General features: G+C 41.2%; 1 long non-coding RNA gene across 1 annotated transcript; it reads right to left on the bottom strand.

Moving 5' to 3' along the window:
* Nucleotides 1-24,509: 24,509 nt before the first annotated feature.
* LOC121030712 (uncharacterized) lies at nt 24,510-27,429 on the bottom strand. The gene is made up of 3 exons (XR_005790374.1): nt 27,292-27,429; nt 27,049-27,104; nt 24,510-24,716 (listed from the first exon to the last, which is right to left on the bottom strand). It is a non-coding gene; the product is annotated as an uncharacterized LOC121030712 (long non-coding RNA).
* Nucleotides 27,430-57,881: the final 30,452 nt, after the last annotated feature.

Consider the following 57,881-nt stretch of genomic DNA (forward strand, 5'->3'; position numbering starts at 1 on the left):
ATGTGGAGTTAAAATACTCTCATATTACACATTCATATTTTTTCTTACCATTAGTCCCTTCTTTGGAATTCCCACAGCACACTCAGAAATACCTACTACCATTCATATTGTCGTCCTTGGCTGTGAGGAATAATACTAGACATTTCTATGAAGATGATATTTTCTTTAGAACCATTGCTGTTTCCTTATTTGTCAGAGAAATATATGAGCAATGTCTTATATTGAATGTGTATCCCAAATGTTCCCGATTCATCACTCTGGAATTTCTGTCACATTCATCTGAGGCCCCATTCTGTTTAACAGTCTTGTAATTTCCACGTATCTCTTCTGGCTGTGTCTCGTCTAATCCGGTTTTCTGCCTCCCCACCATTGCTCTGCGCTCTCCCCATTTTGTGACCAGTTTTCTGTTCTATTGTTTCCTCTATCCTACTTTATCCTGACAGTGGACACAGACCCTTCCTGCAATCCCCCAGTGGAAGTTGAGACCAAGCTATAACTTTTGAGGGTTGGGACTGTGGGAAATGAATTAAATCCCAGAGGCGAGGACTGCAGACAGGATTGCTTACAACATCAGTCACCCCATCCATCACAGGGATACCCACCTGGACACCTTTCTTCCTAGACCCTGTCAACAACCACTTTGCAGGACCTACTTATCTTCTTTAAATGGGAGACAATTGCCCCTTGCCACAGGTAGCATGTTTATGTTTCCCTCACTGGAGTCCAGACCCAACATCTTACAGATCGAGAAAAAGGAAAAGATTGTTCTTTAACTTTGTGTAGGAATTTGGGTAAGAATTGTTCCTTCCCAAGATTATAGATATTTGAATTTGTTTACTTCTTTTAGGGGCAACTCCATCCCCATGACCTTGCCCTTTGATTTATAAAAGACTTGAAAATTCACTAGTTTGATGTCAATACATGTCCCAGAATTTGATGATGTAGGTTTGGGGCTTTTGCAGAGGGGTCAGTGTTGGGCTTTGGCATTTCCAGTCTTCTGACATGAGGGCACTTCCTATGGCCTATTGGAGTCTATGTTGCCTAAATCCACATTAATAAGGCCACATTTTTCCTGAAGGAAACTTAATTTGCAGGAGTATAAGTCCCATCAAAAACCACATCTAACTGACATTATTGAAAAAGGCACTGAACTTCCCAGTCAGAATGTATGCATTCTGGTCTTTCCCAAGAACAACAAGAGTATTTGTTTTACATTTGCACATGCCTGAGTGATGTGTCTAGAAGCATGTAGAGGCAGTACTAGAAAAGAGATTTTATTGTCCATCATTCTACAGCAATTTTTTCCCCAAATGCAAACCAAAAAAGTTTCTATAAATCAAATAAGTATGAGAAATACAAGATTTTTTTTCAGATCAAATATGTCTCAAGACTTTTCATTTGCTCTGTCCATTATGCCTCTTCCAGGGATGGTATAACATGTTTCTTAAACTTTTGACCCTTAAATTCCCACCCCCTGTCCCCCACTCACAAAGAATTACGTTTCTAGAGTTCTAATAAAGATTGGATGGATAAAGATGAGACCCTCTGTCTTCCTTGGTTAAGGACACACATTTACATCCCATTACTAGGATATGCTTAGAATTAAATTTCTAGCCTGCCCCAGGGAATAGAGAGAAATCCCAGAAATCCTGTGATCTGGCAGCTTTAACATCGTGAAACAATCTGTTCCACTCCAGATGGCTTTTGTCCAGGGAGCCCATATGGCGTGGCAGACCCAAGCATCCAGAATCTCTGGTTTCCTACCTTTTTCTCTTGTTCTCTCCTTTCTTTCCTCATCCCGAAAGGTTTAGGCATGTACACTGTGAGAATTTTTTCTCTCTCTTATCATTTTAGAACCCTTCCTGATAGGTCATTGTATTAAAAAAATATTTTCTAGAAGGTTTTTGAGGAACAAATCTGCCACTACTTATCAGACTTGAGAAGATTTTAATTTTTTGGTGAGGCAATGATCATGTAATGTTTAGTTTCTGGTAATAGTCACACACAGTAGTTTATCAGTAGTCAATTAATCATTCATGTAAAATAAAAATGTAAACATTGTGATACTATAAATGTGAATGTATAATGCTTGTTTCAAGATTTCCTCTACCATCCTGGGACACATGGGTTGCTCAGTCAGTTAAGCCTCCAACTTCAGCACAGGTCATGATCTCATGGTTCATGAGTTCGAGCCCCATGCCAGGCTCTGTGCTGACAGCTCAGAGCCTGGAGCCTACTTCGGATTCTGTGTCTCCCTCTCTCTCTCTGCCCCTCCCCCCCTCAAAAATAAACATTAAAATTTTTTTAAAAAAGATTCCCTCTACCATCCTTCATCTTTAGATGATGAATCTGTGTAGTGACCATAAACTCTTCCTCAGTAAAAAGCAAACATTTATCATATAGGTCAAGTTAATTCCATGTCAAGAAGGCTTGTGGTACTAAGCTGTAAATGTAAATGTGAAAAGATGTAAATCATTACATTTACATTCACTCCAACCTCTTGGAGGCCTGTAATATGCCCTACCTGTCCTCAAGAAATGTAAAGAAAAGAGTAATGTGAAGGAACCTATCTGTGCTAATAAAAAAGTTGGGGAGTAGCACCACAGTTTACTTTAATGCATGTGGTCACAGTATGCACATACACTCATCACAAGTATTTCATTTAAAGAAGTTGGAAAACAAGATACCTACTGAGTGGATGTATTTGTCTCAGTAGGCCACAATGGACAACAATGAACGTGAAATGGTTGACTCATCAATCAGGCTATTGATCTCTGTCACAGTATTGAAGAGTCCCATGTACAGTATTGTTTTGTGGTGGGATTAAGGAGGGAGAACTGTTGTGGGGACGAAAGAGAGAGAAAAGTTGTAGGAAAGTCAGTAAATAAATTTCCCGAAGAGGAAATGAGCTTTTCACACAGACACGTTGATCTGCCTTTGTAGAGTCAACTGGAATAAGAACTAATATATATCTTTTTGGTCCTAAATTTATAAAGCTCATCTATGAGGACATAGAACAGTAAAGACTTTATTTTACTTATTTGTTATTTGCCAGTAACATTATTTCTAAGACTTGCCAGCGACAGAGACCTAGTGAAAACAGGAGGGTTTATTCTTCACTGCCAGAAGGAAACAGAAAGTGGCAGGAGATCAAGGGGGTGGGGATTTCTTGTTGCTGAAAATAGGGTAACACATTTGAGATTGCTCAGTATTAGTAGTAATTATTTTTGTATGTGTGTGATGCTCCCAGAACAGTTTATCAAAACCTCCAGTGTAGCACATAACACTGCATTAAAATCTCTTATTTGTAGTCCTCAAATAGATTTGTGAACAACTAGGCCATATCAAAAGATTTAATGTAGAAATTTATAGACCTAGAAAATCTCAAGCTTTCTCTTCCACGGAACTGTGAAGGCTGTCAATACTGTGGAGAGGCACCCACAGAAGAGGTGTAGTGGAACACAGTAGGTGGTAAGGAGGCACCAGTGAAAAGAATATGACTCCTGTATTGGTTAAGATGTTTTTGGCTGCAAGTAACAAAACATCCTAATGGTGATTTAAGTCAATAGGGGTTTGCTTTTCTTACATAGAGAAGTCTGGGGATCGACAAATGCTGGATGTCAGTTCAGCAGTCCAGTATAGATCTAGAATGCTCAACCTTTCCTTCATGATGGCAAGATGTCTCCTGCAGCACCAGCCACCACATCCACATTCAAGGTAGTGCCTGGACAAGGTAGTGCAATTGTTGCCTCTAGTATCCATTCATTCATTCAACACATATTTTACTGAGAACCTGCCATGTGCCAATACTAAAGTGGGCACTGTGAATAGAAAGACAAGAGAAGACAAAGAGTAGAAAGGAGAATATTGTATGTTTTCATCCTTTCTTTCAGGAAAACAGATGTCTCCCTAGGAGCCTTCCAGAGGCTACTGTTTCATGGGCAAGTCATAATTCCATGCCCCCTGCTAGTTCAATCACTGGTAAAGAGTGGTTAGAAGATTACAGCCTTCCACCAGTCATAATTAATCTTCTGAGGCTAGGGGAAGGACTGTTCTTCCCTGAGAACATGTGACAATTATAATTCCTGGATTTTATCTGCAGTTGTTGCTCCTAGTATTCATTCATTTATCCAACAAAGAATTATTGAGCATGTGCTCTGTACTAGGTCTAAGCAAGGTACTGGGGAAAGAGAGATGCATAAGACAAGGAGTTCCCAATATTCTAGAAATGAAAACAGTGCAAACAGTGAATTGTAATGCGGTGTGATACGATGAATTAAGGTGATGTTAGGAGTGGACAGAATCCCAGAAAGAGTTACAAATTTCCAAGGAGGGAGAGAGGGATAGATTGAGATAAATGAAGATGTCCTAGAAGAGAGGATATTACAGTAGGCCGTTGGGGGATAAATGGGATTCCATAGAGCATAGAAGGTTTGAAGATGGAAGAGAGGTGGTGAGGGACTCAGGAGTCTCTGACCTAGTTGCAGTGATCATGGGGTGCTTGGAGTCTTTATTTCCCTATGGAAGACAGCCTTTTCCCAGGTCTCTGTATTGGCTAATTGTGCCATTCGTTCAAGGAGTGTGAGGCAATGAGTAGTGGATGCAGAGGAAGGCCGAATCTACCTTGGAATCTCCTCTTTGAACAAAAAAGGTCTTCTATTAAAGTTGCAATCTCTTCAGCCTTTCTTTTGTCCTGCCAAACTAAGAGACAGGAGAGTTAAAGTTCGCCATTTGGCACAGAAAGATCAAACCTTCAGAGAATCAGAAGGGAGGGGACAGTGTTCCCCTCATTGTTCCTGATGCATTTCTAACCTGTCACCCTCACTTCAGTAACTTTATTGGCATGACAAGGCGCACAAAAAGCTTTCCAGCTGCAAGCTCTACTGCTCACAAGAAAGGGGAAGGCCTGAGGTCCCCCATTATATTCACGGGGGAGCTTCAGAGTAGGAAGGGGCCCAGCGTCTGTCTGCATATTAGACAAGTCCAAACAGTTCCAGACAAGGAAGACTTCCAAGTTCCCTCAAGTGCTAATCCATAAAAGACCTGGTTGGTCTTCTTTATAAACCTAATCCTTCTGTCAATAGCAGTTAGGAGTCTGAGTACACACTGCTTCAGAAGCACTGGGTTGTACCAGCCCTTTTCTGAATTAGTTGCTGAGCAAGTACACAGCAAGCCCTTTAGAAAGCATGGGGTTATGACATCTGACCTTAGAGAAACCAAGTGACATAATCCAACTCTACACAACTCTATTTTGGGTCTGACTAATGAAAATCCCCTACTGAGGAGGAAGAAGGATCTTCAGTTTTAGGATGTATCTGAGGGTATAGGAAGAGATTAACTCTGACGGTTTTATTCTGACGTAAAGGTATACAATATCTTTTAAGCTACAGCTTAAAAAATAGTCTTGATCTCTCAGAAAGGAAAATTAAATGTGGTTTGGGGAGGAATGTCTTGGACTGGAGTAAATATTGGATGCTGTAACCTGGTAGGATGTTGCTGAAACTCAGACATGTTTTCTCTGAGCTGGAAGAAAGTATGCCAAGTTTATCAGCAATGGTCCTTAGCATCAGTGGCTGTAGATGCCTGGCAACCTGGTGGGCAGGAGATTTCCATGGAGACCATATAATCCAGAGGCATCATCTTTTCCTTCCACTACATTTTTGCAAGGGGTCATGTTTTTCCTTAGTGCGTCTGGTCACCATCTAGAGAATTCAGTTAATAAGGGAATCAGAAAGAAGATTGAGCAAACTGAGTGCCTGAAAATAGTTCTTTCTTAAGAGAGTGCATAATATTTAAAGGTATTTTTTAGTTAAAAATAGAACTACCCTATGAATCAGCAATCACACTGCTAGATACTTACCCGAAGAATACAAAAATACTAATTCAAAGGGATCCATGCATGCTGGTGTTTATAACAGCATTATCTACAATAGCCAAGTTATGGAAACAGCCCAAGTGTCCATTGATGAATGGATAGAGAAGATGTGGTATATGTATACACACACACACTAACACACACTAAACGGAATATGTACACACACACACACACACACACACACACACACACACACACACACTAAACGGAATATTACTTAGCCATCAAAAAGAATGAAATCTTGTCATTTGCAATGACATGGATAGAACTAGAGAATATTATGCTAAGCAAAATATATCAGTCAGAGAAGGACAAATACCATATGATTTCACTCATATGTGGAATTTAAGAAACAAAACAAATGAGCAAAGGGGGAAAAAAGAGAGGCAAACTAAAACAGAGTCTTAACTTAGAGAACAAATTGGTGATTACCACAGGGGAGGTGGGTGGAGGGATGGATTAAATAGATGATGAGGGTTAAAGAGTGCACTTGTGATGAGCACTGGGTGATGTATGGAAGTGTTGAATCACTGTATTATACATCTTAAACTAATATAACACTGTATGTTAACTAACTGGAATTTTTTTTAAAATTTTTTTTTTCAACGTTTATTTATTTTTGCGACAGAGAGAGACAGAGCATGAACGGGGGAGGGGCAGAGAGAGAGGGAGACACAGAATCGGAAACAGGCTCCAGGCTCCGAGCCATCAGCCCAGAGCCCGACGCGGGGCTCGAACTCCCGGACCGCGAGATCGTGACCTGGCTGAAGTCGGACGCTTAACCGACTGCGCCACCCAGGCGCCCCATGGAATTTAAATAAAAACTTAAAAAATAAATGATGAACACACCAGAAAAAATATGCATAAAGAGATTTTTTAAAGTCTGTTTATTTATTTTGAGATAGAGAGCACAAATGGGGAAGGGACAGAGAGAGAGAAGGAGAGAGAATCCCAAGCAGGCTCTGTACCACCCGTGCAGAGCCCCGTGTAGGGCTTAAACTCTTGAACTGCAAGATTGTGACCTGAGTGGAAGTCAGACACTTAATTGACTGAGCCACTCAGGCGCCCCTAAAGGGATTTTTAAAATGGTAGAAACAGGTTCAGTTTTGCATGACATAAAACAAGAAGTTATTCTTCCTGCCAGAAAGTGAGAAGTCAAAAGGAAGATTAGGACACAAAAGAATAGAACTATATCCTCTCTTTGCACAATTGAGTTATGGCATGAGTTACATTTGCAAACGTGATACAAAAGGGTGAAGAAATCCCTACACAGTTCCAAATTCTACAGATCTGTTTTCCCGATTTTAAATAGGAAAACTTAGGATAACAATAAATGAACATTTCTAGAAATCTAGCTTTATATATCAGACAATGAAGAACATTATTATAGGAGTATTATAAGTTAAGCTATTTCTTATCCTACGTATTTCTTTCCATTTTACTGTTTTTAATTAGATATATTTGGCATATTGTGAAAAATATTTTTAAAATAAATTTTTTACTGGGGTGCCTGGGTGGCTCAGTTAGTTAATAAGCATCCGATTTCAGCTCAAGTCATGATCTCACGGTTCGTGAGTTCAAGCCCCGTGTCAGGCTCTGTGCTGACAGCTCAGCGCCTGGAGTCTGCTTCAGATTCTGTGTGTCTCTCTCTCTCTCTCTCTCTGTCCCTCCCCTGCTCGTGCTGCCTCTCTCTCTTTCTCTCAAAAATAAATAAAACATTTAAAAAATTAAAATAATTTTTTTATTTTATAATAGTTTTAGATTTGTAAAATAGTTGCAAACCTAGTACAGCGGTTGCCCATATAACACCAATTTCCCCTATTGTTAACATCTTACATTAGTATGGTACACCTGTAACAACTAATGAATGAATGCTGATACATGACTGTTAACCAAAGTCTGTATTCTCCTCAGATTTCCTTTTTACTTAATGTCCTTTTTCTCTCCTGGGATCCCATCCAGGACACTGCATCATATTTAGTGATCACATCCCCTTAAGTTCCCCTAGACTATGATAGTTTCTTAGACTTTTGTTTTTGAGGGCCTTGACAGTCTTGAGAAGTACTGGTCAGGTATTTTGTAGAATGCTCCTCAGTATGGGTTTCTTTGATGTCTTTCTCATGATTAAACTGGGATTATGGGGTTTTGAGGGGAAGACACAGAGGAAAAGTGCCCTTCTCATCGTATCAAGGGCATATTGTATCCCCATGCCATCACCTTGATCACTGGCTGAGGAAATGTTTGTCGGATTTCTCCATAGAAATGGTACCCTTGCCTCTTCTTTGCATACTGCACTCTTTGGGAAGGAGTGCTCTTTTGATAATCATTCTCCTAGGTTTTGTCTCATTCTTGTCATTTTATATATCCTTTTCCTTCCTCTCAGCAAGAGCCTGGAACTCCATGCACAAATAAGAGAAATCTGCCTTCTATGCTCTTCTACGAAGAAGTTATAAAAAAAGCAAAGAAAAACCTTTTTTTGTGCTGGTAGAAGGTAATAGAAATAGTTTTTATTTAGAGAAGTTCCTTTTTAGAGAAGTATGTAAAAAACTCTCTCAGCACATGAAGTAGGATACATGCAATTTACTATAAGGCTGGAAATTGGATCACCAGGAAGGTATTTTTTTCATTAAAAAAATTTTTTTTAATGTTTATTTTTGAGAGAGAGAAATAGAGAAAGAGAGAGAGTGTGAGTGGGAGAGGAGCAGAGAGGGAGAGAAAAAGAGAGAGAGGGACAGAGAATCTGAAGTGGGCTCTGTGCTGACAGCAGAGAGCCTGATGCGGGGATCAAACTCACAAACCATGAGATCATGACCTGAGCGAAAGTTGGATGCTTAATGAACTGAGCCACCCAAGTGCCCCTTAATTTTTTCCCAATGTTTGTTTATTTATTTTTTATTTAGAGAGAGAGAAAGAAAGTGTGTGTGTGTGTGTGTGTGTGTGTGTGTGTGTGTGTGTGAGAGAGAGAGAGAGAGAGAGAGAGAGAGAGAGCGAGCAAGTGAGCTGGGGAGGGGCAGAGAGACAGGGAGGGAAAGAGAATTTCAAGCAGGCTCCATGGTGTCCGCTCAGAGCCTGACATGAGGCTCATGAAAGCGTGAGATCATGACCTGGGCTGAGATCAAGAGTCAGACGCTTAACTATTTGAACTACCCAGGCACCCCCCCATGAGGGTGGTTATTAATGGAAGTGGCAGTGAACCAGGGAAGGAGGTCATTACCTCTTCCTTCAAGAGTGTGGACTTTGAGGACAGTGCTGGGGCGGTATTTCATTGTGCATTCCCACCATTTGAGCATTTCTGTAAACTAATGCTTGGTTCCCACTTTCCCAAGAACCAGGTATAAGATCTTGGGCCAAATTATTTCACCTTTAAACCCTCAGATCCACATTATCATACAGGGATGTTATTACCTATTTTGCCAACTTTAGTGCATCTTTGACAGGTGCTCATGAAATTTGTGGGTGATGCTGCATTGAAAAGGATAATGTAGGTGTATAAGCCCTTAGCCACACTCTAAAAACTTTTTCTGAAAACTGGAAGTTATTTTATAATTCCCTTGGTGACAAAACATGGCATGACCTGCTATGAGGCTATTGATAATTTTTATTTTACTTCATTTAGTACAAACTTACAGTTAGCTACAGAAATATGAGTGTGTTTAATTATGGAATACTGCCCGTACTATAATGCAGATATTATATAATGTATGACATATGTACTGTTACAGTTTTAAATTCCTAACATTTCTAAATTCTGAAACACATCCACTGCAAAGGAGTTCCGGTAAGAGACTGTAAATCGCTATGTCACGGTGTCATTATTATTTCTCTATCATTAAGTGGGACTTCTCTCAACCGTTTCTAAAACCACAGCCACTACTTTTTTTCCCTTACTTGGTGGAGACTCACAGTAAATGTTTCTATTTATATTTTCACTTATGGTATAGTCTCAAAATTCTTCAGTATTAAAGCTAAGAGGTATATGGGAAATATTATTGTTCTAGATTGTCAGATGGGTGCTTTCCCACTATGGATGAACTAGAACCCAAAGCATGTAGACAGAAGGTCACCTAGTAGTAGTAGAGGTATACAGGTAAGCCAAAAAGTCATGTGACCTTCACTCCCACATTCTGTCTCCTAGAGAACACAGCCTTTATTCCTAGTTGGTAATTTCTTCTCTGTGATTAAATCCATTTGATGGTACATTTTATTTATTCTAAAGTTTATTTATTTTGAGAGAGAGAGAGTGGGGGGGGGAGGGGCAGAGGGAGATGGGGGAGAGAGACTCCCAAGCAGGCTCCATGCCATGAGCACAGAGCCTGATGTGGGGTTTGATCCTCCCAAACCCTGAGATCATGACCTGAGCCAAAATCAAGAGTCAGGGGCTTAACCAACTGAGCCACCCAGGCACCCCTGATGGTACATTTAAATCAGCTATAATTGAATACTTGCTGTGTTTTAAAAATACTACTCTTCTTTATCTATGTAACTTTTCTCTCCACCCTATCACTTTTTTTAAGTAGAATTTTTATGTGTGCGTGCATGAACAGTATGTAAATTTTGGGCTGGTTCATTATTATCTGGAGGCAAAATTTTTTTCCCACTTATTTGGTTAACTTCATCTGTTGACAGTCTGGGAAGCATTATAAATATTTTTAAACCCTATATAAAGAACTATCTTAATTAAATGCAGTACATCCCTTAGACGTCAATGAGCTGTAAAATCAGCTCTTCACCTTCAAATGCCTGATAGCTAATTTCACATGACATGCTAGCATCAGGCAGCCATAAAGTTGAAACCAGAACAGAGTCCTCGAAGTGGAGAGAGGGAAGTTTTTTGTTTGTTGATTTATTTATTTATTTATTTATTTATTTATTTATTTATTTATTTAATATAATATAATTTATTGTCAAATTGGCTAACACACAAGTGTGTAAAGTGTGCTCTTGGTTTTTGGGGTAGCTTCCAATGGTTCATTGCTTACATAGAACACCCGGTGCTCATCCCAACAATATGTTGCTTTTTTAAAACTTCCCATCTTAACCCTTAATTTTACATGGCAAACTGGGTATGTTTGACCTCTGAATTTTATTCTTCTTGGTTTGCATTCCAGATGGCTCTGGGTACAAATAGCAGAAGCATGAAAAAGGCTACTCTGATTAATAATTTGTGCTTGCTAGTGAACGAATGCATCAAAATGTGGATGGAAATGCAAAAGTCACAGTAGACCTATTAGCCCCATGTATTCACAGGAGGAGAATTGATTGGAACTAACTCTATGAATCATGTGTAGATTATGTTATCCTCGTGTGGAGTTATAGGTGTGTCCTAAATATAATACTTTGTTACAGTTTATTGGCCCTGATCCTACTTGTGAGACCAGAGTAAATTATTCTCTTTTAGGGTGGCATTAACAATTTCAATCTGCCTTGATGAATCATAAAGCAAGGAAAAATGTAGCAGAGTGTTTTTTCTGGATTTTTGCATGCACATTTGTACCCACCGCTTGAGTCTCTAGGGGCCTTTGTATATTCAGAAAATCCTGAGTGACAAAGTAAAATCACACATAGGTGAGACTAGCCAATCTGTTCCAGACAAATTCCTTAATCAACCACATCCAGCTGGTAAGAAAACTCCTTCCCAGTGAAATATTTTTAGCCAAGATTTGAGTCAAGAAGAGAATCTTAACATTTTGCAAGATTACTCCTATTTCCCACAGATCACATTTTGTGTTTGCGTGACAAACTCAGGTATTCTGGCCAGAGATAGCTGAGATAGTTGTGAAAGTATAATGTACTGTCATCTAAAAAGATGATGCTTGCGACCCTCTACCAGGAGGGCATGCTCTCTGAGTCGGTTTTGCTGCAATGGAGAAAAGTGTTTCTCTGATGTGTTCACATACTCTCTTTATGTTGTCCTTGACCCTGAGGGTGGCTCTAATGAAGTTTCTTGGTAGTTTCCCTATAAGCATCTTTGTGGCACACATTTTTGCCACATAGCTAACTGGCATAAGGCAATTGTACAGTAAGACGTTAAAAAAAAAAGCTGGTTGACAGTCGTTTTGACAATTTGTGGGTTCCATCAAGTAGTTGACAGTTTGGTTTCATTTCTCCATTGATACAGTTCCACCCATTTCTGTAATACATATGTGTGTGTGTGTGTGTGTGTGTGTGTGTGTGTGTGTGTGTGTGTGTATGTATAGTGGTCTATACAGTGGCACAGAGCTTTTAACCCGCATTTCCCATAGAATTTTGGAAAGTCTATCAACAGGCACGGGACAATAGGCCAAGAACAAACAACAGTGAGGAAGGCTTTCACAGTGCAGTACAAGCTCAGTTACAAATACGCATCTTGGAGAGGGTGGGTGATGGGTATTGAGGAGGGCACCTTTTGGGATGAGCACTGGGTGTTGTATGGAAACCAATTTGACAATAAATTTCATATATAAATAAAAAAAAATACGCATCTTGGTATTTGTAAACCGACACCTCTCAGTGAAGGACAAAATTTCAGAAAGAATAGAAAAAGTGTAATGCACAGGAGATGCATCAATAAGAAAAAACTATATATGTATATATAACGCTATGGAAGAAAGATTCTGAAGATGTGCTTAGGTACAGTCCACATTTGCACAGTATTGCCACACAACTACACCCATTTTAAATGTATTCAAATATTTTGTATTTCACAATGAAATATTTTTGACTTGGTTATTTATTTTTCATGCTCCACATGTCCTTTTCAATGAATGTCTCTTTTATTTTTGTGTGATTTTTTTCTTTTATGGCAAAATTGCCCTATAGCCAATTAGTCCTGTGGTGAAAATGCTTACCAAAAAGATGCCAACTGTGGAAATACTGGACATGCCTGGTGAATATGGAGCAGGGAGGGGGGACACAAAATCACAAAATGACACTGGGACTCCTTGGACAGCTTCCTGCCATGGAAGCTTGGGTGGCTCTTGAAAAGTAACAGAATGTACAAGGACGAAAGATCCAGAAGAAACTGGGGTTGGTGAGAAACTGCCAAATCATGTTTCAAAAACAATCTTTAGCTCCTTTCCTCATCTAAGTCTGAGACATTATCATGCATTTTAAATCCACCCTCCTCCTTTATCAAATTAGAGTTTTCTCTTTTGTTACTCTGAAGAGTCTCTTTTGCATTTTGATGAAGGTACTTTGTTTTACTTCTGCATTTGTGACTCCTTCATCCTGGAACCTGGAGAACGAGGTGAAATAAATTTAGGCAGGAGTCTGAGAAACCTGAGACGTCAAAACAAGCCTAAGATCCCTGCCCTCCCTAGCCAGCCATTCTTCCCCTTGCAGGTTTACATTACAGAGAATGGGACGAGCAAAGCTAAGGGCAGAATAACACACACTGATTTGTATCCATCTTTCTGTTTTGTTTTGTTTTTTTAATTTTAGAGAGAGACAGCATGAGTGTGGGGTGGGGGGAGTGGCAGAGAGGGAGAGAGAGAGTCTGACACGGGGTTTGATCCCACGACCCTGGGATCATGACCTGAGCCGAAATCAAGAGTTGGACGCTCAACCAGCTGAGCCACCCAGGCGCCCCTGTATCCATCTTTAAATCTGATGCTAAAAGCACCCATAAATCTGATGTTAATGAAGAGGAGGAAAGTTCCACTCCTACCTGTGCCTTCTAAAGAACATGCTTCCTGTATCTTAGAATATAAGGGTGGGATAACTATGGTTAAAATGGGGCATAACCTGGGGCGGCTGGGTGGCTCAGTCGGTTGAGTGTCCCACTTCGGCTCAGGTCATGATCTCACAGTTTGTGAGTTCAGGCCTTGCGTTGGGCTCTGTGCTGACAGCTCGGAGCCTGGAGCCTGCTTCGGGTTCTGTGTCTCCCTCTCTCTGCCCCTCCCCCACTCATGCTCTGTCTCTCTCTGTCTCTCAAAAATGAATAAACATTAAAAATTTTTTTTTAAAAATGGGGCATTACCTGCATTCACTTGTATATATTTACTTAAACTACATGCTAATATTAAGTGAAATGAAGCAATACTGCTGTCAGCTGCAACACTTGCAAGCTTCAATATCAGGAAAAAAATTATGAAATGTGCAGGAGATTTTTTAAATGAGTCAATTTGATTTTATCATCACAAAAGACCTTGACACAGAAAGAAAAACAAATCAGGCTAAGTTGACAGTAGTTATTTAAAATGGTGAGTTGCTAAAACAATATTGATTTTCCCAAAATGAGCAAGAGAAGTAAAGTGTCCAAAAGTTCTATTTAGGTAACTGTGAGCAACAGATAAATTTGAAAAATAGTGTTAGAGTACTTACTTTTTAAATATTTTATACTGGAAAAAGTTGTTACACTGAATTTAAAGAACTTAACTTTCTAGTGAGCAGTTTTATTATTTAAAAAGAGGCAGATAGGAGCGCCTGGGTAGCTCAGTCAGTTAAGCGTCTGACTCATGACTTCAAGCTCAGGTCATGATCTCATGGCTCGTGAGATCGAGCCCCGCAACAGGCTCTGCGCTAACAGTAAAGAGCCTGCTTGGGATTCTCTCTCCCCCTGTCTCTTTGCCCCTCCTGCGTGTGCATGCACTCCCTCTCTCTAAATAAATAAGCATTTTTTTGAAAGGCGCACACACACACATATTTGAATGAACTAATGATCTCTAGACAACTACTGCTCCCATCCACTTTCAGCGGAAATTCGTTGGACCGTAAGCATGAGGTAGCAGCTCTTGGGTGCAGTCATCACAGAGAAGTGCTGGTGCCAAGGGATATCGTGAGCATTCATTTCTGGACTGGGCCGCGGTCTACTGGGCAGCTCCCAGGGATCTCTGGTTTGCTCCTAGGTCAAAGACCTTTGCAGTCCTGCCTGTTCCTCCTGTTCAAAGTTTTCTAATTTGGGCAGTGGGTTTAAGGGCAATGACGATGGATTGTTTGCCCCGAGGCACTCAAAAGCCAAGAGGGGACAGTCACTGTCTTCATTGCATTCGTTTCTTAGGACTCTTGTAACAAAGTGCCACAAACTGGGTGGTTTAGAGCAACGGAATTTACTGTCTCACAGTTTTGGAGGCCAAAAGTTCCAAAACAAGGTGTCAGCAGGATCACACATGCTCTGAAGGTGCTAGAAGGGTCTGTTCCAGGCCTTTCTCCTGGCTTCTGGTACTCCTTTGGCCTGTGGTTACATAACCTTCAATCCTCACATGCCCTTCTTTCTCTGTGGGGGTCCCTGTGTCCAGATTTTCTTTTCTTTTCTTTTTTTTTTTTAAGTTTATTTATTTATTTTGAGAGAGAGAGAGAGGCAGAGAAAGAGAAGGAAAGAGGGGTGCCTGGGTGGCGCAGTCGGTTGGGCGTCCGACTTCAGCCAGGTCACGATCTCGCGGTCCGTGAGTTCGAGCCCCGCGTCAGGCTCTGGGCTGATGGCTCAGAGCCTGGAGCCTGTTTCCCATTCTGTGTCTCCCTCTCTCTCTGCCCCTCCCCCGTTCATGCTCTGTCTCTCTCTGTCCCAAAAATAAATAAACGTTGGGAAAAAAAAAATTAAAAAAAAAAAAAAAAGAGAAGGAAAGAAAGTATCCCAAGCAGGCTCCACGCTGTCAGCGCAGAGCGTGACGCGGGGCTCAAACTCACAAACCGTGAAATGGTGACCTGATCCAAAAATCAAGAGTCAGACACTCAATCAACTGAGCCACCCAGGCAGCCCCAAATTTTCTCTTTTTAGAAGGACCACTACTCATAGTGGTTAGGGGCTCACCCTATTCCAGTTTGAGTTCATTTTAACTTATCTGATTTCCTCTGCAATGACCCTATTTCCAAAGATCACCTTGTGAGGTACTGGGGGTTAGGACTTCCACATAAGCATTTGTGGGGGGACACCATTCAACATGTAACACTCATCAAGTCTGTTTCCTGTATATTTAACTTCTATTCCGGCCCCTGCTGCTGTATTGGGGTGTTTCTAGCTTCTGCAATGGGGAAGTGTCCCCAAGGAAATTACTCTGTGCAGAGGGAAGGCAGGTGAGGGACTCCTCTGATAGCTGAATTTTCAACTCGATTTCGAAATCATCTTCTGTCTTTGTGAGTGCTGCCTGAAACATCAATAAAGACTTTTCAAACCTCTAATGTCAGTCTTGTCAACAGAGGAAACATGCATCACTGCCCTTCCAACTTGATCATCTCAAGGGCTTTTGCTGTGATTTTATGGCTTCTGTCATTCAATTCCCAGTCGACTTTAAAAGGGAAATAAAGCGTTGTTTTGCCCTATTCTTGAAGTGGCTGTAGGAGACTAGAGAAATAACCATTTGCAGAGGGAGCATTCAGAATTAGTGGACCAGGATTAATATCTATCAGGAAACCGGGGAAAAAACAAACTCACTTGGAGGGCAGAGGAAATCCTGCAGCTCCCATCCAAGGGTGGCGATTTCTTCCCTCTGGTGACATCATCTAAGTTCAAAGTGACACAGGCAAACCTGTTCTTTTTAGGATTTTCCAGATTCATTCTCCTCTATTAAGAGTTTAGCTTCTCCTTCTCTGATAACTGGCAGAAGTTATTTAAAGAGGTCTGAAACCAGATTTCGAATTTTCACTCAAGATTCGAAAGCTGATAGGCCAAAATGTATACCTCTTATTTCCCACCCTGGGCAACTGACCAAAAACAAGAAGCAGAGTGGAGAAAAAGTGGCCATCCAGAAAACTAAAAGCAAAAGCAAAAAGTAACCAAATCAGATCATGTTAGGAAAATAAGAGCAAGAAGGACAAAGAGTAAGGGAGAGGGTTAATGGGAGGAGTAGAAAGAAGTGTTGGAACAGAAGGCTGTTACTAAGAGGTTACTCAATTGCAAAGTTGTAACCAAAACATAAAAAGTAGTGGTCATTTCCCAAGTCTTTGCTCGCCATGGAGCCAGTCTTTAAAATCAAAACCTCAAGGAATGTGAATAAAGAAAGGTAGTCCTAGTGTGTCCGATAATGAGTGAATGCGTGCACTCTGTAATCCAGAACCTGAGTGCCTCATCCTGATGTGTGTGTGTTGGTGGTGCCCAAGATGCCTTTTCCCAGGGACACCAGGGACACCAGGGATAGCCACATGGATGCGAGAAGGTCAAGGCTCAGTTTTCCAAGGAATCTCTAGTTGCCTCCAGGAGTTTTAAAGTCGGTGTCCATTGTTAAATCCTTAAGGATAGGAGTGGCCGGTGAGATCCAACCTATCTGCCTTCTCGTTCTCTGTTCTCTTTTGGAGGCTCTAGGGGAGAATATGCTTCTAGGCGTGTTCAGGTTGTTGGCAGAATTAAGTTCCTGTGGCTGTAGAACTCAGGTCCTTTGTCCCTTCAGGCTATGAGCAGGAGCTGTTTTCAGCTCATATTTCTGGCCACTTACTTGGTCCCTTCGTTTTCAGGCAGTAGTGGAGAACTTTTCCATGTTGAATCCCTGTTGTGTTTCCCGATCTTGGATTTTCTCCTTTTCTGCAACCAGCCACAGAAAACCCTCTGCTTTTAAAGAGCTCATAGGACTAGTTTAGGCCTAATATATGATAGAGATAATTTCCCTATCTTGAGCTCAGCTGGTTTGGAAGCTTAATGACATCTGTACAATCCTTTCATTGCGGTGTTTGATTGAATAACTGAGAGAAGGAGTTTATACCTTAAGGGTTGTGAATCTTGAAGGACTATCTTAGAATTCATCCTACCACAGGGTCCTCCTTCATTAGCGGTACTTTTGCTGAAATGGTAAGAAGCCAATTTGCTATATGTATAGACACAGATCTCTAAATAGCAGAAGACTGCAATAAAATTGCATGATAAATTGTTCAAGATTGCTACAGTATTTTTAAAAAATGTCTTCTATTTACAACAGCAGTTCTTAACAGCTTTGCATCAATAGGGTGACTTTAAAACGAAAGTCAGCGTTGGGGGACTTTGTGTGACCCCACATCCCCATCCAATCTGCTGATTGAATAGACACCTAATAATGACCATTTTGGTTTCGAATCTGAATTATGTAGCAAAAAGATACACTCATATAAAGGTTTAACTTTTGCTGGCACAGTAATGAATCTTAGAAATGAAAATAAATAAAAGGCTTCTCACAAAATATTTTGGAAAGTAGTGTAATCCACAAAGACCAACATGGAAAAGACCTATTATCGCACTACCCAGAGGCAACCTCTGTTAAGCTTTTGCTATTCTGTCTCAGTGTTTTTTCTCTCTTCCTGTATGTAAACATGTGTGTTAGGGTCCAATCAGGAGACAGAAATCACACAGCAATTTGGACATAGAAAATTTATTGTAAAGAACTATTAACTATAACATAGGTGTAATTAGGAAGGTGAAAACAAAACTCAAAAGAATACCCTAAGGCTGAGAAAGAACATCCAAGGGAGGAACGACTTTAAAGGAGGGGCCTCCTTCCCAAAGCAGACACAGGCCTTCCTGGAGAGGATGACAGCCCCACTGGATGGTGACATTCTTGGGTTGCCTGAGCCAACACTGGTCCACAGAGACCAGGCAATCAGGGAACATACCTCTGCAGGGCAGGTGCTCAGAGGCAGTTGGGTTCCCAAGAGTCAGCTTGCTAGCAAGATGAATGGAGCCTGGGATGACGGTGTCCCTGTTGGGAAGACTGCAGCAAGGTGGTCGCTGGCTGGGGTGGGGCCGAGTGTCTGCTGAGGGACAGCATGCTCTGGGTGTGCATCTGGGGCAAAAGCGTCTGGTAGTGGTATTGAAGGAAGAAGAAAAATGAAAGAAAAGTTCTGGAATCAGGAGAGGAAGCTTCTTCCTCCTGCATTTTCTCTCTTCTTCCCTCTACTGGCCAACCTAACATCATGCTTGCTGCCAAGGAAAAATGAGTAAAGAGCCCGGCCTGTTAAGGCAGAAGAGGTAATCAAGTTAGATTTGGAGCTGAGAGGCAATATGTTGCCAAACTGAGATCACAGCATATGTCTTGTTTTGGAACTTGCTTTGTTTACTTCAAAATATACTAAGAACATTTTTCCATGTGATAAAAATATTCTTTTACCACATTATTTTTAATGGGTATATAATATTCCATATTATGGATGACCCATAAATTGTTTAGCCAGTTCCCAGTGTGGCCACGTTGATGTTATGTCTAACATATTCTTGCCATATTCTTATTTCCTAAGGATAAAGTCCTAGCAGTGAGATTCCTGGGTCAAAGTCTATATACTCAATGCTCTGAAATTTTCCTTCAGAAGGTAACAGCATGTTTGAAAGCAACAGGTCTTAGTAAAATTTCTGCACTTCATTTTTTACTGTGTTCTAATTTTAAAAAAACCCTGCTAATTAAATGAATTTTATGATGGTAATGAAATAGTCCAGGTGAAAACAGTTCTTATAACAACATTTAATAATGAGTGATACCAAAGAACTATTTTAAATGATAATGAAGTGGCTATTAGTACAGTACCAAAGAGGGAGAAATGCTCAGAACTTACAAATGAAGACTCTGATTATTCCAAACATAAATTTCAAACTGTAAACACAGAACTTATTGTAATGAACCATTTTAGTATTTTACAAAGGAAGAGACAAAAATGTAATAATCTGTTCCAAAAGGGTTGCCTTTATAAAAAAAAAATCAGTGATAATTAGATTTCTACTCTTCTACATGGAAAAATACAGTGGAAAAAAAAATACCTAGAAGGAAAAAAGACATGGGATGAAGAAGGAGGGAAGAAAGGAAGAAAGAGAAAGAGGGAAAAAAAGAGAACAAGAAATCAGAAAGGTTAAAAAAAAATTACAGGGAGGGTGCTATGGAAAACAGTATGGAGGTTCCTCAAAAAATTAAATAGAACTATACCATATGACCCAGCAATCCCACTTTATCCCAAAGGAAATGAAAACAGAATTTCAAAAAGATATCTGTACTTGTGTGTTCATTGCAGCCTTATTTACTATAGCCAAAGAATGGAAACAATCTAAGTGTCTATCAGCAGACGAATGGGTAAAGGAACATGAGATATATGAGATACAGACACGTACATATTTACACATATGGACATATATACATATAGGCATGTGTGTATGTGTATGTATATGTGTATCTATATCTACACACACACACACACACACACACACACACACGCACACTGGAATATCATTCAGCCATGAGAAAGAAGTCCTGCAGGTTGCGACAACACGGATGCATCTTGATGGCACCATATTAAGTGAAATAAGCCAGACAGAGAAAGACAAATACTGCATGATATCACTTTTATGTGGACTCTAAGAAAAAAGAGATAAATTCATAGAAATGGGGAATAGAAACTGCTACCAGGGACTGAGGTGGGGAAGGGGATAGGGAAAGATGGGTAAAAGGGCACAGACTTACAGCTGTCAAACAGGTGAGCTCTGAGGAGGCAATGCAAAACATGGTGACTGTCCTTGATAACGGCTGTATTGTTTAATTGAAACTTGCTAAGAGAGTAGAATTTAAATGTTCTCACCCCCCCCCCCAAAATAAGTATGTGAGATGATGGGTGTGTTAATTAATTCAATGGGGGGTGTCCTTTCACAGTGTATAGATATATCAAATCGCCATGATGTTCACTTTAAATATCTTATAATTTTATTTGTCAATTATACCTCTATGAAGCTGAAATAAAAATAAAAAGGCAGGAAGGAGAGAGTAATGAAGAAAAGAAAATGAAGAAGGAAAAAAATAAGGAGCACGAAAGTAGAACACAGCCAAAAAAGAGAAGATTTTTTTTTTTTAATTTTTTTTCAACGTTTTTATTTTTATTTTTGGAACAGAGAGACACAGAGCATGAACGGGGAAGGGGCAGAGAGAGAGGGAGACACAGAATCGGAAACAGGCTCCAGGCTCTGAGCCATCAGCCCAGAGCCTGACGCGGGGCTCGAACTCCCGGACCGCAAGATCGTGACCTGGCTGAAGTCGGACGCTTAACCGACTGCGCCACCCAGGCGCCCCAAGAGAAGATATTTTTAAGCAAACTCCATCTCTGGGATGGTAATATTTAATGGGCTAAATATCAAAACATTTTTTAATGTTTATTTTTGAGAGAGAGACAGAGTGTGAGTGGGGGAGGAGCAGAAAGAGAGGGAGACACAGGATCCGAAGCAGGCTCCAGGCTCTGAGCTGTCAGCAAAGAGTCCGACACAGGGCTCAAACTCGTGAACCGTGAGATCACGACCTGAGCCAAAGTTGGATGCTTTACTGACTGAGCCACCCAGGTGCCCCCAAAACATTTTTGAGTATAAGGACTATGTAGCTTAAGAGAGACATGCTTGCAGAAACTGAGCCTTAATTGCCCAAATTGCCAGAGAAGCAGAAATGGCAGTGTTTTTGTGACCGTTGTATGGTTGGGCCCTCTCATCATGCACGTACAGATGTGTGTGGATTTCTGCACTGCCACACAGTCTCCAATGCTTTCATTTGTTATGAAGCACCTCAAAATAAACGGCACAAGATTTGGGAGTAGACACACCAAGCATCTCCATCATGGTGTGGTAGAGTTTATTTGCTGATGGGTGAGTTGTGCTGGCATGAATTCTCAACAAGCCGAATGGGGGTCTGGCCGGCAAAGGAGCCAGCACAAAGTCAAAGCCGCTGAGGGAAGGCAAGTCTTCCGGCAGATGTCCTGTGTTCACAGTCCCGATAGAATGTTCTTTGGAGGCCACAGATTCATTATGTCAGAAAGGGTAGAACAGAAGACACTGGAAGAGATCCAACACTCTCTGGGCTTAGATCATGGTCATTGCCCTGAACTTGTTCCAACAGGTATTTTTTTGCACAAAGAGCTTCATCAGGTGGAGTGAAACTAAGTAAAGTTCAAGTACGGGTGCTCTTTCAGAGTACGGGGATTCACACTACTCCTTGGAAAAAAAAGAAATCCATTGCTACTCCTCTACTATTTCCCCTCATCTATTTGGGAGCTGGCAAATTGATTTGATAAAACAGTGATAGATTTGTCGGATTAAGATAGTAATTTACTTCCATTAATTTGAGAGACATCAGTGTCTCACAGTGAGAAGAAATATGGCTACCCTGGTGGGATACATTTAAATTCATTAGATTTTCCAGCTTTCATCGGAGACACTGAGACTTTTTCTTCATAGCCGATAAATCCTTTCAGTTTGTACTTCAAATGGCACTAAACAAGCACTCATCAATTTATATTTTAAATTCTCCTAATAATATCCAGTTGGATAAATCTGTTTAATTAGCAGTGGGCCAATGCTTTCTTGGCCCACTGCAAGTCCAGTTACCAGAATAAAAGAAAGGCATGGAGAGCTGCTGGTTGGAAAAAACATGCCTCCGACAATGGCGGGGAACAAGAAGAGACATTCTCCCAACAAATGTTAACCCAGGGAAAAAAAATTTGAATATATACAAAAGATTAAATTAACAATAGATGAATGGCAAATGAGAAAGCTGCCAGTGACCAGACTTTCTCAGGAGCCAACCTTTAACAATATGGATTATTTCGGATAATTCATGGTTTGCCACTCTTTATTCTTTGTCTCCTCTGTAATATCCAGGGCCCATCTTAGACAGATAATTAGGGCATTATCATATTCCTTAACTAAGTCGGACAAATTGCACTGTGCTTCGTGGTAAACCAACCTAGGGCTCTATCATTAGCATTGTCTAATTGTTCCGAATAAAGTCTTTGCCTTTTTAATTGCATCAACTTTATTTGTCAATACTCAAGAAAGAGTGACTGTTTCCTTTCCTGTTGGGCTTTGTGAATATGCTAGTCACTAGGTACTCTTACAGTTAACACAGGCCACAGCATGGTAAAATGTAAGAAAATGTAAAGGTCAAAAACATGTTTCTATTATGAAAAAAATGAATGCTAATGACATAATTTTTTCAGCTCATCAGGCTCTTTGCTAAGTGCTGCTGTTACTGCCAGATCAGTAGTGTATAACAAAGAAGTGCTTTCTGCAGCCTGCTTCATTAGTCTGCCCTGTAGGACCTCACCTCCAGACCTTTCACTAATCTGTTGGCCAGCTCAATAGTCTTGTTAGTTCTATTCACTTCGTCCTGACTGCGGATTTTCTCAGCTGTAGCCCTCCCAGAGGCCGTGGCGAAGGCAGCCAGGTTTGTGTCTAGTTCCTTTAAATGAAAACAGTGAGAGACAACTTTGGACATTGTCAGAACAAGTAAAAATATCGCCGCTGACTTATTTCATATTGCAGAAAGTTAAATTACACAGTGTGCCCCAGAAGTAAACACAACTGCGTTCGGGAGACTGTGCCAATTCGCACAATGAGAAGGTGCAGTAGGGGAAATGGAAGAAAAGGACGTTCGGCAGTTTATGTAATTTTTGTTGTTCAGAACGGCACCGAGGACAAAAAAAGAACATACACACAAATTCAAAATCCTAGTGGGAAATGGAGAATGTCATTTTCGCAGACAAATTACCTGAAGTCATGAAGATTTAATACAATTGATTTGTGTGTACCATTAGTGCCAATAACACACTTAATACGAAGTGTCTCCAAACATTTTGCATTGAGTGCTGCCTGCAAGATAAAGCCCAGGGGAAGCTTTTAAGGTGAGATTTGAAGAGCTGTGATGAATCAACGGCTCAGAGGGAGGGAACCGGGCTGGGAGCTGGGGTGGTGCCAGTGAGAGCACGACTTCCAGCTGGGGATGTAATGGAGAAAGGGAGCCAGGGAGATTGGGGGTCCCATTGAGCATGCTGCAGTGACAATGGAACTCACTGAGGATAAGTGGAAAGAATGGTTAGGAAAATTAAGGCTGAGCATGTACGTGCATTCAAGAGACTTGGCTGTTTCTTTGGGGGAGAGGGAAGGTGAGGAAAGGGAGATTTGGAAAAGAAAAGGCAACATTCAAGAAGAATCATTGTCCAAGTTGTGTTCAAGTAGTAAAAGAACCATTTGTGGATGTGTGTTTCTGATTGGCTGCTCTTTCGACAAACCATCTGCTCATTTAATGTTTATAAAGAACTTCCACGAAGGCAGGGAAACTGTTTATGTTCTCACCAGTATATTGGGAAGGCATTTGTAGGTATGGCATTGTGCAGAGTATTTTGCTCATGATATTTTTATGAAAAAATACATTAACACTGGAATAATTAGTAAGAACCAGAAAAACTCTCTTCAGATATGTAACATATGAGAATCTCAAAGTTCCTTTGGTATGACTACCTGTTTACACAAGGGCTGCTGAGCCATTATCAGTCGGTTTTATTATTAGGGAAACGGAGGCCAGGAGCCTAACTGGAAGTAGGAAAGAATTGTTTATAGAACCTGAGGGAAGGAACTCAGTCAGTGTTTCTTGGGCCTGTGGAATTATTCTTTTAGCCTGGCCCTGATCTAACTACTACTTAAAACTCCTCAGGCCAGTTAAGCGACATCCCCCTCCAACCTTCTGATCCCTCCTTTCTTTCCTAACAGCTGGATCATGGTTATATGCCTACAAAACCATTGTAGATCATTAAACTGAATTAGGAGAAAAGACCAGACATTGCAAAGTCTATCCAGTATCTTATATTATCAGCCTGCATGGATGATAACACAGATGATAAAGTGGACAACCTTTCATCAGGTAGAACAATTACCCCTTCCTTTCTAGAACCCTCTGATTCTATTAGACAGACGGCTGCTAAGGCTGCCATAACAAAGTTACGTAACAAAGTGCCATAACAAACTGGGTGGCCTAAACAATAGGTATTTATTGTCTCCAAGTTCTAGAGGCTAGAAGTCCAAGACCAAGGTGTTGGCAAGGTTGGTTCCTTCTGAGGGCTGTGATGGGGAATAGTTCCATGCTTCTTCCTGATGCTCTGCTGGCAGTCTTTGGTGTTCCTTGTTCACTCTGATCTCTTCCTTTATCTTCACATGGTATTCTCCCTGTATGAATGTCTTCAAATTTCCCATATATGTATTTTTAACATTTACTCATTTTTGAAAGGCAGAGAGAGACAGAGCACGAATTGGGGGGGTGCAGAGAGAGAGGGAGAGACACAGAAACAGAAGCAAGCTCCAGGCTCTGAGCTGTCAGCACAGAGCCTGATGCGGGGCTCGAACTCACAGACTGCGAGATCATGACCTGAGCCGAAGTTGGCCGCTTAACCAACTGAGCCACCCAGGCGCCCCTCAAATTTCCCATTTTTTTATTAATTTTTTTTCAACGTTTTTTATTTATTTTTGGGACAGAGAGAGACAGAGCATGAACGGGGGAGGGGCAGAGAGAGAGGGAGACACAGAATCGGAAACAGGCTCCAGGCTCTGAGCCATCAGCCCAGATCCCGATGCGGGGCTCGAACTCACGGACCGCGAGATCGTGACCTGGCTGAAGTCGGACGCTTAACCGACTGCGCCACCCAGGCGCCCCAAATTTCCCATTTTTAAGGACACCGGTAACATTGGATTGGACCTGCTGTAATGACCTCATTATAACTTGATTAACCCTATAAAGATTCTGTCTTCAAATACAGTCACTAGGGGTTAGCACCTCAGCATAAGAATTTTGGGGGTGCACAGGGGTGCCTGGGCAGCTCAGTTGGTTAAGCGTCCGACTCTTGGTTTTAGCTCAGGTCATGAACTCAAGGTTCATGAGTTCAAGCCCTCCATCGGGCTCTGCACTGACAGCTCTCTCCCTCTCTCTCTGCCTTTCCTCCACTCACATGTGCACGTACTGTCTTTCTCAAAATAAATAATAAATAAACTTAAAAAAAAAAGAATTTTGGGGGGTGCACAATTCAACAGCTGCCAGCTGCCAGACACTGGACTATGAAGTTAAAGGGGAAGGATGGTACAAAGATGAGTAAGGTGTATGGTCCCTGAACTCATAGACTCACAATTCAGTAGAGAGATAGGTTGATGTGCAAATGAGGGCAAACTAAAAAAAAAGAATTTATAGTTAAGTGCAGCCACAGTGAGCCTGAGGGGCTGAGAAACCCAAGTCATTTGTTTCTGGAGAGGGGAGGAAAGAGGGCAGTGGCCCAGGCCTCTACTTAAGTTCCTCCTTTATTCGTGGGCCTGAGGGGAGTATGTCCCCCGCATGTTGATGTGGGTGCCCTGCCAGGGGTGAGCCTAGCAGGGGCATGGATTCTCATCACCTCACCGTCAGGTGGCAGGTGATCTTCTGGTTCTGTGACTAAGGTGGGTCGGAGGGCAGAACACTTGATGTTTGGGATCGGGAGGAAAGGGGAGCACTGAGGGCTGGCACCTATAGGGTGGGAGTTTTGTCTTCAGCCCAGGTGCTTTAGGAACCCATGGGGACCCAGTGCTGGGACGGGAGGAGGGGTCCCCTCAGCTCTCCTCAGCTTCACAGCCTCTGGAGAAAAGTAGGCCCAGGAGGTCTCTTCAGATGTCTTCCCCATTCCCTAATGAAAGTTCTTCCTGCTGGAGGCCATCCACTGCCTCCCTCTCCCTTCTCCTCAGTGAAAGTGGAGAACAGTGAACTGCCTATGGGAACCACCCTACAATCTTGTTGAGAGTTGGATCCTTTACGGACTGTTACCAAATTTCAAAAATTTATGGTTCAACAATTCTTTGGAAGAGCACTTGAGTTCATTCTGGAGGGAAAGAAAAAAAGGTAGGAGCAGGAAAGTAGGGAAAGGACAGAAAAGAAATTCGTTGGAAGTGCAGGAAGCCCCATGGAGGAGGGGGAGGGAGGACAAGGGATTTCTGTGAGGGCAACAGAAGCCAGACCCCGGGCTTTTATTCTTTTCTTGCTCAAATCTGTCCCTCACACCCCTTGTCAGAGTTACGTCTCCAAAGCACGGACTGACCCCCCCCCCCACCAATAAAAAATTTTGTTACTGTTCCTCATCATCTCTAGAATAAAGTCCAGACCCCTTGGTATGTCACACAGGAGCCTCTATGGCCTGGCTTTTGCCTGCCTCTCAGACCTCCCCGGCCCCTACCTCCATCCCTGTTTCACAGAATTTCTTTCCATTCCTAGAAGAAGTCATGCTGTTTCACACCCTAGAACCTTGTAAATGCTGTTTTCTCTGCAGAATCTTTCAGGCTTCCACGCTTGCTCCTCATTCGAATATGTCACCACCTTCGCAAAAGCTTTCTCTGAACGCCAGGCAAGAATAGTCCCACATCTACCCTTCCCTCAGTTCCCACAGCCTTGTTGCTCATCATAGTGCAATACAAATAATATTATATTATAATTATATATGTCTCATCCGTCTCTCCCTCCAGACTGTGAGCTATTGTAGGAGAGCTTTGTTTTACTCACCTTGGAGGCCCCAGCCTTCAGCACATGGCCTGGCATGTAGCTTTCACAGTAAGCCTCTGCCAAATGAATACATATTGGTAAGGCTTAGGAAAGAGAAGGGAAGACAGGAAAAAGCAAGAGAGAAAGGCAGAAAGACTAGGTGAAGGGAAGGAAAAGACAGGAGAGAAAAAGCAGAAGCATTGTGATTCTTCACGACTCTTAAGAACCGCCCCCCCCCCCCCCCCCATTCACCTCCCCACTCACTTCAGTTCACTAGTTCATTATGGCATTACAGAGCTAGCCACTAGGCACTACTCTGGGAACCGTGGATATGGAAATGAAACACATAGGATCTGTCCTCAAGAAGCCCCCAGTTTAGGTGGTGTTGGGGGGAGGGATGCAAAGAGAAGGTAACCAGTAAAAGGACAACCAATGAGCAAGTCCGTGTTTACCACGCGGTACCGTGGGGGAGGGGCAGAGGGCGTGACTCACCAAGTCTGCAGGAGTGGAGGCATTCTGACAATCCAGTGGGTCTGCTGAACAAGAATAATGAGTGGAAAGCAAGGAAACAAAGGAAGGGGGCTACTGATGTTTAATTTGTAAAGGAAAGTCTTTAAAATTCAGTGCTTTCAGTTTTTATTTTTACATCTGAAACTGGCGGGACTGGCAGTGTTTCTTGAGGTATAGACCTTCTGGTCCTCTTCAGCATATTGTACAAAACTGATGGAGGTATTTGAGGTTGCCCAGGGAATATAGGATTCAACCACCTGAGCAGTGTCTTTCAGTTTGATATTGATCGCTTAATCAGGAGGAGAAGGTTTATAATTTACGTTGGGGACTTCCTTCTTTTCTCCTGGATTCGTTTGGGTTTTCGTGACCAAAGCAACAAACCACTCGCTCAAAGCCAGGTCTGTATCTCTCCAGTGCGTGTTGGACCCTGGAGATTCAAAGTGAGATGCCCATGCTCCCTATGTAGACAGTGGCACCAAGAGCTCATATCACGCTGCATGTACAAGGATTGGAGACCTTAAGTCGTCATGGTTTTCTTTTAGGTTCTCTTTTCTGAGTCTGTTTTGTTTGACTGTAGTTGTTTCTGACATCCTGAAAAGAAGTGCTAAACCGATAAAAGACAACATCATTATCCCCCATCTTTCCGTGTGGTGGATAACAAGACCTACCCCTTCTCTTCCAGTGCATATCAATGTGATGAATATGGGGGAAAAAATGTAAGTGTCCGAGTCCCTTTCTTTTTCAGTCTCTCCCTCTCTTTTTTCCCTTCCTTCCTTCCTTCTTTCTTTTTTTAAGCGCTGCCCTTTTCAAAACAAGGGGAGATTCAGCATAGTTCCCGTGCCCCAGTGATCCAGTGGTGTCACATCACTATGGCAATTGCTGCCCAGGGCAGGAATGCTGAGCAGCTGTAATCGTGCAACGCCTTATTGCTGGTGCATGTCAATCAGAACCTATGAATTGAGAAAAATTTGCTCTGTTCATTCTGTTAAATGATGTATCCAATTAAACCTGTTAGAATTCATGATCTTCAGTCAAGGTTAAATGAAAGTAGTTACTCCTGTCAGCTAGGTGATTAAATGCTGCCTACATCAGGCACATTTATGTGCAAAATTAAAATTTTGGTATAAAGCATGAATCTTTATGCATGCCAGTTAATTATCTTGCAGTTCCTCCACTTATTAAATGCCCACTGCATTTCTTCTTAATCATCAGCTTCCTTTCAAAACTTATTTCCTACTTCACATTACAGCACATTTCAGTGTTTAAATGAAATGCCGTACCAATGAAAACTTTCTCTTTTTGAGGGCTTGGCTTGTCCTATGCTACTGAAAATAATCATTATTAACATTTCCTCATTATTATGTACAAGTATTTCTAGAAGCCAGGTTGACTAGTGCCAAGGCATTCTGGAGGTGATCCCTGTTCAGGCTCCACTAAGGCTTGGTTCTAATGTGGGGATCAGCTTCCTGCACACCCCCTTACCTCAGCCACTGCAGGCTGCCAGTGTGCAAAGCCTCTTGCTGGTTGTAGGGTACTATTTCTTTTTCTTTTCTGATCTACTTTGAGTAGATGCTAAATGAGCACAAAGGTGATGATGAAATCATTTACTACAATACATCAAAAGGACATTAGAACTGGGGGGGGGGTTGGAAATACTGCTTCTTCCTTTTTAAAACATAAAACAAAGGCTTAACCACTTCAAGTCTCGGGCATACACAAATGTTGCCTCTTCCGTTGGGTTTTAAAATGAACGAAAAGTACAAAGTGGTAATGACACAATTCCATGGTACCCGTGGTTCCCAGACACAGCATTACAGAAGCAGTGGGATGCCACAGAAGCACGCCATCAAATACTTCTCTTAGAAGTGTTTCATACTATAGAATCCACCTTTTTGGACCTTTTTATTTTTCCTAAGAAAAATTCAACGATGTTTGCACAGAATTAAAAATTTTGCAACAAACATTCTCCTACGTATGCTCCTATTTCAGACACACTTCTCTTTTTACCAGGCAGATGGTACCCTTACAAATTTTTTAAACTTAAAAATAAATTCCTACTATTTAACTGATTTACAGCTAATGATACCAACAAAGCCAACATTACTGAAATCAGTTTCCTTTCTATTTAAATTTCTGTGTCGTGTTTCATAGTTTTACAATCTTTCCTAACCACAAAGCATTCAAGAACCACAAGGAATATATCCTTAAAGATGAAAAGTAGAAGCCCTCCATTTAGTTGTTGCAAATGTTTAAATAAAAATACTTCCCATCCTGGAAGTTATGAAATATTCCTCTTAACTGAACTTGAAAGGGACTGATTTCCATGAGAATGAAAATAGATTTATTAACAAATGAAATGGAAGAAATGCTTTTCACTGAATAATATTAATGAATTAACCAGTGGTTGGTGACGCTGAGCAGCCCCTACATGGGAATGTGTTGGAAACTCATTTTCACTGCAAATGCGCCCTCAGACACACCCCACATCAGTAACGATGCCCTGTTATCCTTGATTTTATAGCCCTCAAGAATACACACCAATATACAATGTCAATTTTTTTTAATGGAGCTCTGGTGCCAGTCTGTTGAAGAAATGATGAGACTTGGACTCCACCGAGTGTAGGTCCCTCCATCTGTTTCAAAGCCCAGCCTCATATAGTGATGTGGGTGGGTGGGCCTTGAGGGTAGGGAGTGGGCCCATCCATGTGGCAGAGGTGGTTACCAGGCCTCTGAGCACTGGGTCACCTTGGGCCCCTCCAGTGACTGCAAAGCTGATCCCAGCCTTCAGAGAATGACAAGGTAGATGAGGGCTCCTCACCCTGTTAACCCCCTTGCCTCAGATCCTAATTGACTGGTCATCTGTTCTTCAGTAGCTGCTCAGATCCCTTGGTCCTTCGCCATCATTGGATCCACTGCTTGGTTAGTGCTCAGCCCTCCTCAGAGAGAAGGCAGGGGAGACTGTTAGAGTTGAAGTCCGCTTGAGTCAGGTAGGGGGTACTGAAGGGACCAGCTTATAAGGGCTTTGTAAACATAATCGAGATGTAAAGGGCTAGAGAATCTTGCATCTAAGATGCATTTCAGAGAGGATCATGCACATAGTTGAAAGAGATCTATTGCTATACCCCCTCAGGGTGGGCAAAAGGTTTGGAGAGCCCCCCTCTCCAAACAAGCAAGGAGCATGCTTGAGCAACAATAGTAACCGAAGTGCCAGCTAAGAAGGGGACGACCAGCTCAATTCGGGGCTTTGGTTTTATGCAGAGGGCTGTCACCTGTGTCCTCTTACCCTCTTCTGCCGTTTGCTGCTCATCTTGTTTCCACTAGATGAATGCTGAAGATTCGTTAAAGGACACTGATGGAAAGTGGCCCCTGGTGATTACCCAGGGCACCCACGGGTCTCATTCTGGCTCTGAGGAGGCTGTTGGGTGGGATGCCAGGAAAGAAAGGTGTAAGCTGGAGCTCTCCCGAGTTCTGTCTTGAGGGCTTAGAGGCTGTGAGAGAACACACAGCACCATTAGGCAGAAACAAAGCTTGAGGATGAAGCAGACAGCAGGTGAGCAGCAGAGTAAGCAAATCTCTGTTTGAGTTAATTCTTACAAACTGGTCTCTTTTTGTATGGCCATGTGTGTGTTTTGTGGGTTAGATGTCAGAAAAGCAGCATCTTTCCTGGGACCCTTTTCTTTTCTTTCTTTCTCTCTTTTTTAAAAAATCATTTAGAAACAGGAACAATTTTCTGTTCAAACGGTCGCTGTCCCTAAGTGGCTTAAAAACTCCCAGTGGGAAGGACAACAGCCCTCTCAGAGGCAGAGTGGCCTCTGTCTGTGAGAAATATTCACCTACAGGGATGCTTTTCTGGCTGGCTTTATCGCTGGCTTTGCAACTTGGAGATGTAACATAGCTTGAAATCAACCGTGTGTTTAGCCCTGCTTTGTCAGCCCACCTAGCGACAAATCGGGCTGTTTTGTAGCCCTGCTGCTCTCCCAGGTCACACAATGCCATGGCAAGTAGAAGGACTGGGTCCGATTTAATCAAAGGCTTTTGATTGTACAAAGCTTAGAGCTTCGTTCCAACAGGGAAGCCTCTTCTGGGACGGGGAAAGACGGGGTTTGGTGTGTAGCTGACATGCACGGGTTTGAAGCTCCACGCAGAGAGATTGATTCGCCTAAATCTGCCTGGCAGCAGCATGGGCAGACCACCACCACTGCAGATGGCTCACACGGGGGGCGATGGGAAACCAGGGGAAGGACCACCGCTTCCTTTCAGGGAGCTGCTGGCCAGAGGTTGTGGTCAGCTGCATGCAGGGTCTCCTGTGACCGACTGCCATCAGTCTAGTTAACCACCAGGTGGGGGTGGATTAAATAAAAATAGGTGACATAGCACCTCCGGGCTGGTTTGCAGATTGGTAGAGAGAGAGAGAGAGGGAGAGAGAGAGAGAGGGAGAGAGAGAGAGAGGGAGAGAGAGAGAGAGAGAGAGAGAGAGAGAGAGAGAGAGACTGGCTGGCTCATCACTTTGCAGTGTGTGTTCAAAGGCATGCTCTTGTACTGGGTTCTGTCTTAACCTTGACAGTTTCCTGACCTGAGGTTGGAAAGGTGATTTAACTAATAGATGCCTCCCCTTTTTCTCTACTTAAAATAGAAATGAACATATTTCCTACTTTCCAGTCTCTCAGGTGTGAACAGGATGGTGTTTCAAAAAAAAAAAAAAAAAAAAAAAAAAAACACCGAAACACCTATTGCCTTTCTTGATTTGTTGTGAATAATCTTCCAGTGAGCAAGAAGTTTCCTTTGAATGTAATTAGAGAAAAAAAAGCGAGGTCTACACAAAACCGATGGCTGGCAACTTTCTCTGGTGGCCTTTGATTCATCTCATGAGCTCACGGTAACCTGTGATGATATTCATGTGTGTGAGCTGCGTGGCTTTGTGGGCTGATAAGACATGCCCCATCTCTGCTCCTGTGTGAGAGAACGCTTGTGCTTTTGCGTTTGCTGTATGCAGGGGGTACTAGGTGTATGGGGACATAGAGAACAAGGGAAATGTGAGTTTGGTTTGAAATACCTTATATCAGGGCGCCTGGGTGGCTCAGTCTGTTAAGCATCAAGTTATGATCTCACACTTCCGCTTTAGGTGAGCTCGAGCCTGGCTTCGGGCTCCCGCCTGACAGTGTGGAGCCTGTGTGTGATTCTCTCTCTCTCCCTCGTTCTCACCATCTCTGTCCCTCTTTCTACCCCTCGCTCACTTGTGTGTGTGCACTCTCTCTCTCTCTCTCAAGAAAGCAGTGAAATACCTTATTATCGTAAAGACATTTACTAAAATAATTCCCTTTATTTAAAATGCGTACAGTATGACAGTGGCTATATTGGGATCTGCATTAAAAGTACCCTAAGTTTCCTTCGATCTTTTTTAAATGGCTTTTTAGCCAATTTGGGCAGGCATGTCCCGTTGTGAGGGAGAACCAGTGTTTTAATCCAGTTTGTACTGTGTCTGTATGTTCAAACAAAATTGGCATTGGAAAGCCGTTTGGAAAATTAATTGAGAAAAGGAGAAAAAGTGGAAAGGCGTCTTAAAGAAATGGACGGATGCCAATACGTTGCCGCAGTAGCTAATAAACACCAGAAAGGACTAAGAATCAATGTTAAGGCTATCTGTTAGATAGGTGTTTAAATGAGATAGATGACATAGTCAATTGATGATTCAGATTACTTTTTTTCCTCTGGAATACTGTGACAGGGATAACAGAATAGCATTTCCCCCTTCCTGCATCTCCTCACACTCATTTAGCCATTACATAGCAGGCTTTCTTGGACCCAAGGTGGGGGCTGGCATGGATCAAAATATTTAGCCTTGTAGACCTACTTCAAAGGCTGGGTATGGAACAGGAAATATTTGGAAGAAAACATGGTTGCGAGAAGCAGCCCTGTTACGACCTCCATGTCCCCCAAGACATGGAGGATCTCCATGTCCCCCAAGACATGTCCTCCATGTCTTCCCTGATCTGAGGGAAGAAGGAAAAAATTTTAGAGAAGAACAAACTAGTTAGAAGTTAGTGATTGTTCCTTACAAAGGTGTTTCTCCACCCTGTCTTCTGCTAATTGTCTGTGTGAACACATGTGTGTGTGCATATATGTGCATGCGTGTGCATGCGTGTGACAGACTCAGATGAGTCAGGGTTCTGAGAGGAGAGGAGCTCTGCAGCTTCCTGCACTCTGGGCCCCCAAGACTGGGGAGCACGGAGCTGCGCTGGAGCAGCGCAGGGACCGTGGTTACCTGTGGTTATCCTTTTACTACTGAGAATGTGTGGGCAGCTGGCCTGAGGGAGCCTCCCAAAGCCCTCACAGGCCCTGGGAGGGTGCAGGAGCAGTGATATGCTTTCCTGCGCCCCCCTGCCCCCCCAGTGTGGCCATGGCACCAGGAGCTAGCCCGCACCCACGGGTGCTAGTGTGAGGGAAGGCAACCACAACAGGGAGTGGGCGGGAGGGCTGGAAGCCAGGTGAGAATCGCGCTCCCCCTGGTAGATACCGCAGGCAGAGATGAGGACAGCTGGGAACCAGGATGCATACGTTTCTGAAGATGCCAGTCAGGGAACAGATGAAGGCTGAGGACCAGAGGCCTCCCCTAGATGCCGTGATGCTACACACTCCTGGGAACATAGACAGCATACCTCCTCTGGGAGAAAGGGAGGCCTTAAATTGACCAATTTGCCCTGAATCAATTAGGCAAACCCTGCTATGATTACGAATTGGAAAATGTTTTCTGTTAGAGACCTGAATGAAGGCTTCAGTTTCTCTTGAGACAGAAATTTAGTGCAGTTATAGAAAACCAAAGAGTTGCAGTTTTTGAAAACCTGACGGGTGGATTAAGAAATATACCTACTTCAGTACCAAATAACCATATTCTGAGAAACCTACAAAATGCCCGACCTAATCTTAAACTTCAGTATTGGGAGTGGAGGAGACACAGCTAAATGCTTGACTCTCATCCAAAAACCTTGGAGATACATGATTAGTATGGCCTTCACACTGTAATCTATGTAAGGCCTGGACGTCTCTCTCTTTGTTCTTTGAATCCTAAATTTTAAAAAGTCATTTATATGTTAAAATATTTATTGAACACTTATTGTGTGCAGGTGTTTGTCCAGATATGGGGAAGATAAAGTCTTTTAAAATGCTTTCCCTGACCTTACAGAGCTTAAAGTTTGCTGTTTCACAAATAGTATGTGGATAAGTCACTCAAGACCTTTGTGTTCATTAGAGTAGTATTAAAGCAAAATGATGAGAAAATGATCTTTAAATATAACAAAACTCTAAGTACCTTAGTTTAGGCTTCACATATGCATAATGCATTAACTGGCCAAGTGTGTTAGGAATTACAAAGAGAGGCAGCGTAGCAGGATTAAGTGCAGAAACTCTGAAGTCAGGCATTCTGGCCTTGGATCTCCCCTCCGTTGCTCACTAACTGTGTGGCTTTGAGCAGTTACTCAACCTCTCTGTCTTTTCATTTCCTCATATGTAAAATAGGAATAATAATAATACCTTCCTCAATAATATATCAACAGGGATTGTTATGAGAGGTCAGTGAGTTATATATATAGCACATTTTATAGGGTCTAGTAGAGAGAATGCTAGGGATATGTGTGTATTTATGCATTTGTGTAATACACAACAATGCATGTGTTTCTTAAATGCTCTTTTTTCCCCCCCGAAACCGAACAATTCTATTCACTTGATGCTGTAGGGCAGAATATAAGAATATTTCTCTTTAAGAAAGATGGAGACACGAAAATAACAGATCTCTACTCTCAAGACTTTAAGCAGCTTTTTGAAACTATAGAGTGTTCTAGAGAATCTTGTAGGTGGCAATTTGATGACTCTGTAGAAGACATAATCATGTAGGGAACTGGACTGCCCACACGTTAGCTAGAACCACATATTTATTTGGAAATTATGGCATAAATGGAAGAGAACTAAGTTTGCAAAGCTTGCATCCTTTCAACAGAAAATAACTGTTCTTGTTTTGCAGATTGGGCAGATAATTTCCTCTGAAGTTGATACCATTAATATATTGGATAAAACAATGGCTGGTATTTTATGCACAAAAAATAAAATGAAAACTTTTGTTACTTGTGGATTTGATCAGATTCCATTTGTTTTGTTTTAAATTTTTTTTTTTAATTTTTAATGTTTATTTATTTTTGAGAGAGAGAGAGACACAGCACGAACGGGGGAGGGTCAGAGAGAGAGGGAGACACAGAATCTGAAACAGGCTCCAGGCTCTGAGCTGTCAGCACAGAGCCCAACATGGGGCTCAAACTCACGGACCGCAAGATCATGACCTGAGCTGAAGTCGGACACGTAACCGACTGAGCCACCCAGGCGCCCCTGTTTTGTTTTAAATTCTTGTCTGCTGTAGATATACTGGTAGTTGTAGGGTATTGCCAGATGAAATTTAGTTTTAAAAAGCCCTTCGGCCAAGGGTACCTGTCTGACTTGATCTCAGGGTTGTGAATTGAAGCCTCATGCTGGGTGTAGAGCTTACTTAAAAAAAAAAAATCCCTTTAGCCAAACATCTTACAATGTATTAATTTAAATATTCCACATTCACTGTTGATTTTTTGCTTCCTCCTGGAGGGCAAAAGAGTTTGTACTTTATGAAGCTTGGAAAGTAAATTAAAATGATTTAAGTGGTTTGTTTTACTTTTCAGATTGTTGAATTATATTATCAAGTACTGTACAATGACATTGTTTCAATTTTAATATGCATTAAACTTTTTTATACATTAAAATGTTTTAAGTAATAATACAAAAGAATATCTCCAAGTTTTAAAATCTGATTTAGCAAATGAATTACATTAATGTTATAATTAAAAAATAAAATGGACCATACAGTCCCTTTAATGTTATTTTTGCACTTACAGCATCTAATATGAAGTCTCAGAGTGTGGGAATCGCCACAGACATTAAGGAACATCCTTGTGTATAAAATACTTGAAAAATGAAGCACCAGATTTAAATATATGACTTTTTGAATTGACTGCGTGATAAGAGGGAGCCAGTTGATAAAGGACAAGAGAAATGCTAAATATGCATCGTGACAAACAGTGAAAAATTAAGGATTGTAACTAACATTAATTACGTTCTAGTAAGATGAATAGGCTGCTCATCATTAATGAGAACATACACCTTTGTCTAAGTTTCACATCCACCTGTGATGAATGTGCTAATGGGGATAAAATACATCATAGTAACATTTGAATTAACAGCACACTAATAGATTGACATATGAGTATGAATAAAGCATTTAATCATATAAACTCTACCACACCCAACAGCAAATTTTTCTGTATTGCCTACATCACATCCAAGTGAGTGCAGAAAACATTAGAGCCTTATTTTAAATAATATATTTAAGATACTCCTCGTAGTGTATAATGTTCTAAAGAAAAGGATTGACTTATTTCATTCCAATGAACTTAACTAAGGTGAATAAAAAGATTCTTCAATCTCATTCTGATGAGGCCAAAAGAATTCAAAACCTGTATGTATTTCTCAAGCTAAACTTTTAACTGATTCCTAGTATATGTGCTGCTATTGAAATGTTATCAGTTTAATACTAAACATAACACATACCGCAGTAAGGCCAGTCTCCTGTTTTGGGAAGAGTTCTATGAAAAGTTAAATAATACCCTTTTGGTTGATACCTGATACCATTTCTATAGCAGTAGAATAGGACCTCATAAATAAGGCAGTGCCACGTTATTCTGATGGATGTTAGATTTCTAATATATTAAGTAATATTATTTAAAGCCTTACCCGCTGTGATTAAGTATTCTTGGAGGAGAGCAATTATGTATATATCACAACAATGGGGATAACAAGTGTATGTTTATAATCTAAATTCATTCCTATTAGAGAAAAGATATATGCTGTGCAGTATTTCCAAGCAATCCCGAGATCATGTACAGACCGCTCTAGCCTTTATACTTACCGTAGAGTCAGGAGCTAGAAAGAACCTGATTGTATAATAATAACAGTTTAAAACCTTTTGAAGGACATTGTAAATCACCAATCATTTATTCAATCACTGAGCTCCTGATAGGTGCTAGGTGTGATGGCAGTGCTCGGACAGATCTGTGGACACCAAAGACAAGGTTCTGGCCTTCAGGGACTAGCTGTGGGAAGACGGAAGTACCAGCAAGCATGCTAAAGATCTCAGCTATTGACCTAAGCCACATAGATTCCAGCATTGAGGAACTGTAGGAGGCTGGTGGATGATAATTGCTTTGGGCTAGGGTAATTACTTATGAGGGGACAGAAGAATCTCCTGGCAAAAAAATACACAGTGAAGGAAAGGAGTAGGGGAAGGATTTGACCCTGTCATTCAGCTTTTCCTTCTTAACTCCCACAGGCATATATATGCCCAAGGGGCTGAGAGAAACACCAGTATTAAAAGTGATTCTCTAAAATGTCTTGACCCATAGGAGCCCATCACGGTAGCCCATGGAACTATGGAGTGCTTCATCCACTAGGGGTTTCAGGAGGAGCTCACAAAGCTCCTCAATTCAGAAATTGAATGTGATAATCAAGTTTACACAAGTAATTACAATGAACATGTTGCAGTAACAGAGGTAAATATGAAATGCTATGAAAAGAGAAAAGAGAACAAAAAGGATCCTTTCCCTAACATTTGTAGACAGTTTACTCAAAGGAGGGCATGTGAGTTGCGTCTTGAAAAATGGACGTGAGTTTTTCAAATAGAGGGGAAGAGGGTAATTCCTAGAAATGGGAGAGAAGGCACAGGGAAAGGTATGAATAGTCACAGAAAGGCATACAGTTTGATATGGCAGGAGGATAGGCTGCATGAGGGCAGAATGAGAGAGAAAGCTGGGTGTAAAATTTAGGCTTTATCTTTTAAAATATATACTCTCTCTCTTTTTAAAATTGGGGTGCAGTTGGCATACAGTGTCACAGTTTCAGGTGTACAACATAATAATTCAATAAGCATCTACGTTATGCTATGCTTATCAACCACAAAGTAGCTACCATCTGTCATCATCAATGCTACTATAATACCATTGACCATATTTCCTATGCTGTGCCTTTTATTCCCACGGCTTATGTGTTTATTCCATAACTAGAAGCTTGTATCTCCCATTCCCCCTCTCCCATTTTGCCCATCATTCCACCCCACTTCCCTGTAGCAACCCTCAGTTTGTTCTCTGTGTTTATAGGTCTGACTCTGCTTCTTGTTGGTTTATTCATTTATTTTGGTTTTTAGATTCCACATAGGAGTGAAATCATATGGTATTTGTCTTTCTTAGTTTGACTTATTTCACTAAGCATAATAGGTCCATCCTTGTTGCCATAAATGGCAAAAATCTCATGCTTTTTTATGGCTGCATAATAGCCCATTATATATAATATGTGTATATATATGATATATGTAAATTACATATATGTAATATATGTATAATATATGTAAATTTCACATGTACATATATTTTTACACATACACACCCACATCTTTTTATCTATTCATCTATCGATGGACATTGAGTTGCTTCCATAACCTTGCTATTATAAATAATGCTTCAATAAACATAAACATACCTTTTCACATTAGTGTTTTCATTTTCTATGGATAAAATAACCAGTAGTGGAATTACTGGATCATATGGTATTTCTATTTTTAATTTTTGGAGGAATCTCCATACTGTTTTCCACAGTGGCTGTACCAATTTACATTCCAGAAATAGTGCACAGGGTTCCCTTTTTCTCCACATCCTCACCAACACTAGTTACTTCTTGTCCTTTTTATTTTAGCCATTCTGACAGATGTGAGAATGATACCTCATTATGGCTTTGATTTGTATTTCCCTGATGATTAGTGATGGTGAGCACCTTTTCATGTGCCCGTTAGCTATCTGTATGCTTTCTTTTGAAAAATATCTCTCAGGTTCTTTGTCCATTTTTTAATCAGATTGCTCTTTTGATGTTGAGTTGTATAAGTTATTTATATATTTTGGATATTCACCCCTTATTGGATATATCATTTGCAAATATCTTCTCTCCTTCAGTAGGTCGCTTTTTTGCTTTTGTTTTGTTAGGCTTTCGTTTTGTTGATGGTTTTCTTCACTGTGCAGCATTTTTTAGGTATGTCTCCTAAGGCAAGGGAAACAAAAGTAAACATATACTATTGAGATTACATCAGAATAACTTAGGTCTTTTAAGGATGAGATTTCAGAGACCATAGCAGTCACTTTGTCAAAAGCTGCCTCACTGTGATTTAAATGTGCCCACTATGTTAACTACTTAGATCAGCATTTCCTAGAGTCTATTAGATACAAACATCTCATGGAAAAAAGTTTCATAAAAAATAAAATGTATGAAATAATGCATCCATTTATTCCTGTATCCGTTATCCATTGCTGTGTAACAAACTACTCCTAAAACCAGTGGCTCAAAATAGCAAACATCTCACTATTAATACTTCTGTGGGTCAGGAATTTAGTAAGGGCTCAGCAGGGATGGCTCATTCTCTTCTCTGTGTACTGCCAGCTAGGGGGTGCTCAAGTGGACCTGGGATCCCCAATGGGCTCATATTCATATTTTTCAATTTTTATTTTAGTTTATCTTTTTTTTTTAGAGCTCTTTTACAGCCTTATTTGAACCAGTGTTCCAAAATCTACAAAAATGGCATTGATTTAAATCCCGCTTCATCTGCACTTGTCAGAGCATCAGAGGCAACAAATCACTGTGCCAGAGTTGGCTATGTGATATCATTCAAAGCTGAAACAATTGCCCTGATCCTTGTTTGAGCTGAGATCTGCATGAAGTATGTCCAGTGCACTCTGTGGAGTGTGCATGTGCTGGTCACGTACTTGTGTATGTGTGCATGTATGAGTGTGTGCCCCAGTATGCATGAGGTTTTGTTAGAATGGCATGTTTCCCCCATTCCTGGTGTTTTCTTTCCATAGAAGGAACTAGTGGTTGAAATTTCTGGCCCCTTTGTGCCCCTTTATTTCTCCTGTCCCTGGGAAGGTTGGATGACTTATTTGATTGGTAAGTTTGGGAAGAATAATTTGGCCTGCTTGGTTTGGCAACCCTCTTTTGCTTTTGGGAGTCCCTGCCTTCTGAGGACATGAGTTTTTCTCTGTTCCTTTGTTGCTGTAAGTCCATATTGGCAGGAATCTTCCGTACTGCTGCCTAGGGCTAAGAGTGCGGGCCTGCCAAATCCAGGGTTCAGTTATAACAAGTCTCTTTTCCTAAAGGGCCTAGGGGTACCTGGATGGCTCCGTCAGTTGAGTGTCCAACTCTTGATTTCATCTCAGGTCATGATCTCATGGTTTCTGGGATTGAGCCCCACATGGGGCTCCATGATGACAGTGAGGAGCCTGCTTGAGATCCTGTCTCTCCCTCTCTCTCTGCCCTTCCTCCACTCTCAAGGAAGAAAAGAAAGAAAGAAAGAAAAAAAGAAAGAAAGAAAGAAAAGGAGGGAATGAAGGAAGAGAAAGAAAGAAGGGAGGGAGGGAAGAAAGGAAGAAAGAAAAAAGGAAAGAAAGAGAAGGAAAGGGAGGGAGGGAAGAAAGAAAAGGAAGAAAGAAAAAAAGAAGGAAAGGAGGGAATAAAGGAAGGAAGGAAGGAAGGAAGAAAGAAAAATAAAGAAAAGGCCTAATGCCCTCCAGTTTGGCCTTTGTCAATAATAAAGGCAATGTTTTGATCTCCATTTTTGTTCTTTTATTTCTCAAATTGTTCAGAGCTGGGCTAGGAAGAGGGTTAATATTTATTGAGGGCACCATGTTATAGATTGAGCATGGTGTCTGGATTCAAATTCTATGGCTTTGGGCAAGTCACTTCACTTCTTTAGGGCTCAGTTTTCTCATCTATAAAATTAGAATAATAATAGTACCTACTTATTAGGTTATTTTGAGGATTAAATGAAAACATTTATAATACTGTTAAATAGTCAATAAATTTAACTATGATGCAGTCATCCATTCTCCACTCATCAGATTACATCAAGTATGGGTTTCCCTGGGGGCTATGGAAAGAAAACAGAGAGGGCTGCTTACATGTCATACAGAGTTTAGTAATGGAGACAGGCAACGACTAAGTAAATACATACATACACAGATCATTTCGGAGAGCGATAGATGTTATGAAATAGCAACTAAATCAGGGGATGGAGTAGGGTGTGGAGAAGGGGTACTTCAGCTGGAGTGGTCAGGGAAGGTTTTTCTGTGGTTGGCATGCCAAGAAGCTGTGCGGGTGAGCAGAGGATATCACTTCCTCAAGTGACAAGTCCCTGAAAAGAGAATGGATTGTTAGTAGCAAAAAGTATAACCATACAAGCAAAAGCCATTTGCAAAGCCCATGTCCTCAAAGTACCTTCTTTAGCCTTCTTCATAGAATTAAATGCTGTTATTAATCTCAACACACTCACACAAAAATTACGGATTAATCTCTGGATTTCTCAGGTAGTTTCCTTTGTGGGCCTAAGAATGATTTTAGGGTGTGGAGGATAATTCTTTTTATTGTTAAAATTTTTTTTTAATGTTTGTTTATTTTTCAGGGAGAGTGAGAGATACAGAATATGAGCAGGGGAGGGGCAGAGAGAGAGACACATACACACACACAGAACCTGAAGCAGGCTCCAGGCTCTGAGCTGTCAACACAGAGTCTGATGCGAGGCTTGAACCCACAAACTGCAAGATCATGACCTGAGCCAAAGTCAGACGTTTAACTGACTGAGCCATCCAGGTGCCCCATGGAGGATAATTCTTTATTAAGAGAAGTGAAGGGGTTTATGAAACTTTCAGAGTTCTTGCAATGACTGACTGGTTACCTAGTACCACAGGGGTCTGACCTTGAGAGTGTGGCATCATACTCACTTAGGTCAGCGCTCAAGGTAAAGTTTAAAGCTCAGTCTCCACAGGGGAGAGGTCTGGGGCTACCTCCCACACGTGGAGGAGGATAACTAATGGCTTGCTGAGGTTTCAAGTGCCTGCTGGGTGTCCACAGCAAAGACTGTCACTTGGCTAATGGGTCTGCTTACTTCTTTGACTCTGGCTAGGCAGGTTATTGGGGACACACACAAATTCTGTGATATGGTAACATCCTCCACTCCTCCTAGTACAAGAAAGACCATTGTTTTGCCTATTTATCAATCACACTGGCAGCTACTTCTTTAAAGAGCATGTTGAGAGCGTATGGAGAGGGACACCTGGGTGGCTCAGTCGGTAAATGTCCGACTTTGGCTCAGGTCATATCTCACGGCTCATGGGTTCCAGTCACACGTCAGGCTCTGTGCTGACAGCTCAGAGCCTGGAGTCTGCTTCAGAATCTGTCTGTCTGTCTCTCTCTCTCTCTCTCTCTCTCTCTCTGTCCCTCTTCCACTTGCACTCTCTCTCTCAAAAATAAATAAACATTAAAAAAATTTTTTTGAAAGAGTGTATGGAGAAAATAAAAATCTGCTGATTGAACAATGTAAGTCTTTTAACAAGAGGTCCGATGAAAGATATCTGCCCCCAAAATATCCATATGAGAAAAATAACAATAGGGGGTGTGTATTAGAAAGGCCACAGATCTGGATATTAGCACCTTGGCTCTAACTCTGCCACCTGTTAGCTAAGCAAGGAAAGGGGAAAAAACAAACTTTTGTTGAGCATCTACTATGTAGTAGATTTTGTGCTATTTGCTTTATATAAAATATTGCATTTAGTCTTTAGAATACCTTTACATTCTATTTAGCCTTTAGAATACTTACTTTAGAGAGTATTATTTCCCCCATGTTTACAGATGAGGGAACTGAGGCTTATGAACTGTTCTTATGATTAGTAATAGAGCCCTGATTGACACCTATGGCTGTCTGGCATCTATGATTGGACTCTTCCTAGGATACTATGATACTATGATCTATCTACATATCTATCATCTACCTTTCATATATACACACAGATATACGTATGTACAGATCTCAAAATTGAACCACTTTCCACTACACCCAGTTCTGCTTCCCTCATTCTGGTCAAAGTCACATCATTTCTCTTCTGGATTACCATAAAGTAGATTACTATAATTACTGAATTACTTACTGTATAGATTACTTCCAACTGATCTCCCTGCTTGTGTCTTTGCTGTCTGTAATCTACTTTCAACACCACAGCAGAATGATCTTGTTAAATGTAGTCGGATCCTGTCATTCCTCTGTTCAGACCTCTTTAGTGGTTTTCTGTCTTACTCAAAGTGAAAGCAAAAGTCCTTATTATGATACACAAAGATTTGCATGATTTGACTACTGGGCCACCTCCCCCTACCCCTATGACCTGACTTCATCTCCTTTCTTTCTCACTCTGCCCCAGTCATATGTGTCTCTTTGTTGTTCCTTGAACACTGTAGGCACACCCCCATTTCAAAGCCTGAGACCTTCAATGGCTACCCCATCTAAAATTTTAAGTCCCTAATTCAGCACCGCATATCCTACTTCCTAGCTCTTATCACTGTGAAACATTCTATGTATTCAATTTATTTTGTTGTTGTTGTTGTTGCTCTGTAGTGGTCCAAGGAACCAAGATGATGGCTTGGGGTGGGGTGGGAGCAGTGGAGATGGTGAGAAGTGGCAGGATTCAAGATACATTCTGAAGGTCATGATTACAAGGCTGTGGGGTGATATGTGGAATTGAGAGAAAGAGAAAAATCCAACATAATGTCTTGGGTTTTGACCTGAGCAACTGAGTAAGTGGTGGTGCTATTTTCTGGGATACAAACAAAGGTTTATTAGGAATGATTTTTTTTTTGATAGGAGAAATCAATAGTTAAGTCTTAGCTATATTAGTTTAAGAGGCATATTAAACATCCATATAGAGATCCAAGTCTGTATACAAGTCTAAACCTCACAGAAGAAGTCAGGACAGGAAAAATAAATTTGGGCATCATCAACATATGGATGATATTTGAAGACGTGGGACTTTTTGAAATGACTAAGAGAGAAAGTGTAGCCAGAGAGAAGATTTACAAAAGATACCTGGAGCAATCAGTGCGTAGAGATTTAGTTTAGAAATCTATTTTGGAATGGATGACACAGAAAAAAGGAAATTCTTCTAGGAGCCAAGTCCAGGGGAAAGAGCACAAAGATGGGATCCACGGCACACGTTTACCAGGGCATGTGATTACTACAGACATCAGTAAATTTGTGGAAAGAAAGGCGGGAAGTCGAAATGGTTTTCATATGATTGCATCTATATTTCTCTATGAAATATATGACAAGGTCTTCAGCTGAGAGTTGAGTGGGAGGAGATGTTGGAGATTTGAGGATTGAGGAGAACATGCATAATAGTCATCTTGGGAGTAGGTTAATGGATTTACTAGGGAAGTTTCGTTGTCAGATAGTGTTGAGTGCTCACTGAAGATTTTGGTCATAAATTTGAAACGGATCCTGATAGCATGGTCGTGGAATTTTCTCCAGCAACATTCAGCTGCTTGGGTATGGAGATATAATAAGCAGTTAGTTGAGTTTAAGAGGATTTGGGGGTTCACCAGGTGAGTACAATGAGCATAGATGAGGCAAGGTAGTTAAGAATATTTGAAAATGAGATGGATCATGGAGTCCAAGGTAGGTAGTGCGAGCTGTGAGGACTGGGGGAAGTGAAAGACAGTGAACATGTGGCTGGGTCAGTGGGTGGGCAGTCTTAAAGAGGGGTGCTGGAAGGACAGAATGTGATGATCAGGAAGTGCTCTGCTTGAGACTGAGTTTCTCTACTATACAGCTGGCATTCTTCTGGGCACAGGGGATGTCACAATGAATGAACATATCTATGACACTTATAATCTATTGTATAAAACTAACAATAGACAAACCATATAGTGTGTCAGATGATAATAAATGCTGCGGACAAAAATAAAGCAGAGAAGGAGAACAGGTAATACTGAAGAGGTCATTGCAATGTAAAATAGGATGGTTATAAAAGGCTTTTCTATGAAGGTGATTTTTGAGGAAAGGATAGAAGGAAGGAAGGAACTGACAGATATCTCAGCCAAGGGTAATCCAGGTAGAATAATAACAGATGCAAGGACTCTGAAGTGGGAACATGCCTATGACTGAGAGAGGCAGCCAGGAGGCCAGTGGCTAGGATAAAGTGACCAAGAGAAAATAGGAGAGAAGGTCAGAGGGTCAGTGGTGGTGGGATGGGGCTCAGATCACATGGAGCCTTGTATCACACTGTGGAGGGCTTTGAAGGTCATTGCAAAGATTTGGCTTTTATCTTTGGTAAGATGGGAAGCCATTAAAATGTTTGGAGCAGAGACAAGACTTATTCTTTTTTTTAAAATTTTTTTTTCAACGTTTATTTATTTTTGGGACAGAGAGAGACAGAGCATGAACGGGGGAGGGGCAGAGAGAGAGGGAGACACAGAATCGGAAACAGGCTCAAGGCTCTGAGCCATCAGCCCAGAGCCTGATGCGGGGCTCGAACTCACGGACCGTGATATCGTGACCTGGCTGAAGTCGGATGCTTAACCGACTGTGCCACCCAGGCGCCCCGAGACAAGACTTATTCTTAAAGGGATCACTATGCCTGCTATATCAAGAGGAGACTGAAGGGGGATAAGGACAGAAGAAGAGGGACAAGGGCAGAGGAGGAAGAACAGCTGGGAAGCTACTGCAATAATCCAGGTGAGAGATGGTAGTGACTTGGACCTGGGTGATAGCACTGGAGATGATGAAGAGTGGTCTGAATCTGGATACATTGTAAAAGTAGAACAAAAAGGGTTTGTGAATGGGCTGGATGAGATGTGAGATCGAGAGAGGAATCAAGGAAGACTCTTAAGAATTTTGGCCTAAGCAACCTGAAGGTTGGAATAGACATTTACTCAGGTGGAGAAAACTGAGGGAGAATTAGATTTGGTTGAAGATCAGGTGTTGATTTTGACCACGTCAGGGTTGAGATTCCTCTTAGACTCGTGAGTAGAGATGTGGAACAAGCAATGTCTTGGACTCTAGTTTAGTTCTATTTTACTCTGAAAACAAAAATTTGGAAGTCATCTGAAGCTGTGAGACTGTATGAGACCTCTTAGGGAGTGTTCGTGGATATAGGAGATAAGAGGCTGAATATCTGAGGAGCATCCCAATGTTTAGAGTTCAGAGAGATGAGGAAAAACCAGCAAAGGTTACTGAGAAGTGTCCAGCAATGTATGAGGAAGATAAGAGGAATGGGTGTCTGGGAGCCAAGGGTTGTAATTGGCAATGACAAGGTTTAGGGTATGACGATGTGAGTAGATGGTTGAGGTGAGGTGGAAGAAAAGATCACTGGAGCTAAGACGCATGAGGATCTGGGTGTCAAGATGTTGGATGACTCCAACATTGATGATAGGAACTGTTGTGGAGAGGTAGACAGGGAGCCATGTGTTGACATCAGCTGTGACTCTGCTAACCAGGAGTCAGGGAGATGACTTAAGAGGCAGTAAAGTTTGATGATTCACTTCCAAAAAGCTAGGATTTTTGAATGAGGAAGGACAGACATCTTAGAGGTTGCGCAGGGGTGCCAAGTGAACATTGACCCCTTCCCCTGGCTTTGAGGTGCTTGGGGACAGGAAAGACACAGTCTTCAGCTGAGAGGGCTGCTGGAACTGGTATCCTCAGGGAATAGCCTGGCTTCCCTTAGCAGGAAGATACATTAGAAGAGGAAAACAATTGTAATTAAGTTTGCTGATGACAGTGAGTTCTTGAGAGCACCTTGGAAGGGTTTGGGCTTGCCTTGTGGATGATACCTGTATGATTAGGGTGCATGTTGCAGGAGGGAGCAGAGGGGGTGGTGGTGGTGGTACGGTGGCAGCTGTAAGGCATTTGGGATCAGTGCAGAGCAGCACAGGGCAAGATCTCCAGCCTGAAGCTGGACACCTATGGCAGCCTGAAGACAAGATGATTGAAGGCCAGCCGGAGGCCGGTCACACCCGGATGGGTAGGGTGGTGGGGAGTAGAGTGAATCTCTCTATGATAGCTAATTATAATAATGCCGTAGTCATCACAGCTGAGGGAAATTTATCAGCACCTGGGCCAGAGATTGAGGGAAGTTTACCTGCAACTAGGCTGAAAATTGATGAATTACTTTTCACCCAACCCACTGACCATCCTAATAAATGTTGACAAACAAACACCAAACTTTTGCTGATAAAAAGAAGAGATACTGGGGAAATCTGGAAAAGAAAGTGGTCAGGATGTTGACCTTCTGTAAACTTCAGGACACAGCCAAGTCATCCTTACATTTGAGAGGTGGGTGGGGCCAAAAGGTCACAGGGAATTACTACTGTGAATGCAGCTTGGGAAAGTCTCATCTGCCCCAAATCCACCCTTTCATGGAATATGTGGCTCTAAATGACTTTCCCGTGTCATTTATTATAACTTTTTAAGAGAATGCAAATCACTGTGATTCATGCTGAAGCATAGAAATCCACACTATAATCTGCCCAAATAACCAGCGGCACAACACTCATTTGATAGGTATGGAAAGAAAAATCCAAAGATCTTACTGCCTTTCAGAGCCCCCCCCCCCCGCCAGTGGAAAGAGTCAATTGGTATAAATACGGCCTTTATGACCTTAAATCCATGGGGTTTATTTCATGCAGAACTACCTCTTTCCCAAGAAAGTAGACAAGTGTACAGTGTAGCTGTCAAGATTCTGGGCTCTGAGGTCTCTGTAAGATAGGGTGATAATGGGCAAATTATCTCACCTTTGTAACTAGTATATCTAACTTGGTATTAGTAATTACATGGGAGAGTTGTTTTGAGGACAGAATGAGGTAATGCATTATCTCAAGGGCTGCCACGGAGTAAGATTGTTAGGAACATTTTTTCATATTACTTTCTTATATCTTCCAATAGAACAAATGACTTAATGTCTTGGAGTGAGTCAACTTAAGAAATTAGTGTTTTCCCCTCTAACTCTGGATCTCTCAGGGACCAGTGTGCATCTTTGTATCTTCAATCCTTAGGATAGTGTCTGGCGGCCCACAGTAGGCAATTCCGTGAATGTTTCTTGGAATGAAGTGGAGTCCTGCTCCCTGAGCATTGCTACAACTATTTCCCACGTTCACTTTCCAGATAACAAGGGATCCTATGGCAAATGAAATGTGTATTCCACCAGTTCCACTTATAAGAGGAAATAATCTTGGACACATGTCTTCAAGGAATTAGTATTTAATTATCCAACATCCGAGCCAAAGTACAAGCAACAGCTTAAGACTGTACATAGTGATCTGAACTAAATATGACAATATTTTGTTGTGCTGACAACTGTGTTGTTAGGAACATAAATCCGTAGGATGTGGCTCGTTTGATAGAGGGAGAGCAGTGGTTTAATGGTAAGGCTCTTGGCTGCCCTGATGAGACAGGAGATGGGGAGTTAGGGTGGAAGTGCTTATTGCATGAAAGGTAATAAGGCTCCTGTCCAGCATCACAGGGCATCCATTTCAGCTTACATCTCATTCTGAAAGTTCTTCATCCAGGCAAAGTGTAGCACACACACACTGTAAGAGAGAATGGTTAGAGAGAAGAAAGCTCCAAGCCCATAGCAGTGGGAAAAGAAGTCCTTCCTAGGGCAATAACTGGCAACAGTATGAAGAAGAGCATGTTACAGACCCAAAATGCATATGTTGAAACTGAATCTACAATAATGGTAACTGGAAGTGGGGCCTTTGGGAGGTGATTAGGTCACTCACTTCCCAAATGGAGTTAGTGCCCTCAGAAAGGAGGTCCCAGGGGTGCCTGGGTGGCTCAGTCGGTTGGGCGACCGACTTCGGCTCAGGTCATGATCTCACAGTCCGTGAGTTCGAGCCCCGCATCGGGCTCTGTGCTGACAGCTCAGAGCCTGGAGCCTGTTTCAGATTCTGTGTCTCCCTCTCTCTGACCCTTCCCCGTTCATGCTCTGTCTCTCTATGTCTCAAAAATAAATAAACGTCAGAAAGGAGGTCCCAGAGAGCTCCCTTGCCCCTTCTGCCATATGAAGACACAGAAAAGACAGCTACCTGTGAGCCAGGCCCTCATTGGGCCCCAAATATGCTGGTACCTTGATCTTGGACTTCCCAGTCTCTGAAATTGTGAGAAATAAATCTTGATTGTTTATAAGCCACTCAGTATGGGATTCTATTATTGCAGCCCAAATGGACTAAGACAAAGCGTGAGAACAAATCTTAAGCTTTAAGTACAGTTGATAAATAGATTGTTACTTTACCTGGACTTAAAGCTATTGTAGTCAGAGACTGAGACTTTCCTCCAAATCCTAATAAGGGCCACAGTGCAAGGAAACCTTGGGGGCTGAGAACAGCACAGGATGCAGAAGAGCACTTCAAGGGAGCCTGATTCGCTAGGGACCTTAGGACAGGACCATGCAAGAGTATTCACAGATGCTAAGGGTTTCCACTTGCCCCTGGTGAGGAGGAACTGAGAAAAATGACCACAGTCCCTTCACTGAGCCTCAAAAGTGTATGCACTTGAGCTCAAAAGTTAATTATTTGTGGTCCTTATTTAAAAGTTATATCAATTATTCCCCGATATCCTGTTCTTTAATTTTTTTGTTTTCCACAAAATTTTCAGTTAAATAACTTTGTGAGATCATGTAGGAGGATGTCCTTATGTTCAGGAGATGGATGCTGAAATATTTAGAAGCAAAATGTCAGGATGTCTGCAGATTACTTTCAAGTCATACACACACATAGAGAAAGCAAATATGATCACCATCTCTGGACTACAACTTTCTTCAAAAATTTTTATAGATTTAAAAAATCTCCTACTAAAAAGTTGGGAGAAAACTACACGTGATATTGGTACAGACAGATACGTGGGCTAAGTAACCCTCATTTGTCAATTTTCATCAAGATGTGGCTGCCCACAGTGATCAAGCCAAATTGGCAATGACTCTTATAGAACATTACCCCACAAAGGCTTATTTGTTTATTCTCTTCATTCATTCATTCAACAAATATTTGTGGAGTGCTTATGATATATGAGGGCACAGTTCTAGGTTCCTGGTTAGATAGCTGGGTGGCAGTGGGGAGATATGGTCTCTTTCTACTGTGTACAAATGTAAACTGCTATTTAAAAAAAATAACTTCTGGAGAAAATAAATCTTTTGGAATGTATAGATTTATTTTTAAGAATGTATGTCTTTAGAGGAGCCTGGGTAGCTCAGTTAAGCATCTGACTTTTTTTTTATTAAAAATTTCTTTTCAATGTTTATTTTTGAGAGAGAGACAGAGACAGAGCGTGAGCAGGGGAGGGACAGAGAGAGAGAGAGAGAGAGAGAGGGAGACATAGAATCTGAAGCAGGCTCCAGGCTCCCAGCTGTCAGCACAGAGCCCAACGCAGGGCTCAAACTCAGGAACTGCAAGATCATGACCTGAGCCACCCAGGTGCCCCTCAGTTAAGCATCTGACATTTGATTTTGGCTCAGGTCATGATCTCATGGTTCATGGGGTTGAGCCCTGCATTGGGGCTACACCTTGACAGTAAGGAGCCCACTTGGAATTCTCTCTCCCTCTCTCTCAAAATAAATAAATAAACTAAAAAAAAAGAATGTCTGTCTTTAAAAAAAAAAAAAAAAGCAGCTTCTTTAAGTGACCTAAGTTTCTCTGGAAAAGCATTTGTAAAACATACTTTATTTCTCTCTTATAGTTTTCTGACTCCCCTAATTTAGGGTTTTGCCCCAGAGAAACAGAAAGACCCAACATTATAGTCCTGCAGGTATCAATGGCAGGAAAATAGGAAGAAAATTAGTTCTGTTTAGTAAATGAGAAGGTGCACAGACATTAGGTTTGGCAATTATTTTAACCAGAATAATGGGATAAGTAATCTGAGAGTAAGTAGGAAGCTGTTCAGACTTCCTATCAAACTTATAAAAAACAACCCCGTGCCCTCTGTGCTGAGTGTTTATAGCCACATTTGTGGCATCCCGGGCAGGCTCTTCTGGACTAGGTCATCTTCAGATACTTGTGGCTGTTTTATCACTTACTTCTGAAGAGCAGCAACCCAGAAAACTTTACCCCTGCCCGTTTTTAGCCTGCTGTAATGTCACCATCAAAGGACAAAGAGTGCCCTTCCAAATGATGTCTTTAATTTGCCAGATTTCATATCCCAAAGAACCTTCTAAAGTGCATCCTATCTTCCACACTGCCATTTATACACTATTCCTGTAGTGAGCCAGAAGCAGACTACCCCCTACCATGAACTAGAGAGTTTTCTATAGAAGAATATGGGAATCCATGATTGCTATGTTGGGTTTATATATTTTGTTTGCAAAATAATGGGTTTTAGGTTAAATTGAGGCAGGTGTGCAAATGTTCTGGTGAAGTCCATGCCACCTTACTGTCTAATAGCAAACAGTAAAAGAGTTTGATGATAGTTGTCACCAGCATCAATAATTGTAACAAGGGTCTTGAATATCAATCAAAGGAAAGACAAGCATTTTGATAGCATTAATCAGAGCTGGCTTCCTCCTGCAAATCATGCCAAAGCTCTTGGACTGCTGCCTGTTCCTATTGTTCTCTGTCTGGTGGTTTGGATGCAGATCGTTTCCCCCTTCCCCAATGTGGCCATAATGAAATCGGGGAATTAACTCAGAGCAGAGTCATTCTAGTTTGGATGTGAAGGTAAACACAAATGGAGAAAGTTCAAATTATTAAGAAGAACAAACAGCCCTTGTTACTAAACATTAGCTGGCAAATGCAATAGATGTGTACAGTGGGCAGATACCACAGATGATTTCCCATACTGGCCAAAAGGAAAGATGGTCACAGGCTACAGCACCTGTGTATAATAATCTCCAGAAAGAGATTTTAGGTGTTTCCATTTTTAGCAGCCAAGCCAATTTATCTAGTCTCAAGATTTTGAATAATACTCTGCCATCACTAATACAGAGAAATCAGGGGAAACTTGTCTGCTGGGATTTCTTCAATTATCATCCTGAATTGAGCAATTCTGTTCACCTTTAGAGATGCTGTGGGAACTGATAGGATCTTTTTGCTTCATTTTATTGTTGGGTAGGCTTTCTTTCAGATATGCAATCTAAACAAGTCTTTTTATTTTACTTTATTTTATCATGTTTTATTATTTTTGAGAGAGAGAGAGAGAGAGAGAGAGCACAAGCAGGAGAAGGGCAGAGAGAGAGGAAGGCACAGAATCCAAAGCAGGCTTCAGGCTCTGAGCTGTCAGTATGGAGCTCAACACAGGGCTCAAACTCACGAACTGCAATATCATGATCTGAGCCAAAGTCAGACGCTTAACCAACTGAGCCACCCAGGCACCCCTATTTATTTATTCTAGATTCCACTTGGACCAATTGCAAATGACAGCCAAGAGCATGGCTAGGACATTTAAACACTTCAAGATTGGAATTTTTCCAAAACAATAAATGGATTTAAACAATGCTTGAATTCAGGTAATGACAGGATTTTTTGTGGCAAGGAGCAAATGGAACAATAAGGACAACTTTTCAAAGGATCACACATCAGTGAAAGAAGAGGTGTTAGAATAGAAGAATCTGCCCACTCAGTTGGAACCTATATTCTAAGTCTCTCTGTCAAAGTGCTGCTTTCCTCGGATCCAGTCAAAGGGGGCAGTAAAAAGAATCCAGGAACCCAAGAATCAAGAGCAGTCTTTTACCCCACACTACACACATCAAGTATATTATATGTAATATGTTTCAGTATTATTGTATACTTTTCCATGGGATTAAAGCTGTTGAAACAGAAAAAAAATCCACATTTATATACCTACACAAAGCCAAAATAAATGGTTGAGAAATGAAAGATTCAACCAACTGGCTGATTTATCTAAGGGCTGTCAACAATCATTTTGATTAATATTTTTTTCACTGACTTGACTGACATTTTTAGTGACTAGAATGAATTGCAACATTGCATAGACATCTCATATATGGAATTGCTATAACTCCTTGGAAAATTAATAGGTCAGCTTCTGCCATAATGGATCACAACCTATGTTAGAGATAGCTCACATAAACAAATTATTATCCTTTATAATATAAGCAGACTAATTAATTTTCCAGGGAGCTCTAAGCTTTAGGAACTATTATTAACTAGTGGCAAATGAAAATGTGTTTGAATTTCTTATACCTTTTATTTCTTAATAAGGGGTCCATTTTCTCTAAATACTAATAAATAATTGCCTTTAACACAGAGTATAAATGGGAACCTTCTTCATGACTTTGCTTATTTTTTTCTGCACTAACATAAGCCAGTCTTTAGATAACACGCACACACACACACACATACACACACACATGCACACACCCACATTCTGGATAGATTTAGGAAAGGCTAATCATATCATTATGAGAAAAATGTTGCCCCAAAGTTATATTTACCTTAATTTGAAAAGGACAAGAAAAGTATAGAAGAAAACTTATGAAGAGATAGAAATGGTTAATTGGGATTACAATCCATAATGATCAAAATATGTAATTTTCCCAAGAAATTATAGGTTAAAAAATTAATGTGGCTCATATATTAATATTCATGCTTTCTCTTAATGGGCCCCCCTGTCTCAGGGCCCACATGGCTCCATCGTGACAGAGTTTCTTCCTTTGTCCTACTTGGGCAATCAGTGACTCAATGTCTTTGTTTCTCTGATGAGGTTCTATTTTCTGAATGGCAAGTTTAGACTTTAAATCTTCCACCTGAATTATTACAAGAGAGATTTGGTAATTAAGTTCTAACAAGATTTAAATGATATTAAAAACAGTCAGTTAAAAGGAAACACAGCCTTGGGCTTTGTTGTAAATTTGTATAATTATTTTTAGTCCTCTAGAGGATGCATAATTATGTTTCTGTATTTATAAAAAATACTGCCTCTGAGGCACCAAAATGAATTTTACAGCATGCTGATTTGCATATTAATGTTACTCTTTGTATGTCAAAATTTCTTTGGTTGAAAAAAAAAGATTTTCTAGGAAATTTTCAAAGTAACCACAAGGAGTATAAAATCTTTTGATCTGTGAGTCTGGCAAAACTACTGCTCAGGCAGAAAGTTTGATAGTCAAGAAAAAAAACCTTATAAAGCAGACATAGAAGACTAAACCTCCAGCTTACTTTGCTCTTCACTTAGAAAGGGGGAGAGGAGCATAGCCAGGAAGAATGCCCAATAACACTCATCGTGTACCTATTAATTTGCTAAGTGAGATCTAGTCCCTTCACATGCTACATGCAAAGATCATATGAGATCGAGACTTTCAATTTTTCCCTTCAAATATGGGGAAAGTAAGACACAGGGATTAAGTTAATGGCTCAAGGACACACAACTGGCATTTTACCCAAGGCAGTCTGATGTTAGGGCTTTAACCGTTAACGCTGTATTATCTTCTGGACAGAAACATAAGGAAGCACTAAGGGCCTCTTTATATTTTGAAGGAGGAAACATTTTCCTGTGAGATCCACAAGACTGCCTTTGCCTCCTTCATGATGGGTTAACGTGCAGTGCTTGAAACACCACACAACTCAGGGATGTGTGCCCACTTTTCCCTGCAAGCGGTTTCAAATCTGTTTTACAAGCAAGTCGTCTCTCTGCACAGGGTGTTAAGCTCCTTCAGAGTAGGAGCTGTGTTCGTTGTTTCCTTCTCTACTTTTCCCTGCACTAGGGAGTCAGAGTTAGAGTCATGAAAATGAAACCAGGGAGTGAGTCTGTCTTAGTCCGTTCAGGCTACTAAAGTAAAAATAGCACAGTCTGGGAGGCTGAAACAGCAAACATTTGTTTCTCATAGTTCTGGAGCCTGTAAGTCCAAGATCAAGATGCTGGCAGATTCTGTGTCTGGTGAGAGCCCACTTCCTGGTTCATAGATGGACATCTTCTCGATGAGTCCACACAAAGTGAAGGGGTGAGGGAGCTCTCTGCGGTCTCTTTTAAAACGTCATGAATGTCATTCATGAGGCCTCTACTCTTATGACCTAATCACCTTCCAAAGGCCCCCACCTCCAAAAATCAGCACATTGGGATTTAAGGTTCAACATATGAATTTTGGGAGGACACAAACTTTAGTGTGAGCAGAGTCCCAGGAAACATCTGAGGTCTTTCTTCTATGATTTTTTTTATTGTAGTAAAATATACATAACACATAATTTACTATTCTAACCATATTGAAGCATACTTTTCAGTGTCATCAAGTACTTTGACACTATTGTGTAACGATTACTACCATCATCTCCAGAACTTCTTCATCTTCCCAAACTAAAACTCCATATCCATTAAAGTAATAACTCCTCATTATCCTCCCTCCTTCAGCCTCTAGCAACCACCATTTGCTTTCTGTCTCTCTGACTTTGACTATTCCAGGTACCTCACATAAGTGAATGGTTAGTTTTAAATTGAAGGTAATTTTTCCTGGAGATAAAGTCTGGAGTATTTTAACGCAGAAGACATAAGTTTCTGTTCTCTTGAATTGTGCTCATACCACGAGCACAGCTTTTCTAGCTGGAGCTTGAAAAGGTTGGAAGGGTCTGAGGAGTGTGAGTGAGACACTGTCTACACTGTAGGAAAGAGCACCACCGTTTGGTCATGGTTGTGGGGCAGATTGCACAGCATGTGGGAGCCATGGGTGAGGTCTGTGGCTTTTCTGAAGGATTCTTTGTGGGGGAGATGATCAGTGCCTCAGGGATCCATAACTGTAATGTTCTCTAGAATTGACATGCTTGGAGAGAGACCTGTTTTAGCAATGGGCAAAGGGTCGTGTTCACCTAACATGGACCTTGGGTCACAGTTTATAGGTGTACTAAGGTAACTCTGGGTAAATTTTCTTAAGTTTATTTATTTATTTTGAGGGGTGGGGGCAGAAAGAGAGGGAGAGAGAGAGAATCCCAAGCAGGCTCCACGCTGTCAGCACAGAGCCCACATGGGTCTCAATCTCACAAACTGTGAGATCATGACCTGAACCAAAACCAAGAGTCTGACACTTAACCGACTGAGCCACCCAGACGCCCCATGAGCAACATTTTCCCTAACAATTTAAAAAATTACTTGAAGAGAAAATACAGAAAGAAATGGGAATAAGCACAGTGATATTCCACAGGCACTAGGCTATGCTGTAGATTGTTATCTAGAACCCATTAACTTGGACTTTAGGCAAGATGTTGAAATCAGATATAGCCAATAAAAAAAATGTTATCTTATAATACTTTCAACTCCTTCAAGCTCCCTTTATAGGAACTTTTGCCTTTTAATTGGAGGCTATTAACATTTTTTGGATGCAAGAAATATATTTTATAATGAAAGAATTACAAGCAGTAGAGCAGTCTATTTTGGGCAGAGGCTTCTCCTGTAATTGTACTCATCTATCTACTTCTAAGATTGTGTTAGGAAGTAGAAAGGCTTTGGCTCAGATCCTTAATTTGCCACTTACTCATTACCCATATGACCTTAGGAAAGTTACTCAGTCTCTCTGAGTCTCAGTAATGTTCTCTGTAAAAAATAGTATTAATAACATTGACTTCAAGGTAGTGAAGATTATACAAATGCATTAGGTAAAGCGCCTAAAATAGCTGCTTAATGAATGTTACATCCCTTTCTCTTCTCTCCTAGAGCCCTTTGTGAAGAGCTGTGTCTACTGCAAACCCATTTCTTAACCTAGTTCTAACTGTATTTTCCACTGCACAATATTTGCACGGGAGGAAATAGAAGTCTAGGGTTAGACACAATGACCTGGTTTGGCTTAATTACATGGCCCCCTAGTGTGAGTTCCTGAGGACCTACTGCTGGGGTAACCATCTGTCCCAGTTTGCCAGGCACTGACGGGTCTTCTAGGACAAGAGGCTGCAGCACTAAACTTGGGAGAGTGTCAGGCAAACTGGGACAACTGGTCACCCCACCTACTTTATCAATGTCAAAGACATAGTCTTCATTGCTTTTCTAAAGATAAACACCCCTGGACTCCCATGCTTCCTTTCTTGGTGGAGGGTAAAAAGGGATTATTCTGTGCCTGTATAAACAAGGGAGATCTTATTCCAACTGGTAGAGACAGAGAGAATGAACCTCAAACAACATTGCTGACTGAACATTCCATAGAGGTGCCAAACATGTTATCTTGGGGTATTTTACTTATGGAAATCATCATCATTACTTTTTGGCCATATGGGGGGTAGCAATAAATGAAAGCTTTCTTTCTTTTCTTTTTCTTTCTTTCTTTCTTTCTTTCTTTCTTTCTTTCTTTCTTTCTTTCTTTTCTTTCTTTCTTTCTTTCTTTTTTCTTTTCTTTTCTCTCTTGCCTTTCTTTCTCTTTCTCTTTTCTCTTTTCTTTCTCTTTCTCTTTCCCTTTCCTTTCCTTTCCTTTCCTTTCCTTTCCTTTCCTTTCCTTTCCTTT

Source organism: Herpailurus yagouaroundi, unplaced genomic scaffold, assembly GCF_014898765.1.
Source record: "Herpailurus yagouaroundi ecotype Mexico unplaced genomic scaffold, PumYag 140, whole genome shotgun sequence".
Taxonomy (NCBI): domain Eukaryota; kingdom Metazoa; phylum Chordata; class Mammalia; order Carnivora; family Felidae; genus Herpailurus; species Herpailurus yagouaroundi.